The 72089-nt window shown below is 46.9% G+C and overlaps 2 protein-coding genes and 1 pseudogene across 2 annotated transcripts; all 3 read left to right on the top strand.

The window, feature by feature from the left end:
* Window positions 1-21442: 21442 nt before the first annotated feature.
* On the top strand, window positions 21443-24737 carry LOC113565442 (annotated as a pseudogene).
* A 6326-nt stretch (window positions 24738-31063) lies between these two features.
* Window positions 31064-32062, top strand: LOC6596403. The gene is made up of 3 exons (XM_002021552.2): window positions 31064-31305; window positions 31364-31621; window positions 31679-32062. The coding sequence occupies exons 1-3, from the start codon at window positions 31136-31138 to the stop codon at window positions 31701-31703; spliced, it is 453 nt and encodes a 150-aa protein (XP_002021588.1). The 5' UTR covers window positions 31064-31135; the 3' UTR covers window positions 31704-32062.
* Window positions 32063-32992: 930 nt separating this feature from the next.
* LOC6596402 lies at window positions 32993-67729 on the top strand. Its single transcript, XM_002021551.2, has 4 exons — window positions 32993-33630; window positions 35333-35836; window positions 62694-64601; window positions 65856-67729. Exons 3-4 carry the CDS (start codon window positions 62743-62745, stop codon window positions 67060-67062), a joined length of 3066 nt encoding a protein of 1021 aa, XP_002021587.1. The 5' UTR covers window positions 32993-33630; window positions 35333-35836; window positions 62694-62742; the 3' UTR covers window positions 67063-67729.
* The last annotated feature ends 4360 nt before the right edge of the window (window positions 67730-72089 follow it).

Raw genomic sequence — 72089 nt, 5'->3', positions numbered from 1 at the left:
GTGACGTGACACAGTCATGACACGCCACAAACAGTGCGGATATCTTCCATAAAAAGTCCTTTTAGCCTTTTAGTCCTGCACTGCTCGTAAGATATCTCTGTATGTATATTTATCCAGCAGTTGCTGCAATATACGTTTCCATGACTCTGTAATTCAGGCTGCAATTGCGCCTTGGAATGCATAATAAGCTAGGAGATTGGAAGCCCTCCCTCGTTGACTCAGTTGACTCTATTAGCCATTTCTCGCGCTCATTTCCATTCCGAATAAATTTAGATTGTAGTCCCCCAGTTCATTAGGAGGGCTTTGAGTGCAACAGTTTGCTGCCTGATTGTTGCATTCACGAGACGGCATCTCCCCGGCACTTAATGCAATTGCCATGCACTCTTATGCAACAAGCCCGAGGCAAGAGTGCACGCTGTGACCTTGTGCCGCAGCAGAGGAGGAGCGCATCCCCCAGCGGCGGAAGGATGCTATCTCATACACATCCTCATCGGCCACAGCCACAGCCACAGCCACCGCCACATCCCCATCCACAGGAGAGACTTGCTCTCGGCGCCAACCGTCAATTGCCAAGTAATTGCATTTACCAGGCACGTATGTTGACGATAGTTAATTTTGTAAGTGTATCTTGATATCGATTGCAGTTGGCCCCTGCCCCTGCCCCCGAGTGGCACAAGCAAACGGATTCCGCCAAAACCAGAGCAGGCGGAGGCAGAGGCAAAGGCAGAGGCAGGAAAGCTCATGCTCAAGTTATTTACGAGGGCGAAATATTCAGTGGAGTGGGCGCCAGAGGCAGAGCCGGCGGGGGCTATGTGGAAAAATGCAATTGCCGAGCAAAAGCAAACAATGATACAAATTCCACTAAACGGAAAAGCTCTCGAATGGCTTTCGTTCGGGGAATTTCCTACCGAAGAATTTCAATGATGGCCAAAAGCCTCAGGGCCGAAGCTCCGTCCAATTAGACGGAAAAATAGCTGAAGGAATCGGTTAATTGCACGCCGATGCCTTCAAAGGCTGCACGCTCCGCCCCCCCCTCACCTGGGCAGGAAAACTCAATCACTTCATGCATTTCTCAGGGCCCGAAATCATCAACAGGATGTCGATGTCCCGAAGCGATCCCCGTCTCAGGGACGTAATGGCTTTTTAAAAACCAATTTCCGCTCCATTCCAGCGGTGGAGGCAAAACACAGCACAGCACAGCAGAAAAAAAAAACCCTGAAAACTAATAACCCGTTTCTCGTACTCGCACTCGCACTCTCCGGGGATCGGAAAGCGCCGGAGCCACTCAAGCATCTGTCGAGGAAATTGTTTCAATTTCAGGGAATGTTCGTTGTCGTCGAGCAAAGGGAGGCGACTCTTGGCGAGGCGACTCTTGGCGAGGCGACTCTTGGCGTGGCGAGGCGATTAAAATTCACTTTCGCAATATTTATATAGAAACAAATTAAATTTTGCCTGCTTCGACAAGTTTTTCGCCGAAACAATTTAATTTCGCAGAACAAAGTTTAGGCAGAAGAAGAAGAAGAAAAAAAAAACGTCAAAGAAATTAAATAGTCAGGAAAAAAAAGCTGTACTTAAAAATTTACGATCCCCAGCGTCGCCCGTCGCGATTCTCGTGGCCATAAAAAGAAGACAGAGCAAGCAAATGATATATATGTAGAGAGAAAGAGAGGGACGGAGGGAGGCGGAGTGAGGTAACCAAAAGTCAAGCCATTGACTGACTAGCAAAAGTTCTTCCTGGAGTACGTATCTGTGTGTGTGTGTGCGCGCTTGTAGGTGTTGCCGCTGCGAATTGAAAAAGTTTAGACGATGCCGGCGCGCCCCAAAACTTTACGAGTGCCCCCCGCGCACAGAGCTCCCCTTGGCCGCCGCTAGATGGCGGCTTTTTTACGACCATTTTAATGGCGGAACAGCGGCCCGAAAAACTTTGCCGGCGGTCAGCACGGGCAAGTGCAACAGCTTCAGATCCAGATTCACAGGCGGTCACAAGAGGTGGTCCCTCCCACAAGCTGGCGTCAAACAATCGTCAATGGATGCCACTAGTCCTTGGGAGAGACACAAGACTGTATCTTCACTGAGAAAGGGATACGGATTTGATATACCTCTGGATATACGTCCCAAAGGGACCCCCAAATCGGCTTTATTCTTGATTTTATACCTATTTGTACTCAGCTGTCTGGCACGCCTTCAACGGGCTCTCTATCCCCGAACAGACCGCAGAAAAGTCGGCGGGCGGAAGCCGCGGACAGACGAGTGTGTGGAGCCCCTAAATTAAAGCCCCAGGCCGGCGGCAAGCGCCAAATGGCGGGCCAGAAACCGCGGCGAAAGTGGCAGGAAGATGGCATAAAAAACAGCGACTGCCCGAGGCTGTCATGTGTCCGCAAAACAAAGAGAAACACGGCGGACGACCATAAATGGGGGACGGAGGGGGAACGCGAAGACCAAGTAGCCGCAACAGGCAACGGTCACGGGATGGCCCCTGGAGCCAACGAGCGTTAAAAAAGCCTGCAAAAGCAAAACCACAAACGGGTAAAGGACAGAGAGACCGAAGGGGGAGAGGAGGGGGGTTTGTTGGTGGCCGGCCAAAGACGTACCCAACTTCAATTCGGTTTTTGTACGCCCTGTACGCCATTGCGATTCAAATCGCAGTCGGAGTCGCAGTCGCCCAATGCCAGTCCTCAGTGGCTGCCTCTATCGATGACATCAATTGCGCCACAAACCAGTCCGGCCGTCCTCCTATACAGTGGGCGAGAAACGCGAATCCTTGAGAGCCTCAGACCCACTTACCTTGGGGATATCTATCAGATACTCTCTTAGTGGTAGGTCATGCATATCTGCTGGGATTTCGACTATACGTTCCGATCTAGCTCTAGATCTAGGCTAAATTTCGGTCTAAACTATACTTTGGTCTGGCAACACATTTTTGTTTCATCTGAGCCACGGTGACGGCAACGTGGCCAAAAAAATTGTCATCCCAGAGAGAATTTCAGCTCATGCTTCGACGCCTTTGCAATCGCATTTGGCGTTCGGCATTCGGCATTAATCGGGCGGGGAGCGAGACAAAAGACGGAGGGAGACAAAGAAACCGCAGTTGCATTACGGGTTTCGCCATTTTTCCGCTCCCTTTTTGCTCGCAAATATTCATTAGCCTAGAGTGGAGCCATCGATATGGGGTGCATGGCAGGGGGGCGAGGAGGGCAGGCCAGTGTTCGGGTCCGCTCAGCGGAGATAAAACTTTCCGCTCATGTCAGCTTATAGTTTTTCCCAGATTTCAGGCTCCCCCCCCCACCAGCCCAAAGCCTCCCCTGGCCATAAATTTCCCGGATAGCCAACTATTCAGCACTCGAGCGCTTGCTTCGCTGTCTGTCTGTCTCTGCGTTTGTCCGTTTGTCTGTCTCTCTGTCTATGTGCAAGCTATTTTGGTAAAAATTTTAATTAAAATCCCAGACAATTACATACACTCGTGGCGAAAGAGAGAGCCAGAGCCAGAAGGGGGTGCTGGGGTATTGGCATTTCCAGCTGAAGTGCGTCTGCCGTGTGCTCCAGCACAGACAATCACCTCCATATCACATATATTTTAGATGAATCAAAGAATACATATGTAGTAACTCCTTGAAGACTGTACTTCGATTTCTTAGCTTCTGCCGATTACAGACACCTAAGTCGGCGATTACAGTCGGAATCGTTATCGGAGCCGATGACTGCCACATGCTCTCTGGCTCTCTGTCTTTTGGTATCCTTGGGGAGATGGGTAAAACATATAGGCAAAGAGAGGAACCACTACCGCTAGTTATGCTAAAAATACTTTAGCTTTTTCCACTCCTACCAACTCCAGCTGTTGTATAGTACATCACTCCCCTCTTCCATGGGGCGTACACTGCACACAGAAGAGTATGGAGCGAGGCAGAGAGAGAGAAAGCGCATCGAACGCATTTGTTCTGCTGGCTATAATAATAAGAAATAAATATATTTATCCGTTTATCGAAACGCCAGACAGAGAGTAAACCTCGCTGATCGTGTGCCTTTCATTATAGCCGCTCTTTGTGGATTATTCCTTAGGGTTCTTCGTTAGTATTCATCATAAAAGTATCAGCTACTCGTACATAGCTTATTGTTCTACCATTATCAGTCGTTATGCCACAGACTTTTCCGATTTCAGATTTCAAATCTTATGTTCTCTGAGAACTAGACGTCCAACGGGCCGGACGGATAGACACGGATGACATGAAAGCACCTCGATAGGAATACAATGTTCCAATGTTGATATCTCTGTTACTTGATCTGAAAAACGATCATTTTATTGAGAGAATTTAGCGAAAGAATACATGGAAGAAAGGCTTCCGTATGAAAGACGGCTATGTTTAAGCTTCAACCGGAGCATTGTTTCTACATCCCCATCTACAGTTGCATCCGAAAATATTACAGGGACCATGGCCGCAATAAAATCCTACAACTCGTGTTCCGTCGAGGCAGTATCCTTCATATGCAGGGCAGCACATTGCCGTCGAACCTCTGATGAAAAATAGGGCCAATAATATTCGTACATATGCCACGTACATGCTTTGAAGCACTCTCCAGTTTGGATGACTGGCTGACTCTCGAAATTCGCTTCAGAACTCGCTAATCGCAATTTCACAATTCCGAAACCATAACGATCCCCATAATGATTCAAGGCCACGCGCATGAATATCATTCCCAGTGTATTCTGAGCTGTAGACTACGAAATTGTTCCCAGTGCTCGTGAGAGAGTGCGTAAGGAGAGACGACTCGCTCAGATAGGATCTGATAGGATCTGACTCTGCTGCAATGTGCGTGGGTAAGAAAGAGACAGCGCGTGAGTGTCTTATAGGGATGGTTTGGCAATACGGGTATCTTTCTGTCGAGGCCCGTGTGCGTCTGTTCACGACTGTAAGCACTCAGGACTCATATTACTGGCAGCTTTTACGGACGGTGTGGCCAGTGCTTATCAATGATTTCGGCTGATGATTTCGACGGACCAGAAGCTTCAAAACATAAGTCGCATGACCGTACCGTGTGATTTCCGGGCGTATTTAATGTTCATTCAACCCATTTTATGTCTGCGTCCGCCCATACAGTCGCATCCGAACAAATTACAAGGTCCATAGCCGCAAAAATGCCCTACAGCTCGTGTTCCGTCGAGGCAATAATTTCCATATGGACGACAGCATATTGCCGTCAAACCTCCAACGAAAAACAGGGCCAATAATACTCGTATGTATGCTACATACATGTTTTGAAGTGATGGAGGACTGTTTGGATGACTGCTTGACTCTCAAAATCCGCTTCAATGATCGTGTGGGAGCTACTCCTTTCATTATTCACGCTTCTAAAAGGGTGTGACCGTGAATATAGTCATCCGATTACTCAAATTAAGTACAAATTAAGTAACATTCGGTCGTTAAATCTCCATCACTTTGTAACTTAAAGAGAGATCGTGCCACACTGAGCGAGGAGGAGAGATCGCGAGACATAGCCCTGGAAATTGGATTGCTTAGATCTACGTTCCACGGTTATTGATGCTGTGCACTGGGGCTATACGATGACCCAACACTTTATTATACATTAGAGAGCAACTTAATGGGTTCTCTGAAGACTTGGACTCTTTGTACAAATATTGGCAATCGAATGAACTTGCAAGCACTGAAATTTTCAAGATCAATGCAGCTGTAAAGTCATTTTACAGACTTTTACGGAGCAGGGAAATCGATAAAGAATTTCTAGAACTATTTTGCAGAACCCAGAGGTAGACAACACATCTTTTGGAATGGAGACAGCTGCGTGGGGCGTCCCCACCTCTCCATCAGCGCTTAAAGTCAAGTTTTATTATAATTACAACTATAACAGTTATTAACGGCAGCTATGGCTGCGCGATGGCAGCTGTTGCGCCGCTCCTTGCTCCCGTCCTGTGGCAGGTGCCGCCAGAGTCAAGAAGGAAGCGAGCGCCGGCACAGGGCGAGGAACATAGTGTGTCTCATAATATATAGTTGCATATTAGCAGAGGACTATGTACTTACAGTTGCCCGGCCACGCCCCCGTGCCGTTCCACGCCGCGCCGTACTTCTATTGCCCTGTAATGTTGCGTGTTATGAAGCCATTACTGGGCCAAAAGTTGTTCCTTCTTTAAGAGCTCTCCCGTTTTAGTTTCTGTGTATGACGATGGCGATGACGATGATGAAGATAGAGGGCGGGTGTGTGGCCAGAGATTCAGCTGCTGCATCGTTTTTGGCACTTAGAGGAAAAGATAATGCTTTGCCGGGATGTGCAGCGCCAGAAGAAGAAGAAGAAGGCTCAAAGATGCTGCCTGAGATATGAGCATGGCAAGGAAATGAAAGCTTAAAGGTTACTCACATTTAGGGCAAAGGGCACACGCCCCTCCCCCCCCTGCTGTACCTAGAGAAATCTTTAAATGGTCGGACAATCATCAAACAAAAACACGCAGACACACTCCATTTACGCATTCGCATTCGCATTCGCATCCGCATCCGCATTCCGCACGACTCGGTCGGCCAGCAAATTGAATCTGTCAAATTGCGGATTTGACTAGTTTTTCCGGTTTCCTTTTTATTATTTTGTCAAGTGGTCGTTTGGACAGATTAAGCCAAATTGAAGGAGGACTGGGACTGGGAGTGGGCGAGGGCGAGGAGCGGCTCCAAGTCGACGTCCCTCGGGGTTCCGGCATAATTTTGTCATTTTTACAGCAATTGATCTTGGATTGAATGACGGCATCGCGATGGGCAACATTTGTTTCGGTTGCTGTTTTCCCTCTCGCTTTCCCGCTGCCATAAAACGGAAATGAAAAATGTAAATTGAATGGCAAAATGCTTTTTTTATACTGGACTGGACTGGTCGCTGGAGTGTTTGCCCACAACGAGGGCACTTCATTAATAAAACAACTTTAATATGGGAGCAAAGTTGGATCTGGAAGGACCCATGGACCCATGGAAACGTCGACAGTCGCAGAGCTGCTCACCCAAATTTAAAACAATAAAATATACTCGTAAAACATTATTTTCATGTTGATTTTCCGCCAGCATACTCTGAAAGTTTTTCCCACTCTGCCACCAACTAAACCATATCCCCCCTGGCCCTCGAAACCGAAACCCGCTGCCAGGCTGGTCATCCAACAAATTCCAAATGAAAACCACATAATGAAATCATTGAAATTTGCTTTGTCTGCGCGTAATTGTTGGCCTTTTAGCAGTCGGCATCGGGGGACAGGTCCAACCTCGCCCTGCAAAACGTTTAAACAAGTCTTTAAGCAGCTTAGAAATGACCAAAGCGATCATCTTTCAAGGGAAATAGTACTGATTAGAACATTAAGTGGAAGTCTGAGAAAAATCAAGTATTTCCGACGAGCATTGGGTAATAATAATAATAATCAGGAAACTCTAGAGCAATGTTTTATCAAGATCTCTGGACATTTCATTCATAGGACATTCGCGAATGGAGGGCGTTCAGAGCCCTGCGAATCCGGGACAAAGTCTTTAGCCGATGCTAATGCCCGGCCCGGGCACTTATTTTAATTTCAGACCACTAAAATGTATTATTAGCCCGAATCCGCAGCCCTGATTGAGTATGCAGAATCCGAAGTGGGCCAAAACAATTACCGCATAATAAATCAATTCCGAGTTCTATGATTTGGCCAGCCACGCCCACGTCCTCACACTCACCCTCACCCACGCCTAACCTCCTTCAATCAGCCAGCCAGCAAGCTGATGGAGCTGCTCCTGATGGCTGTGGGTGTGGGTGTGGGCTGACAATTTTCAGCTCAAATATGCAAATTACTGACAGTTGCTAGCCTCGATTTGATTCGCAGGCGCTGAAACGGGAACAGCGCAAAAATTCAGACAAGGAGCACTCGTCCGACGAGGAGGACAATTTCAAATGGGCACAAAATATGGCAGCACACTTGCATTTTAAATATTTAATTGAGAAACATTTGCCTCGTGATAGCCCTAGAATATTCAGGGCAAATACCAAACGGTCGATTGAATTTATAACACTTATGCATAGTATATTGTAACATATATGGCATGTATAGTCATTCATTTAAATGGGGACAAAAGTGGCTGAATGCTCGAACGACTTGGTTTTTATTTAAAGAAGAATATTAATTCGGAATCCCGCTTATTAGTACTTACACGGGAGTATGTGTGATTCTATTAGCCTGAATTATCATCAATTGAATTAATTATTTGAGTAAAACAAAAAATTAAAAGCTGCCAATGGAAAATTCCTGTACAAAAAAAAGGAATATTCAAGTCTAAAAAAAGATGGTAATTAATTAGTATCGCTTTGCAGATGCACATTGGGATTTTTTAATTGCAGGCTCCTGTGTTTTGCACTTTTTTGTGTACGCCTGAGGGGACTATTTTGAAACAGATACTTGAAACGCAGATATGGGGATTTTTTCAACCATTTGAAATGTGTACAATATAAACTAATCAATGTCTACAGTAGAGCCAATAAAGCCTGGTGGATCAGAGCTACCACAGAGAATCGGTGGGAACCATAGGGATCGATCAGAGTGGCTCAAAACTGTCGGAAACGAGTATAGAATATATGTAGAAGGTACTCGTAAAGTACAGGGTTATATGAGATTCGTATAAGTCAGGAGGGAGCGTTTCCGATCTCATAGAGTGGCCCATATAGCCATGCCTCTCTGTCAGTCTGTCCCGTCCCGTTTGACGCCGTATGTTGTGTGCAGATTCCTCTTATCTCATACTGAAAGATCGCTCCTTAAAGATTCCAAATCTAGTGGCATTCACAAATAATCCACAAGCTCAGATAGCTACTACTTCAAGTAGATTCCCGATTTCCAGACCCATATTATAACCAGATTAAAGAGGACTGCCATCAGGCGAACTCCCTGTCAACCTCCATTTGAGCTTGGTTGCATTTAAATGAGAAATCTATGCTTATTCGGCTGGCGGCATCTGGAGTCTGTCGCAGCCTTGGTGTTTGCTCACTCTCGTCACGTTGCAACGTTGCACGACACACACCGACACACCCAGAGACGCCGTCAACTGCGCTTCATTTGATTTGAGATCGAATTTGACACGTTGGCCTGCCCGAATTTACACGGCCACATCCGTGTTGCCGTGTTGCCGTAAGAGCAGGCGCGTTTATGGGTCCCCATGCGATCTATTATTTTCCATTCCACTGCGGTGCGTGCCACATCTGCCACATGTTGAGCGACCGACTGGAATCCAATGAACGGCAATGGATTACACCATGAGCTGTGAAAATTGCCAAAGTGGTCAATATACAATTATTTCCATTGGGGGCTAATCGCCCGGCGAAAATTCTATACGGCCTTTAAAGACCGCAGCACAGAGCCCCAATGCAGTGGCAGAAAGAGTGGAATTTATGCCCAGCATGCCGCACATTAGCGCATTGTCACCGCACTCGGCACACACTCTCAATAAATAACGCCAGAACACACACACACACACACACACACACGAAGGGGAGGGGAGGGGAGGACTCTACTAATACTAATGCTCTTGGCGCCTTGTTGCGACATTTTTGGCGAAAGTATACAAAAGGTACATGGAACGAAAGGAAGTAGTAGCAGAAATCTGCCATAAATAAGGGATAACAATTTGTTAGCCGCGCAACAAGTGCCCCCCATGAGCCCCCCCCCTCACATGTGAACTCCCAGAACTCTCTCTGGAAAGTACAGATGAAACTTCCCCTGACAAACAGCTCACAGTCCGGGACAGTCTGTGCGTTTAGTATGCCTGAATTATGAGGGCCATATTTCATGGCAGACTGTCAGACCGACTCTCTCTGGAGTGTGGTCTCTTTAAGAGCTACCTTTTGTTGCCTGACCATTTAATTTTTGAGCTTAAGAAGATAGCGAATGGACAGGCGAATCCATTTGATTTTGGGTCTCTTTTCTCCCGAAAAAAAAAACAAAGGAAAACGGCTGCTCGGACCCTTGCTTTTATGTAAGTACTTTATCCGAGGTTCTCCGGCCACAGAAATTAAGCCTTCCACGCAAAGTGTCCCTTTTTATTTAATACCATTAATGCAATTTTACGCACGCGTTGGTCTTTGAGGAAGCATAGAAATTGCTTTTTGCCCCGGGAAGAATATTCACTCTTCGGCGCCCACTTACGCACCGCAGAGGGGAAATCAAACATTACGTGGGCAGCCTTACCCCTGCCACAACATATTATTTTGGGCTTCATCGCTGCTCCGCTCGGCCCTTCAATGGCTTCCAACGGCTGCCGTTTCCCCTCCCGTCTGCTGGGGCGGCTCTAATGAGCGGCCACCGAATCTATCCTAATGGCCTCCGGACAAAGAAAAGGCGATCTAAGCAGAAAACAATGGCAGGACAATGGAGGGGGCAGTGGCCGCTCGAAAAGAAGGCAACACAGAGGGCAGTACGCGAGACACGGCGCGCCGTCGATGATGGGGAAGGCGATGCGAATGACGACTCCTTTGTGGCAGTCACAGTGCAGTGCACACCCGAATGGATGGAGCTGCCACTGACACGCTCAACAGCCCCACAATGGGTGCAACAATTCGCTTCATTAAGTAATTAACACGCATATAATATTATGGAATGCACAAATGCAAATACAATAACAAGGAAAAACAAGAAAATCACTTGGGTTTATATACTTACTTGTATTTCGTTTTGTGTTCCACAGAATATTCTCTGATTCCCGTTGGTAGAGTATGCTATATATTATATGGAACAGATCTCATTGGGCATGTTTTTCTTCAAAGATTTGGCGAGAAATCGAATGTATTATGGAGCACCTGCAACGGATGAAACAAGAACTTAGTTATTACTCGTGCAACAAGAGTGTAGTTTCTAATTATCTGCTGTCGAATTTCTTTACCCGGACTTCGACAAAGGCTTTCTATATCCGGTACTCAAAAAGTCCAGGGTATTCACAACAATTTCTAAGCTGCAGATAGGGAGACTCACTAGGATAGAGCTAGCGGTGAGAACGGAAAGAACAGGAACAAGCCCGAGGCAGGGGAATTAAGCACAGCAAAAAGCTGTCTTCATTGTAACTATAATAATGATCCGAAGGAAGACGGTGTTCCTTCGATGTAGTAGATATACTAAGCCTAGATCTATATATTTATTTTGAATACAACTCTATCTAGATAAAAGAATGTGGACCAAGCCTGCTTTCATCCCCAAGATATGCAAACCATCCCACACGGCAATTAAGGATTTCAGACCCCTTTCTACTAAAAACGATGGAAGGGCTAGGGCTTCATCTCTGCTTAATATAATCTCTGATTACACCTATCGGAAGGGATAATCTGCTGAAACAGCCCTTAGCACGATCATTTTTCGGACTTTGGTTTGACTATTGGTCGATCTGATAATCCAATGCGGTCGCGTTGAGACTTTACTGGGGACTCTGCGCATCAATGAATACGAGTTGTATGAATTATTTTAACCCTTAAATCCCTTCTAGGTATGCAAGTCTTAAGATATGTAGGTGCATTGAGACTCCTTTCGGTTTTGTAGGGCTGAATGATCAATGACTGATTGGGGAGGCCCCATGCTACTCACTTGAAATCGCCCTGTAATTGTGTCTGCAAAAAATATTTTCAGATAGCGGCTGCGGCGACACCTCGCAGAGTTCGGGATAGGCGCAGTCCTGTGGTTTCTTGTTTCTGTATAAAAAATAAAGAAAATTTGTATCAGAAGAGAGTATACATACATATCTAAACATTTTTGGCTAAGAGCTCGAAAGTTAAAGAGATTTGCCAAAAGAGATGGACTGAGAAACTGTAATTCGTGATGGACATCAATGAGGTTTTGTAAACCCTTTAAGTCCGAAGTCTTAAGTACTTCGGTACGCTTCCAGTTTGTACAAGTTGTGGCACAATCTTGCTTTTAACACCCAATATAACATGCGTGAAATGTAAAAAATGAAATTAAATGGCAAGATATGCTTCAAGGAAAGCAGAGAAAACAGAGTTTCACTTTTGCCCATGTACTCGTGCTCGTGCTCCACGTTCCATACTTACCGTACCGTAGCGTAGCACTTCGCGTACCCTTCAACGATTCACGCCCCCCCCACTTGACCCACACTGCTTTTATGCTGCACTTTGGATTGTCAAAAACAAAACGGCCCGCCCTTTAGGCCTCACTGTTTTTCTTGTTGCTGTCATTCGCTTATAAAAACGAGAGCCAGAAAGAAAGAACAAAGAGTTTTGCAGAGGGCTCTGGCTAACCGGAAGTCGGGCATACAAACGTACTAAAAGCCGCACTCAGCAACAGCCTGGGCTGTACAATAATATATATATATACGTATATATTCCATATGAACATGACGCGGAACTCCTTCCAATCCTGGTGGTGGACACACCCACGCCCTCGTACTCTACCCAAGGGGAAAACATTCAAATGGTTCCATATTTCTTGACAATTTAGGACACCATTAGCGAGAAATTATTACTGCCAGCCTCAGAAAGAAGAGACAGAGACGGGCCTGCGTGGGGGTGTGGAAGCGGGGAGCCAAATAGCGTAGAACAGGCCGATAAAGTCGATATTCCGACTATTGGATACCCAGTACTTAAGTGTGGGAATTATTGAATAGAAAAATACTAATAATACGAGTATGAATGGACTTTTTGGGCTTGGAAATGGCTAAATTCACACCAAATCAACATATCCCAGAACCCTGGAGTACCCTGTAAGCCACATAGGCGACAATGAGGGTGGCCTAGGGCGGAAGTCGTCTGATTTCGGCATTGCCAGTCGCCGGTTCCGAGACCAGCAGAGCAAAAATCTATAATATAATATGTTGAAATTCGGAGCATACTTTTTAAAGTACATTTTTCCTCCTTTTATTAGACAGTTTTTCAGCGTACGCCCCACTGTGCATTGGTTGGTATTTTGTTTGTTTTTTTTTTTCGGAAAACAGCGCGGAAAACTTATGTGGGTGCTTAAGTGAACCATTAGCGCCGCGCGTCATTAAGTTGTTTCCGCTTCGCACAATTCTTCTTCTGTTTTCCATTTTTGTTGGTTTTTTCCGAGCCTAGTCTAGGCCCAGACGTGAGGCGGAGGCTCGGCCGCTCTCAGGGACGCGCTGGCGGGAGGTATTGAGTCTTGTGGGCCAAATCATTAATGGTTTTGGAGACCCAGACCGAGACCGAGACCCAGACCGAGACGCAGGACACCCAACACCAGCGCCACACCAGACACCCAAGTGGCGCTGTTTCCGTTTGCCTTTTTTTAGACCGAGCCCGATGCGGTTCATTGACCAGCCACGGGCGTGTTGATTTATGTCCGCCCAACTCCGGGGGCGTGGACTCCATTCGTAATCGCTTCAAGTAGGCTCAACATGTTTTCCGCCTGCCTTCCTTTTTCAGCGCAATTAGATGCGATTGGAGCATATTGATGGCACCCTGCGGTGCGGTGCGGTGCAGAGCTCTGCTTGTGGCAAGTCAAGTGCGAGGCCTAACCAGTGTCCAGAGCAAAATTCAATTAAACGCAAATCGGTACAAAAATCACACGAAACGCCGGACAGCAAGCCGTGGCCCGGCCTGGCAGGCAGCAGCACTCAAAAGCCGCAGGCAAACAGACACCACGGCGGAGGAATCAACAGCTCTGAGCGGAGCCGACAGACAGGTGGCCTGGCTATCAATGGCCGGCTCTCCATTTCGGTACAGTCTGGGGCCAGTCACTGGGGCACACGCACGCATACAAGCGCCCGGTCTGAATGGCTGAATACCTGACCAGCCTTGGTCGTGTTGCAACGTGTGGCGGGGTGTGTGTGGGGGGGGCAAGTTAATGGCAAATAAGAGCCAACGTCCGGCACTAGCAGCAGCTGGATCAGGAGGCCCGACCCCAGGGCCCGAAGACCCGACACCCATTACGGGTTAAATGGATCTGATGAGCGTTTATGCGCAGTGGCGGGGATTGCACGTTCTAATTATGACAAAGCAGTGCGCCTCCCGCCTCCGCAGAGGGTCCGGGGGGGTCTCCAGCGTGTGGCGATTGCAGGTGGAATGTTGCGTAAGCCAGCTCCCACTAAATTGTATATAAATAGACAGGAAAATGGGCTGCTGGAACTCAAAAATCAACTGATGAACGGATTAATGGTTCAAGGACGCGGTATCTCTTAGTAGAAATAATATTCTAGTTGAAAATAGCAACGATATTTCAATTTCCAATGGATATTTGTATTGTGTATACACTCGGATAAGTATAGCCTCTGCTGTGGGTTTCCAAAATAAATTCTTTTCCATTGAAAATTATATGTGCCAGCCCAGTCATTGTCCACACCGACAATGCATGTTTACTGGGCGGTGGCTTTATGGGTGTAATAGCCATAATTTAGGCCTATTTGCAAGATCGCACATCACGACATCAGACAGGCAGCCAGGCCGGCTCACCTGCTTACCCACTTGTGTGTGTATCCTGGCAACGATGGGCGGACAGGCCCAGTGTGGTCATTTGCGGGTCGTACTGGTAATTATTAGCACACTGGGTCAGGGAAAGCACACACGCGGTGATGCAGCCGACTAGTCCCACTAGGTGGTCGGGAGCTGTCAAGTCCTTTGACTATCCCCAGACCCCGGCCAATCAGCAGAGAACTTCGAACAGGAACTGCATGCCAATGCCGATGCAATGCAATGCACTCAGCGAGCGCTCTTAGCCGGCAAATGAAATGAAATGCTTCCCGAATCGCCGATTGAGCTGGAGCAATTTGGTTTATATCTTTTATGCGCCAAACAAAAACATTCTGCACGTAGAAGCAATAAACTCTGCACATGCCCTTTGTGGATTGGGAAGCTGGCTGATTCAGGGCGTGGGGTGTGCTCAGGTGATGGCATTGAAAAAAAAAAAATAGAGCCACTTTGGTATTGGGAGTGGGATGGGAAGCGGCAAGCAGCTAAGAGACGCAGTCCCGGCAAAGCCAAGGAAGGTCCTTGTCAATGGCGATATCATTTTAAATTGTTTTCAATCAAATGTGACTTGCATCTGTAATTTGTATGCAATCGAGTAACTAGACGTCTCAGCAGCTCCTTCCATCTCCAGCTGATTCGTGATTGACTTGCTGGGAAGAACTTCGACGCGGGATGGGGCTGCTCTTGCGAAACCCCTCTAAAAAAAACATTAAAATATAAATACAATTTTTTTTTTGTATTAAAAGTAGAAAATGCTTACCCGAAAAATCGATTTAGTTCCAGGAAAAAGCTAAATCAGGAGGCTGAATCTCCTAGAGCGACTCCTGCCGCAGCCAGGACCCATACTCCGTTAAAGACGGCTTTCCGTAGTTTAAAAGTTGGAAGATTATTTCCGATGGGGGAACAATGAGAACATCCTTGAAAAGTTTGCTTTCTGTCGCCAATAACACCAATAACAATAACCACTAACAAATATATTTATTTAGGCTATATTCTGCCGCTTTTATAGGTTTTCTTCAGCTATTTTAGTAACTTTTTCGATTGGATCCAGTTGAAATCGATTGATGCCATCACTGATAATATATCCTTCATCTACGTCCCTCTACATCCGCCGTAGCAGTTGCATCCGAATAGGTTGCAGTTGCCCCTCCCGCAGTAATACCCATTTGTTGGCTGTCCGTTGTCGCAGCGGCGTGATAGGTTAAGTCCGATGATTGGATGGCAGCACACTGCCGCGGCGCTTTTAAAGAACAGTAAGCCCAGAAATATGCACGCCATGTACGCGTACATAGTTTCATTCCGTTCCAGGTTCGTTCCTGAACTGATCGATCCGTCTACTACACATGGAAGAGACCCAATTCCTTATGCCAATAATGATATTTGCCGTGAAATTGGCTAGGTGCTTGAATTTAGTTACGAAAAGTTAGACGGCCTCCCCTATTATATAAATTGGACACCAGCTCAGTGCCAGACAGCAGCTAAGGTGCACAACGAAGAACATTACAAAAAGGTTTTTAGTGAGAGCCTTCTCATAGACACACCTACTCATTCACGTCCATTTGCTTCTGCCAATAATATCCATAGCGATAATGCCAAAAGTGAATATAAAATAGTGTTGGGTAAACATTGCTCATTTTGATGAAAATGTTCACTTGTTCTTTATTGATAAGTGAGTCAACTCACTCATATTGCTCACTTGCTCACTTGCTACACACTTGCTCACTTGATCAGTTGCTCACTTGCTCAGTTGCTGACTTGCTCACTCAGTTGTTCACTATTCAAGCACTGATGATTCCAAATTTCACTATACTTTCGAATTAGCGACATACTGAATTTTTGAAAGAGAAAGAGCTTTGCAGGTAAAACAAAAAGTGTGAAGTAAACGCAAATATGAGCAACAGCTGCCAGATCGAAAAATGCCCTTTGAGGAGCGAAATTGCGCAAAAAGTGAGTAGAGAACAAGTGAACAACAAAGAACAAGTGAGCAAAAAAATCAAGTGAATAACAAAGAACAAGTGAACAAAAAAGAACAGCTTGGAAGGAACCTGTCCAGTTGCTCACTTAAGTGAACAACTCTTTTTTGTTCATTCACTCATGAGCAACACAACACTAATATGAAAACTGTCTTTCCTACTCCATTATGAGATGAGGTTCCCCCGAGCTTGCTCTTCGCAAAATCGAACTTTCTTTATTCTCGTTTTGAAGGTAAAGTACCAACCAAATCCATGTGTGACCTCTTAAAGCCTGAACTCCCATCAGGAAGTTTTTCTGGGGAGTTCATTTTAAATATTTTTCATCTCCAACATAATATCATTTTGATGTGTTTTATGTTTTATTTTGCACTAATGACCCGGGAAACAGAGGAACATCTTCAATTAGTTGTCAGTCCCCATGGATCCCCTCTACATCCGCCAAAGCAGTTGCATCCAAATACATTGCATTGGCCCCTCCCGCAATAAAAACCAGTTACTGGATTTCCGTCGTTGCAGATGCGTTTTAAGGTAACTCCTGTAATACCATAGCAGCATATTGCCGTAGCGCCTTTAAGGCACAGTAAGGCCAAAAATAAGTGCGCCAATTCCATAGTTCGATGTTTCTTTGAACCGGTTATATTTGCCGATAATTGACTCTCCAAGTTCGCTTCTGAACTGATCGATCCACCTGGTAGGTCGCAAGAGATCTAATTCCATATGCCAATAATGATATTTGCCGTGAAATTCGATTTTAAATGCTGGATGGTTAAATTATGATGCAAAAAGTTGGACGGAGAACGATATCCGGGCGCTGACTCGACGCCTAGTTGTCAGAGTCGATAAGAGCTGAAGCAACGAGCTTTTGAATCCAGACTCCCGTGATATCGCAATCATGTTTGTTTCAGATCAAATTATTATTATAGCCAGAAAGAACAAATAAAATGCCGAGGCTTCGCAACGCCTTCCACGTGATTACTCATTTTCTGCCTCTGCCTCTTACTCACACGCTCTTCGTCGTGCAATGTGTGCGCGCTCTGTCGGAGCGGAGCCATACTGACTGACAGCATTGTCCGCTATATCTTGATATATAATAGAACAAATAAATCTGAAGCCAATGTTTTATTTTGCACTAATGATCTTCAAACCAAGGAGTTCCGACTTCCAGCTCTCTACATCCGCCATAGCAGGCGCATCCGAATATATTGCAACTGCCCCTGCCGCAATATATACCGCGTGGTGGCTTGAAATCCTGGCAGCGGCGTTTTAGGTTAATTCCGATAATCGAATGGCAGCAGTCTGCCGTTGCGCTTTCAAAGAACAGTAAGGCCAAAAATAGGTACACCATGTCCATAGTTCAATGTTTCGATGAACCTGTTGTATGACTAGTTAGACGAACTGATCGATCCGACTACTATATACACATGGAAGAGATATGATTCGGTATGCTGATAATTTTATTGGCCGTGAAATTCGATTTAATATGGTGTATGGTGTAATTTTGGGGTAGTAGAAAGGGTTTCCGAGCACCGAGATAACATTCACTGATACAGAGAGAACGAGCATTCCGACTTGAGTCAATAATGTGACAAGCAAACAGTAGATGCAACGGCGTTTCCTCAACTTCCGGTGGCGTAGACCAGAAGACAGCACTCTATATCTTCCAGTACCCGATATCCAGGTGCTCCAACAGACGGCCTCCGAATAATCCGTCTTATCTGAGCTTTTCCTGTGTAGGAATACACGAGTCCACGAGCACTGTGCAAAAGAAAAAGAGGAAAAACTCACGAAAAGTATCTGGGGGCGAGTCCGGGTGCGCTTAAGTACGAGTATTTGTGCCAACACAGACGTAAAAAATCTGCTACTTATAAATTATGTTTATTTGCGAGTATTTATTATATTTTGAAGCAGCTGCGCTCAACTAGGGAGCGTTTCGTGTGCGAAACGAAAGAAAAACTCGACGCTGTCCTTGCTGTCAACGATTGTCCTGGCATGACAATGCCTGATGCTTCATAAGTCCCACAGAGAGGGCTGAGACGATTGTGGGCAGAGGAGAGACGGCGTGTCCAAAGAAGCGTTCAACAAATGTCGTTGACAGCGGACGCACTCCAAATCCCGGCAGCCCATTGAGTTCCAGTCCCCTAACCCCTCTCCGGCTGGGCAAAATACAGCAAAAAAGAATAGCAAAGGGCCGAAAACCAAAGACGAGGGTAGCCCCAAATTGGCAAAGCTGACAAAATTGGTCAGCAGTCAGTAGCAGTAGACCAGTGCCGCCCCTTGAGACGTCTTTGGGCAATTTGTTGCTAATAATGTTATCGATGTGCCAAATACACAAGGAATACAATTTACATAACGACGAATGTCCCATTCGCTTTAAGAATCTCAAGTGCGTTCGAATAATGCCAGGACGAATAAAGCAGCCATTCAAAGCTAAGAGTATTTAAGTCCATTTAAGTGTATATTTAAATACATATCTGGTCTTCAGTTGAATTTTGATCCGTAGCGGCATGTAACCAGTGAATCACACACACAAAAAAAGTTCAATGGTACAGGCCACGATGAAATTGTACAAGCTGGTCCGCTAACCCTCTCTCGGGTCTTATTTTACTCTTAACACTACTGAACGCGCTTTGATGCCATGTTTGAAGGGAGAAAGATAGAATAACGAACTGTGCTTTTGTGCTGAACAAAATAAGACCCGAAAAGAGAATGCGTTACGGGAGCGGACCAGCTTGTATAATTTCATCATGGGACAGCCAGTGAACAATAGCAAACAGTAAATTGTAAAGAAGACAACGAAAGACAATACTTTCGTAGTGCACAGCTCAGAATAAACTGGGAATACTATTACGATCCGATATTGGATCATTGCGGATCTGAGCAGTAGGATCTCCAGTGGGACTATCGTGCCCTATGCACTGGCTGGTACAGCTAATAGCCCTTTGTGTAGGAGTTAGAATGGGGCAGAGGCCAGGTCCATCCAGTCCCTGCTCACACACAGACTATCTCTTCAGCTGAAAAGCCTATAGATGCAGGTTGTCGGATCTGTGTTCTGAATTCGGCGTGAGGAAAGAAAAGAGCAAATAATTTGAAAAACGAATCACAAAAATATATCCTTGTTACCCAAATCAATTATTGCTCATTAGCATCGTTCATCTTTCAGATCGAACTGCGGCTGTCGTGGCTTAACATCTAATCTGCCGCAGAACATTTCATGGGCCTGCTTTTCGACTCAAGAGGGAGGGAAAGACGTCGCATTGAGGCTCATAAATTGCCTGCACACACACACAGGCTCCAATAAATGCACACCCTCAAATGTACACCGAGAGAACCACTTGCTGGCAGTGCGCTTACAGTTATTTATAAAGCAATAATTGCCACAATTCATTGGTGATTGCATTCCGTGCGAAACGTGTCCGTCGATGCTCGACCAGTGCCGCCCTTGCAGTCGCCGTACTTGTAATTACGGTTTTAATTAGTTTACACGGAGCTCTGGAGCCCTGCTTTATGATGCTAATTATCATTTTGCGGTCCAATTCAATTTCACTTGGCAGATCAAACAATGCGTAATGGCTAATTTCATTTGGCCAGCATCTCGCCGCGGGCCCAGGCCCTAACTAACGACCTTCGCGGCCTGCGTAGCCATTCAATACAATATGGGGTGTATGGCATAGAGGGGGCTGCTGAGTCTTTGGAAAATGTATCTTTTCTATGACAGTTGTTTGGAAAAGTTGTATCTTCCAAGACTTTGCCCCCTAACAAGTCCTTAACGCAGGTTTCCTACCTTGAAATCCCATCTAGAAATCAGATACACGAAGATTGAAGTATTCCCAAAACATTTGTCTCACCTTCCAGCTGCCATTCTGCATTTCTGCGTTTCTGGAGTGCAGATGGTGCTGCGGTAACGCCTCGAAATGGGTTAGTGTCACCTCTGCAGTCGTGCCGCGAATGCAAATGGAAAGCGTTAGAAGGAAGAAAAGACAACAGAGCAGAAGAGTGAGATAAACTTGCACTTGGCTGAGGCCAGGGCAGTCTTTAAAGGATAAGGTGGTTCAGATTTATGGTTCAGTTAGGACTCCTTTGGTTAATGCGGCCTTCCAAAAAGTCGGGCTCGATGAAGGACTACAATTGCAGACTACAAGCTGAAATCATAGAAACAGAAATTCAATTTGGCCGAAACGAGTGTAAGCCAACATTTGCTGTCACGCCAGAGGAACAGTCTCTCACTCTGGGCGCTGACGTCGGTTTCGGCCTGTTCCACCTTATCAGAATCGAAATTTATGCGGCCCTAAGGAAGTGAGTGGCTCGGAACTTGGGTTTCTATTGAAAAATGAATGAAATTAGAATGTCTGATGGCATTTTGAATTGGATTTCTCTCCGCTCTCCTTTTTTTCCGCTTCTACTTTATGTTTTGGTTTGTGGCCAATTTCAGGCAAACACCGCTAGACAGGCCACAAAATGGTGTCCCCCTCCTATCGGGCCGTGCCCCTGCCCGTCCTTCGCTTTTGATTGCTGTTGCATGTCAAGATTTGTCAGGCGAATGAAAATATTTTCGGCCCGGCCGCCTCTTTTTGTTGTTTGGGGTTTATTCTCCACGTCCCTCTTCCAGTCTGTTTCGTTCCAATGTCATAAAACATTATTGACATTTCAATTGTAAAAGTATTTTGTGAGTGACATTTTCTGCCGGCCAGGACACGGCTTCCTCCGCCTCTTCCTGTGGGGCGCCGTTTCCCCACTTTGCTCAAAGGTGACTCCGCCTGCTCCCCCCCACGACGATTCATTAAAGACCAAGACCAGAGGCAGAACCCTATAGCTCCTGGTCCCCATGCCGTTTGGTCACCTTTCGGCTCACGCATTCTCGTAAAACTTCCGGCAAACAAAAAACAAAAGCGGAAAAGCGAAACAACAAATAAACAAACTCAAGTTTTTCTTCCTCTTTGGTGGCTGTTGGCTTACGAAAAGTTTTACGAGCTTATCCCGGCAAGAAAAACCGAGCGGACGGCAAACAAGGACCAAGGACCAACGAGAGAGGACAGAGGGCTGAGGAGAGACAGAACATGACGAAACACATACAGGACATGCTCAATAATGCCCCCCAACTGCAGTTTGGCCTGGGGCAGAGTGGCGGTGGGGCAGAGGGGCAGAGTGGCAGCGAGGCCGAGTGGCGGATGGCTGGATTAAGACGAGCGGCAGTCATGATAGTAATTTTTTTGGGCTCCACCTCGACCCCGACCCCCACCCAGGCGTCTGCTTCGGCTTCAGCCCTTGTTGCCACTTGAAAGATTCAGGCGGCCGGTCGGGCAAGGTGAAGCTGGAAAGTTATAAGGTGCCAAAGGCCGTAAAAGATGCAATCAAAATCAAACCGATTTGTCTCCGGGGAGCGATGCCAACTTTTATATTTACGAGCGGGACCCTCACCAGGCCCCAGACACTAGCCAGGCCGATACGAAGATGGAATACACTTAAAGGTGATATATGAATATCTGAGCAGATATCTGCTGAGGCTCATTGCGGGAGATCGGTGGAGTGCTTTCTTCCTCATGGGAATTACGATGAAAAAGATGAAATGCTACCCATTCTGGATCGTTTATATAGGAAAGAATACTCTCCCGCCAGGCTATAAAAAGTTTTGTTCTCTTCGGGAGGATACCCACCCACTGCAGGCTGAGAGGGGAACCCGGACAGAGACAAGGACTGCGACTGCCACTGCCACTGCCACTGCCACTGGGACAGGAAAGATGCTCCGGCAGCTGGGTGCTTTAATTAGACAGTCGCAGTTGGGTCGAAGTTCCTGGAGGAAGTCGAAGATGGGCCTGGAACTGGAACTGCGACTGAGTCTGGAGCTTCCTCCCCTGCAATGGCCGCGGCCGCGGGGCGAGTCGCGGGTCGTGAAATTTATGCGTTAAAATTGCATAATTTGCCCACGCGCGGAGACACCGACACAGAGGGGCACAGACACAGACACAGACACAGACCCAGAAAAACTTTCAACATAAATTCTGGGAGTCAAGGTAACGAGCCAAACTTTTGACTGCCCAATGCTGAGCTGTGACCCCTCCGTCCACGTCCCACTCCCCGTTCCCGTTCCCCAGGGCCATATCAAATTAAACACTTTCTGTGCGAGTATTTGGCCGTCTACTTACACTAGTCAACAGCCAAGGCATAAAAGAAAAGAGTTAGAACCACTTTCTTTGATAGATTTGAGGCCATTCATTTGCCTAAAGAATTACCTACCTTTCGGTGGGTATTTTTGGATGCAAAGTCTTCAATAGTTAAGCAGAGATAGTGCCACAATGTCTCGAGCCCTGTTGGTACTCTTGAAGTATCTGGGCATTGCAGATTCATCGTCTTCCGACCACTCCCAACAATTTACTCCAAAATAAATCAATAAAAAAACTAATCGTTCTCCGAGAAAATTAAGAATTATGTACTTAGTCTGAGACAGAAATAATTGTACAATTTTGGTAGAATATAAATGAGTTCTGGGAGCTCCAGCCTAACTGCCTTTTAACCCTAGATTTTGACAAGCGATGCCTAAAACGAAGCCTAGTAAACGACTAAAATATAAAACAACAAAAATCTAATTTTTTTTTAATTTCTAAAAATAGCAAAACTATTCAAAACCAGGAATAACTGGTTCTCGCCAACTTACCTCAGAAAAAACCATCTAAAATAATACCCTTTTTATGTTTATTTCCTAAAAATAATTTTTTAAAAATTTCGAACCCTAAAAAATATTTTTACAAAATAAATTAAAAAATTAAAATACAAAAAAATTAAAAATTAAAAATAACAATTAAAAAAGAAAAATTAAAAGGCCCAAAAACCGATCTACTCCAGGGAAAAAAGACCCCTTTTGTTGACTAGTGTTATCAGAGGGTGTCCCAAGAGCCTCTGGCCTTCTCTGGTGGACCAGTCTGCGTAGAAATATATATGGTACACAGCATACAATTGTATAGGTATTTTCATAGATAGCAGACACACACGATTCGATTTTAATTTCCTGTTTCGGTTTGTTTCTCTTGGCCCACTGCAATCCCATCCACTCTCGAACATGGCCTTTCCATTGCCTCTTTTCTAATTTGCAAAAAGGGGGGAAAACACCTCCTTTTTTCCTGTTGCTGTTGGGGGCTGTTGTTATTTTCTGTCTATGACATTCTAAGTGAATTTTTTTCGCCCCCCAAATAGTTTTTCACTGCGAACTTTATTTAGTGCTCCTCGATGGATTTTCCCGTTTAGTGGAGTCCCCCCCCAGTCCCATATTTCGGTCGCCAATTCCCGAACATTTTTGCAATGAATTTCGTTTTGGATTCTGTCTGGGTGGTTCTGTCTGGCGGTCTGCCGGTCTGTCGGTCTGTCCGCCTCTGTCTGTTCTGTCTGGCTGCGTTTTTATGAAGATAAAAAGCTCAGCCGCTCAGCTGCCATCCAGCATTGTGTCTGGCCATGGCTTACACTCGAGTGCGACTGCCCGCCTGTGGCTAATGGGCTGCTCGCCTAGGCCCCATTTGAGCCGCGGCAGCTGCACAGAGGCGGCAGTGGCCGGAGCATAGATATTTCGGTCCCAGTTTCGTTTTGCCGGCAACAGCAATAATTGTTTATTGGCAGCAATGGATTTAAATTGTTATCGATTGCAGGGGCGAAACAATTACAAATGGCCAAGTGTGAACGAGTCGAATCATGAAGAGAAATGTGCTGCCAAGGCTCTAAAGGATTAGGCAGGGCCATCGACTAATATACATTTCGTTGGTCTGCAATGGAATGACTTTTCATTTATAAAGTTAATATCGTACAGAAATGAAGGTGAATCGGATAAGATTAACCTGGAAGATGTTCAGTTTTCAATAAGTTTTATCTGTTATGATATATGTTGTTTCATATCCTAAATCCCTCAAGGAACATCCCTCTTACATGCCATAGTTTTGATTTATATCGATATTATTTGAGAGTCAAGAGTCAGATAGCTCTTTACAAGAAGCGCTCCAAAGAAACGATTCGCCAGCGATTCGGCCCTAGATCAATAAGAAGCGCACCAAGCACCTCATCCGTCAGCAGTCGGATCTCTAAGCCAAGTCTAAAGCCTAAAGGTATTGACAACAGAGCAAGTCGTCGCTTCAATGGCCAGTACTTGATGCCCAAGATCGGTTACGGCTCCAACAAGCACACCATATGCTGCCTACTGTCTTCAAGGAACTCCTGGTGTACAATGTCCGAGAGCTGGAGGTCCTGATGATGTAGAAGCGCATCTACTGCGGTAAGATCGCACTCGCCGTCTCCTCAAAGAAGCGCGCCAATCAGCTGTCAATCCATCTGACTAATCCGAAGGGACGACAGCGTGCTCAAGAGAACGAGTAACGAGTAAGATTGGAACGCTCTTTGTCGAGTTATTGTAACGTGGTAGGAATACCAAATTTGAAACCTTAAACTCACAGAAGCATTTCTTATAAATTTATACATAATTGTTGAACGTTTTCCCTCCTTTTAATCTACCAAATGAGTCAACTTGGATATATATTTCTGCAACCCAAGTGCACTGGAACAATCACAAAAATCTCTTCCTCCTCCAAACTCCTGAAAATATTCAAATATTATTCACATATGTAGCTTTTACACAGAATATATTGGAGGTCATTGTCCTTTAGAGAACCCAACAATTTAAAGGATTCCTGCTTCATTCTTTAAGGACTAAACGTGACTGCCTCAAATGGCCCTCGAACTGAGAATGGGATCGCGTTTCGCAGCGTCTCTGAGCCGCTTAGCCGTTTACCCTGATTATGTCGGGGAGAGGGGGGGAAGGCTCCGCAGATGCCTTCCGAGTGGCCGAGTCCAGGGTTTAAGTTCAAAAGGCAGCTAACAAGATGCTGCCAAAATGCAAAATAAATACAACAAACCGAACAATCCAGCGCGGAATCAGAGTGAGAGACTCCGCGCGATGGCAGTGGGCAGGGCAGGGCAGGGGGGGAGGAAAAACAAATCCTGTCGCATAATTTTTGGCAAGAACGTGAAATTAATTATGCGCAAAAGGAAAAGGCAAATGGGAGACTGGCAGAATGGCAGAACTGAGCAAGTAAAGGGCTAACAAAGGACCTCACATAGCATCCTGGCCAAGTCGCGCCAGCTGCCAACAAAATTTCCTGGCGCCCAGACAGAACGGGAATAGCGGGCACGTCGGGCAATAGCCAGTCCCTCCGGAGCATTCGAGGATTATGTTAAATTTAGCGGTGACGATGACACACAAGACACTTGGCAAAAGGCTCCTGCACAATGGCCGCAATAATTGCGCGGAATCGGTGGAGGCGGTGGTGGAGGGGGAGGGGGAGGCGGCGGTGGAGGCTGAAAGGTGGCCATTAATTGTACCAAGTCAGTGCGGCTGGAAGAGCCAAAGTCAGTGCCAAGTGAACAGCCGCCAACGAATGCCACGTGCAGAGCCCAGAGGCAAGGACTCCTTCGCCTCTATTCTATCCGTACATTTCGTTCTTTTTTCTGTTATTTTTATTGTCATTTTCATGGCTCTGCAGAGCTCTGCTTTGTTTGTTTAATTTTAAATACCAAACGAGGGACTCCTTCCCCCCTGGCTCCCGACCCCACCAATTAAATACAATTTCGAAAACCCTGAAAAGTGCGTCGCTGTCACAGCACGCGAATACACAGCAGTCGGGCGCAGAACCGGAAGACGAACAGATAAATCATTCACAATTCTGAAACGTTTCTCTCCTATTTATCAAGCTCAGCGGAATTCCTGGCCAAGGATTCGCCACCAGAGCTTTCTCCTCTATATAATTGATATATACGAGTCTATACGAGTATAAGGAAGGAAGCAGCGTCTTCATAATATTAAGGCCAAGGCCCAGGCCAGGTCGAAACGTGTATTATATAAAGAAGTTATGCGACGGGGAGGCTTTTATTATTTTGTTAACCAGATGAAACCTTGGGAAATATCAATCATTGCCCACGTTCCCCTGCCAACGCATCGGTGATCAATGATCAGGTATCACGGCCGTATCATGATCGATCAGGTGTAATGTTTTGAGGTCTGCTGAACGGCAATGATGCATTCCTTACTATGGCACCTTTTAGGGTTCTTTTTCTCATCGATTTGTCGGTTATCGATAAAAGTAGACAGCAAGGGGTAAGATAAGGTATGGTATCATCTTTTCGCTGCTTTCCCGCTCATCATGATGGATGAATTTATGCATCAGAGTCTCTAATCATCTAATCCATCAATGATCCCAGATCACTTTAGCCTGCTTAACGCATATATAAGGTCTATATAGAAAAATCCTTTAATCAGGCTGTCTGTTTCTCTGTCTCGTATCCATCTGTAGCCTGTAGGACCTTGAGCTGTCCAACAATTAAATGGTAAAGCTCGTTAGAAAGACCGTATGTAGCTGCTGATTTAACGTAGTTTCCACAAGGCCAATCTATTTTAGCCACTTCATTTTCCAATTCGGCATCGGGACCTCCTCCCCTCCCCTCCCCCCTTCATGCAGAAGGGAAGAACAACATTCCAGGCCTCCTTCTTTTGCGGTTGGCCAAATATTTGCATTAAATTTGGCCAAGTGGCAACGTTTATTCTGCTATAATATATTTCTTCTCCTCTGCTCGGCTCTACTCCCCTCTCCTCACCGCAGGTCCTCGTTTGGCTGCCGCTTTACTGCTTTCAATCGCATTTTTTCTTCAGCCGGCTACTCCTTTTTCTACGGCACTTGATTTTCTCATTTTCCATTTCCATTTCCTCTTCATTTTGCTTTGCTCTGGCATGTATCTGTGTGTCTGTGTGTGTGTGTGTGTGTGTGAGGTGGGGGTTTTTTTTTAGTTGTACAACAATTTCTTTGTTTGTTCTGTGCTTTCGTGGCGAGTTAATTTTGCATTTCCGCTCATTTAACTGCATTTTTTCCACTTGCGCCCCCCCGCCGTTGCCGCCGCCGCAGTAGCATCTGCTGCTGCTGCCGTTAGCCGACTCAAAGTGCCGTGAAGTTGTTTTGGCCACAGGCTGCCACAGGAAGCGGGGAAACAGCAGAAAAAGTCATATGAACAGGCCAGGGCCAGGGCCAGAGCCAGGTCCATGTCCATGTCCAGGCATGAAATTCCACTCAGAAATACGAAATAAATTTCTATTCTGCCCATAGAAATATCCCTCCAGCTGCGAACGGGAGGGAAACCCTTCTTCATAGGCCCTTCATCGGAAGGAACAACGTCTACATTGCTGACAGGCTTTTGCGAGGATTGTCTGCTCCGCCAGCTGATCCGAAATATAGAATAACTCGACGACGGTGCCGCTTGGGCTGTGCCTGCACTTTAAAGGAGGAGGCCCAAGAGTGCGGCCACTGTGGGGGGCCCAAGAGTGCGCCGGGTGCGGGGGCAACAAACAATTTTAAGCTTTATATTTATGCGGCTCTCCAGAGTGGATCCTTTTATGCAGGCGCGTTTTAAATAATTTTATGCCTATTTGCTCGCTGCAGCTCGAAAATTTCACACCTAGACCATCAAAAGTTGGGGCGAACGTGCGTGCCACAAGTTTCCGTCTTACGCAAATAACGGATACGGAAACAGGAGAGAGGGGAGGAGACAGGAGAGAGAGACTTTAAAGCTGCTTGGGGGGTGCCTTGCGGGACTGGCATGTAGATACATATATTATGTTGCCAGATACATTTAGAGGAGTCCCGTCCCCGTTCGGGCAACGGCGCTGCCTCGACACTTGGACAGCGACATAAAAATTATATGTCAAGCGCCAAATCTCGGGCCAAACGCGAGACAGCGCTCTCCAGCGGGGGAAAGACTCTTAAGCATGCACGACTCAGCAGCAGCAGAAGCCTGCCTGTTGGTAGAAAGGGAAGCTCCATCTGAGGGGGAGGACAGGAAAGGAGGGATGGAGTGCGAGTGTGGATAAAAGTGCGAGTGCGAGTGCGAGTCCGGATATAAAGCGATGATGTGCACGCCGGCAATCTGATTATTTGATATTTAAACTGGATCTCAAAACGGGTCGAGAGTGAAATTTGATTTAGCATCGCTGCCGGAACGAGACCCCCTGAAAACTTTAGAACGCCCGCAGATCTGCGAGTGTGTGTTTGTACACGTGAAGAAAAAAAGCCAAAATTATGTAAGAACTGAAACCAATCAAGACTAATCAATATATAATAAATAAATATTATATAGATAATAAATAATAGATAAGTAAATAATAAATAATAATTAAATAAAATATTAAAATTAAATAATAATAAAAATTAATTTATATTAAATAAATAATAAATCAATAAAAATTAAAGAAAAATAAATAATATGTTAATAAAAATTACATAAATTAATAACACATAAATAAATTAATAAGAATTAATTAACTAATAATTAATAAATACAAAATAAGTAAATAATAAATAAATTAATTTTTTTGTTAGCCAAAAGTATGCAAGAACTGAGACCACAAAAAAGACTCCATTTAATAAATAAATGATATAAATAAAAAATAAATTATAAATAAATAAAAATAAATAATTAATTAATAAATACAAATTAAATAAAAAATAAACTAAAATAAATAATACATAAAAATTAAATTAATTAATAAGAAATAAATAATAAATAATTACTAAATAATAAATATAAATAAATAGAAATTAAATAAAGGAATAATGAATAAAAATTAAATAAATAATTAAATAAATTAATAAAAAATAAATAACATAATAATAATAAATAAAAATTTAAGAAAAATAAATAATAAATAAATAAAAACTAAATAAATTAATACGAAATAAATAAAAAATAACTTAAGCTTATAGGAATTAAATCAAAAGAATATTCCAAGCGAATAGAAAACTATATACCGGAAACGGATATACTCGTAATTCATGGGGTCATGACCTTTTACTTAACTTTAGGGCTGTAAAAAAGGACGGTGGTAGTTACTAGAGAGCTCCACAGATATCTGACCTTTGTTCTCCGAGTGCTCCGACAGCATTATATCGGAGACTATTAGAAATGGGAGAATTAGTTGGTCCTTTTCCACGATACCCACAATTTAAAGATATGAATGCCTGACAGGCGCCCCTGTACCCTGTACGCCCCTGAACAACCCTTTCTTTATTTGCCACAGACCCCATCGGGTTCCTATATTCGCTGAGACCATATTGGGAATAAGGTTTTCTCGCAGTGTACATTTGTATACACTCTTTATATATTCATGTAACTTGTGCGTGTGTCGGCATCCACTCCGAGCAGCAGCTCCTTGCACAAGTCGCAGCATGACATTGCACTCAGCTTTGCTTTCTGCAGTTTTCACCTCCATTTCTCCCCCATTTCCCCCTTCTCTCTCACCCACCCTCTCTCTGGGCTGGCACTGCCCACAAGCGGCAACCAGCTGTTGACTTTTATTGTGGCTTGACATTAATTTGTTAAGTGCGGCACGGCTGCCTGCCTCCCCGAAAAACCTTGGCCAAGTCAACTGTGAGCCAGAGAGACTTTGAGGTGAGAAACTTGACTTGTTCCACCATCTTCGGCAGCCATCCCGGGCCACCCACCCCTCCGCCCCCCGACCGTCCCCGTATCCATGTCCCTAATTGCGTTTGGAAACGCTTTCGCGGCTCCCCCCAGACGCCTTACGGCTTACGGCTGCTGGCCTTGGATTGGGAGTGCCAGTCGGAGTCGCGACACCATCCTGCCATCTTAATTATGCCCGATGCACTGCGAAAATGCTTAAAAATGCAAATTATGCGCCGCGAAATGCAACGCATGCCAAATGCTGCCGCATAAATTATGAGCCACATGCTGGGGCTCCTCCACTCCCCCACTCCCCCCTGCATTCATTTTCTGCTTCATTTCTCTGGCCACACACCTAGCCGGCCCCGCATTGGGGTTGGGTGTGCCCAGGACTGTTGATACAAGCTGATACACAGATACAGATACCAGATACCAAATACCAGATAAAGATGGACAGGCATACGTGACAAGGCACTCGTTAGACGAATGATCCTTGATCAGTGATAACCATGGATCACCTTTGGGTGATTCCATCCTTCAATTTGTATTCCAGATCGTGTCACGCTCTCATCTCTACCCACTGGCACACGCTCGTGCCTAATGAAGCACAGACACACACACAATCAGCGCCACTCTCGTCCGCGTAGACTCGCGTAATATTTGTTTAATTAGCCCGTATTAATGATGCCGCCAGAGCAAACAGAGGTGGCAACTCATTATGATAGCCGCCAAAGAGCCAATCGGCCATTGTTATGGCTGCCCGCTAAACAGACCCAAAGCTCTGCCACGGCACTCCCGCCATGGCAATGCATTGATTGGCATCGCATCGAATGGCTGCTTGTGGGAAACCTTCTGTTGCTGACCCAGTATTCCATTCTCGGTTCTCTGTTCTCGGTTTTCGGTTTTCGATTTTCATTTTCATCGTCTGTTGATTCAGAAAACCATTCACAAAACCTCCGCCCACAATAAATCCGTTTGTGAATTCAATTGTGGCATTCATAATATTGTTCATTGGCTGCTTCTGCTGCTGCTGCTGCCAAATCTCTCTCCTCCTCTGCTTAATGACGTGATTTCTGTTTTATGTGCATGGCATTATGACAGAGAGAGAGAGAGAGGCAATCGTGTACTGTGCTACAGAAATCAGCCTAGTAGTCCCCCACCTCGGCTCTGAGAAACCTTTCAGGCTTTCAGGCGTTCAGCCTTCCATTCACTTTCTCAGTTCCCATTCAATACGTTCAATACCCCGTTTGATACTGCTTCAATCACAACACAACATGCAAGCGTCGTGCAAGCGTAAGACTAGGCTCTGGGAGCCGGTGGCAGGGGATTTCCAGTACATGAAGACCACCACCCAGGAAATGCTCGAGGAGGGGGCCAAGATGCAGAGGGCGGTCAGTTCGCTGGAACGGAAGCTGGTCAACTTTCAGTCATTCAATATGGACGAGTAAGTGGGGATCGATCCCCCGATTTGGCGGTGCTACATTCTCTAATCCCTCTCGTAGCTCCCGCTATGAGGCGGTCGACATTGAGGACGACCTGGAGCTGCCGATAGTGTCCAGCTACACGCGCCACTACTCCCCGCCGTTTCCCTCGCGCCTCAAGTCCCTGGCGTCGCGCAGCGAGACCCCTGATCCCCTGTTCAATCGCTTGCCCGCCAACGACTTCGAGCCCAAGACGGGACTGGCCTTCAAGTTCCTCGACGATCACATGCACAATCTGACCGAAGCGCGCAAGAAAATTAACTTTTTCAGGCAACTAAGGTAAGGGGCAGCCGTACAGAGAGGGGAAGCAAGTACCTAACCATCCACCTTCCACAGAAACCAATCATACTTTCAATACTAGGCAGGAGTGCTCATCATTCTGTGCTCCTTTGGGAACATGGGATGGTGGTGGCACGGGGCAAAGAAACCCCCAATCCTGTACACACCCCACACACACAACGAGTAATGGCACTGCCTGATCAATTTGTTGCAATTTAGCCAGGCCAATCATCTGTGGAGTCACGCCACATTCTTCTTCGAGTGGCTGCCATTTTAAAAAGCTCTCAATTGTGCCACAATTATAAATTACCCGTCATTAGACCCTCCCCCCCCCTTGTCTGCCGATGTCTCAAGGAAAATGTGTCAATTGCATTTCCTGTTTTTCCATCATTTTCAATAGAAATCAATTAATTTTGCATAAATAAACTCGATTGTCAGCGTGGTGGCAACAACAATCATGTCCCTGATTGGGTTAGGGTCGGGCAGGGCAGGGCGAGTGTACATATTCTTGGAAAAAATAGCAAACAAATTGCAATTAATAATGCATAGGGCCCCGGAGCAAGGACCAGGCAGCGAGGTGCACGGGTCTCCCGTCCAGTCCGTGGCTGCCTTCTGGCACTCGTATTCCTTGCAATTTGCATAAATGCTAGAAGAGCTCGAGGGGGTGGTGTCAGGCTAATGGCAAACTATGACAGGGATCTGATTTATTATGCACGGTAATTAGTTTGGCCTCTTTAGCGGGCCAAATGGAAGCCAATAAACCAGGCTGTCATGCTGCGACGGGCCATGAATTGATTTTGCCAGAGGAAACTCCGCTGGCATCTCCTCCTTGTGGCGGATGCATCAGCAAGCTTGATGGCTGCAAAGAGGAATGGCCACGAGGTGGCCAGAAACAAAACACTCTCGACTCCGCCAGTTGACAGGAGCATGAAAGTCGGAATGAATGTTCCCCAGTGACAGGCGGGCGGAGGCGTCCATTGTGGCGGGACAAAACACGACTTGGACATGTTCTTTGGCCCCCAGAGGCCTCTACCATGGTCCGCACTGCTGGCTAGCTCCAATCTCTTAATCTCTCAATGCATATCAACAATAAGCAAGAAAACAGCAACTAATGGGAGTCCTTTGCCTGCATTAGGGTTCCACTGTGGCCTTCCTTGAAGGGTGCGAGCCTTGTAGAATGGAATGGCGGCCATAAGAGGCCATGTATCAACAAACAGTGATTCTCCACTAATGTAAGTAGATCATAGGTTGAAAGGAGCAAAGTATAACTATTGGAATGATAAACGTCTTCGCAGAAAACCAATATTCCCCCAGATGGGCCATCGTGAGTGATTTCCAGGCCAAAGAGATCTCAAATCAATATCCCAAAGGCTGGAGGTCACATTTGTATTATGAATCATCTCGCTGGTAAGCTGGGGAACAGTTTGGCAACCTTGTTTGCTCGACATTTTGGCACTTTCCGCCCAGACGCCTGGAAACACGGAGGACTAGACGTCCACACAGCCAGACAGCCCGACAGACCGACAGCCCGAAGGAGCCCAGAGATAACAGTTGTCCACTCCACTGTCGCCTGTCCCTCACACACAGCATAACGGTCACAACTGATAAGAGCCGTCCCGTCCTCCTCGAGAGACTGAGATTTCACCAACGAGCACGCGAACACCCGAGAGAGAAACCCACCACACACGAGTGCTGCGAAAGCCGGCTGCGCTCTCTCTCGTTTTGCGACTGCGTTGCACGAGGCGATTTTCAACAACGAGGCGGCCACCGCTCGGCTCTGATAAGAGCCAAGGCACTCGGCGCGGCTCGGGCCTCGGGAGGACCAGCGCTGGCAGCGGCCAGTCAGTCGATTCGGGAGCGTGGCGATGGGCGATGTTCGTTTGCGTCTTGCGGCAGTGCTCGTTGCGGCCGGAGTGGCAGTTGCTTGAAACAGGAGCTGCCAACTGAATGTGTGATTTCTGCCGAGTGTGGATACTGTGTGGATCCTCGTGCTAGTGCCGTGCCCTCAAGTAATGCAACCAGCGTGCAGTTCAAAAGTTCAAAACCCCCAAAAAAGTGTCAAGTGAAGCAAACAAATGAAGAAAACACTTTCCGGCCGGGACTGGGGCTGGGACTGGGGCTGGGGCTGGGGCCTGCATGTGTAATTAATTTTTTGGCATTTAAATTGGCCAACATCCGAGGCTTTAAATCAATTTGACAAATTTGCATTTTTCTGGTGGGCGAAAGGCCCAAAAAAAAGGAATAAAACAAAATAAAGGGAAGCCGAAGCCAAAGCTGAAGCCAGCAAAGGCAATTTCATTTACAAATTACAAATTGATGTGGTACATGGAAGGTCTCGGAAAACAGCAGCAATCAGGAGACTCCCAGGGCGGCCAGCGGGGAGCAGGAGGGCAACAGAGTGGGGGGAAGCCTGCCAAGACCCTCCCTGGCGTGGGTTCCTTATACGGTGGGAAGCTTTAAATCATTTGCCTGATATAAGGCCACGTGTTCTGCTCGGATTAAGCGGATTATTGGGCGGTCATCTTAGGGATTATGTTCTCGAGATGGCAGCTTTCGCTTTGCACTTTCTTTTCGCCTCTAAAAGCAGCGAAGATTAAGAACTAATAAGAGGCAACCTACTCTTGCACATTTATTCCTAAAAAAAACTTATATTTAAATTCTTTGTAATCCAATCTAAGCTTTGTAACCCCTATGATCAGTCTCCTAGCTAAGGATCTTTCCTTATCATATAAATACACTTCTGTAACTCTGATTCTTTGAGCTGAGGAACGGATAAACAATATCCCTAGAAGGCAGCCATTAAAAAAAATACTCAAAAATTCTATAAAAACAATTTTTCTCGTTATTCCAACGTTGGACCGTCTTCAAGTGAATTTTACTCTTCCATTAGCATTTCCTGCGAAATTTCAGCAGGCGGGCCCCAGAGGACATTACAAAATGATGTAAATGATTTAAATACTTTTCTTTCTGCATATTTTTATCCATTTTCCACGAGTTACAATACTTAATGTGGTGCAAAGAAATCTCCGAAGGTCGGAGCGGAGGCAGGAAAATGGGAAAAGCCAAGAGGCGGAGGGTGACTGGCGTTGGGGTAACAGCAAAGAGCAAGAGTAATAATAATAATAATAATAACATGAACAAAATAAAAGGAATGAGCCGAGCAGAAGAAAAATGACTGAAACGTGCCTCGTATGCAAATATTTGCAAAACGCAGACTAATAAGTGGAAGCCCCCAGGACAATGGCCCAAGACAGGGGAGGGAAGGGGTAGGGTGAGCCGATGACAAAGACAGAATCCTTCAGGACTCGGTAGCGAGGTGTCGACGGGTCCTGGCTGGGCCGCTTTAATGTCAAAAATGGCTGGAAAATTCCATAAATTAAAGCATCGTTTTCTCTCTCATTTATAACAATAACGGAACGTCTGTCGACCAACTCAACAGAACTCATATCCTAAAAAAAATAAAGAAGAAATGTTCAACACTCGTTTCGGGGGAAAAATGAAATACATTTCATTGCATAATTCATGGCGCAGGGGGGGAGGATGGGGACTCCGGGGCAAGTCAGCCGATTGCCATTTGGTATGGTCATAAATCTTTTGGCATATGGGCTGCCACGACCAGGGGTGGGCGTGGTGGGGGTAGAAATCAAACAACAACAAAGCACAGAAAAATATTTTAAAAATTAAATGTTTATTGTTCTCCCCAATCGTCAGTCGAATGGCCATGAACAATTCATCAGCAAACAGAAAAAACCAACAACGGCAGCAGCAGCAGCAGATAGTGCTTACAATTGCCTAAAAGGCCGGAGGACAACCAAATAGAATAGTTTCCAAATATATTCCATGAGAAGTGGCTAAAACAATAAGCACCGGGCTTTAAAACTCCCTCCCGCTCTCCCTCTATCTCCCTCCCTCTCTATCTATCCATCTATCTCTCTCGGAAAACACAAACAATGAAGCACGACAGTGGCAGTGGCAGCAGCAACGGCAACGGCAGCAACATCATCAACAACAGCAGCAGGTCCACTCTTTGGGCCATCAACAAAAGCAACAGAGCCCACAATGTTCTATGGCTAATACAAAAGTAACAAACAACAAATCGCCAGCAACAACTAAGCCAAAAGTTCGCCAAAGCAACAACAGCAACAACATCAGAATTGGCAACACTTTTACGAGTGGCCAACAACATTTTACAACGCATTTTCGTGATTGCACAAGGTAAGTCCTGGCCCAACGTCCTGTGCAGAAGCTTGACCTATGACATCGTATCGCTCGTATTGAGAGTGCCCAAACATGGCTTCTTTCTCCGCTTTCCCGAGGGGCCAATAAAGAACGTTTTACTGCCCAAATCCACGAATTTGTTTAATGAGATGCCTTGACGCTATAATCCATTCAAAGAAGAAGCTGCTATCCGCAGAAACTGTGCTTCTCAATTAGCCCTTTCCCCGCCCTCCCCACCGTCCCCATAATTAAATGCAAGCCACATGGTTGGCCCGGTCTCGGCCCCAGCGGCGCACTTATCGGATGTGTCTGACTAGCCCACATCCCCGGCCGCAGGCACCCTCGAAGCCGCCACCGCAGCCGCATTCCACTCGAACTCAAGCACTTGCCCGACATATATCATCTTTCATGATGCTGGAAAAAGCTGAAAAGTTGAGAAGAAAATGCTGACAGGCGAGCGAGTGGAAAAAGTTGTTCGAGCTGCCATTGAATACGCTTTTCAGCTGCTGCTGCTGCTGCCGCCTGGCAATCCCTTTTTAATTTTTCATGGCTGCCTCCACCCCCGCTCCCCGCACTCAAAGTCAAAGCAAACTTTCGGGGGGTGGGCTATACAATGCATATGCAATGCATACAGGGCCCGAGTGCTGTAAGTCATACTTAACTCATGGCAAACACATTTGCCTGCACTCCGACTGCCCCCCTGCCCCTGCACCCTACCCCCCCGCGTCGAATCCCGACTGCGCTCATCTTTCATCTCCTGTCGCTCACGTCCAGCTGCCAAAACTCAAACTTCTCATATGCTAAGCGTGAAAAATTGCTCGAGCTGGACTCCTGACCCGCTGCCCCCCGACTCCGCCCCCCACGCCGATCAAATATTTGCATAGTAAATGGTTTCTATTATTAACTGTGTACACTTCCATCTCGAAGGCTCTGTTTTTTCGGAGGCCAGTGCCTGCGCCGAAACAAAGTTGTTAAAATATTTGCCAGGCTCTGTCTAAGTGGGCTCCTTAGCTGGCCCGTATCCGTGTCCGTGTCTGTGGTCAGGGCCGGCAGTTACTTTAGAGCCCGTGCTGGTGCCGGTGCCCGTACCGGTGCCCTTTGCCCTGGTGTATGCCTCGTTATAAACGAAAATCAATTAAATCCTCTGCATGCTTTTAATTAAAATTCCCAGGGAGTTGTGTAATTAAGTTAACGCTTCCGGACGGCTCATGCATCGCATTGTGGGGCATACTCGATCCGTGAAGAGTCGAGAGCCGCCGTCTAGAGCCGGGCTCCTCTGGCGGGGGCCTGCCAGGTAGCACAAGGTCGATCCGGCACAACACTCACGTAAATAAGGCGCGAATTTTAAAGCTTGAATCTCATTAAAACGGTTTTATTGCCAAGGCAGATACTGGGCTCCGGCGGGAGGGCTCTTCCATTTCGTTACACATTTATTTTCCACCCTCCCACACAGCCACCCACCCAGGCATCCATCCATAGTTTCCTTCCACTGGAGTTGTGGCGCTGCGGGTGTCAATTTCATTGAGCGCTGCTCACTTTGAAGTTGGCCGAAAGGGTGGCAGGGCAGCAGGCCACAAGGAGTGGCAGTAGGGGCCGGGGAGCCTTAGCACAATTGAAATCGATGGCGGCCAAGGGGGGGAGGAGGAAAACTACGGGGCGTGTTGGGACCCACACAGACGCAAAAACCGCTCAAACTCAATTTGGGGGCCTTCCATTTATATGCTCCCTCCCTCCGCCCTCTTTCTGCCCCGCATTTTCATTGGAACAGTGCGGGAGGCAGGGAGAGAGGGACGTAAACCAATAATTTTCATTTCAAGTTGGCATTTTTTTGGCGGCTGCCAGCAGCAGCAGCGGCAACGGCAGCGGCAGATGACTTCTTGCTGGGGTTTCCAGCATCCCCAGAGCGAGGGAACCGTTTAAGTGGAAAATTACACTAAAATAGACACAAAATGCTATTTGTGGGGCCAGGCTCCGCATCGAGTGCCAACAGCGGTCGCCCACCGCCCCCCGCGCCCCCTTTAAACGTTGGTAAATGCCAACAACCCCAGTCCTGACCTGTCCATGACGTCATGTGTTGGAGGGTCTTCTCATCGACAGGCAAACGAGCCACAAAATGGCTCTTTTTTAAGGCAGAAAATTTCTAATTTTCCACCCAGAAATATTCGTTCTCATGGATTTTCATTCTGTACCAAATATGTCCTTCGAGTACATATTTTTCCCAACTGGAAACCTATATTAATCAGATAAATATCATCTGCAAGCCCTCCATTGAAGGCTGCCCCAAAAGTCTCCATTAAAACATCATTCATTCAGTGACAGACTCGTTTCGATCCAAAGGTTCTCCGAATTTCCGAATTTCCAGCTTTCAAGTTTGACAGTTACATTTTGGAACGAGTGACGTCAACGTGAAAGAAATAACGAGAAAAACAGGAGCGACAGCCCTGTTGGAGATGGAAATTTTAAAGGGCGAGCAAACTTGACAGTTGGCCAATAAAAAATGCAGGACCCCAGAAATAGTTGGCAAGAAAGAGAAGGAGAGGGAGGGAGGGAGGGGGAGAGGGCAGGCATTTAATTGTTCGAAGAGGCGCATGAGAATAAAGTTTAAGCACAATTTTTGTGTTGACACTTGGCTGCAGAAAGGAGGCACAGAAGGGGGCAGAAAGAGGCAGAAAGGAGTCACAGAAGGAGGCACAGAATGAAACGAATACAGAGTGCAACACTGCAACAATCAAAAGTAAATACAAATAACAAGTTTTGTGCGACACGAGGCAAGAGGCAGCCACTTATGCATGTCCCAAGTCCTGTCGTCGAGACGAGACAAGACAAGACAGAGACGGAGAGGGAGGGGGAGCGGGAGCGGGAGGGGGTGCCGGAGAGATGTGTTCAACAAAGTAGACAGACCGTGACTGCACATAAGTTGAGACACGCCGTAGAGCAGGGCTGGTGCATCATCATCATCATCATCATCGTCGTCGTTCTCGTCCTCGTTATCATCTGGAGAAAAGCTAAACAAATCCTTATGTCAGGGCAGGGACATCATATCCTTGTACGTTTGTCTTTGGCCCCCCCTCGAAGGGACAATGCGATTCTTCCGCACTTTTTGCTCTGCTCGCTCGCTTGTAAGCAAAATCCTTTTGGCCCAGCATTTGTATGCCCATCATGAAAAGGACAACAGGAGAGCCCCCCCCTATCTGTCTTCTGTGTGTCCTGTGCCGTCTCTTTCTGAGTAGTTATTTAGGTAAATTTGAATACGTGCATGCCATGCCCCTCTCCACCTAAACCCCAAATGCACTTCCGCCTTAATGCGTTTTGTCCGGGACGGGGGCTACGGATATTAGTTTGCCCGATGTGGGGGTGCTTTCGGGGTGCTCCGGGGTGCTCCTCCATAATTGCGTGCATCTCTGGCGTGGAGGCTACGACCTCATAAAACAAGGGCGCAAGGATGTCGGAATCAAGAGAAATGTGCGCGCCAGGGTCAGGCAGCAGTGAAAAATTGCAGCCAGTTGGCAGCTCCTGTGGCACGTACCGAAAGACGAAACCATTTATACAGCTCCCAATTTCCCCCAAAAATATTACACCGAAAAGAGTTTCCTGCCAGACGTCGGATCCATGTTAGTTATTCAAAATGAATTGATGTGCTTATGCAGAGCACAATATGGTAGGGGATGGCGAATGGCCACTCCAGAGCTGATTAGCCAGGATCCTGTTACCTATTTAATATTTAAAGGCAAGGATGCTGTTCTTCTTTTCAAAAGGAGTCCGGGAGGAAGAATTTATTAGATCATTTTGATAATTCCCCTTCCCTTAAACATGCCTTATAAGTTTGCACTCATCTCATTATAGGGCTATTATAGGGCACAATAAAGACAGATTTAGTATAGTGCTTTTATGTATATAGAGTGGAGACTATTTCTTATAGGCTATACACACTGACGACCATCCACCATCTATTTAGGAGGTGGTCCTTAAGGTTGTGCTGTTCCGCAAATTTCCCAATTATTCCACCATCCATCTGGGTTGTTCCTAAACCGCACGTTTCTATGCGATAGTTAGCAGATAGTTTACAAATGCAACCCTAAAAAACAATGAATGGCCCGAAATAGACCTTTAATGTCGACCAGGACAGCTCTAGTATTATTTCTGCAACCAAGGCGCCCCACCAAAGCGGATTAAACTGGAAAATCTTCTGTAGAGTGTCCAAAGAATCCATATATTGTACTTATATGGACTGTTGTGTTTAAAGATACTTCTCCAGAGAGACTGAGGCCGATAGAAGAACATCGATATACTCTTCTGAGCAGCAGGGCACTTGCCCAGCGTTGCTAGGGATCGATAACTCATTATCGTGGCGGTCACTTTGAACCACAGAATTCACAAATTCTTTTGTTGTGGCACTTTTTGGGATACGGTGTACAGGCAAGCAATCATTAAAAGCCGCCGTTTTTGCACGTTTATATAGCAAATATTATTCTTAAATTACTAAGGGCCTCGACCCCCATCTCACTTGCTTAAGCAACAGAAAGAATACCCTCGATGTACAGCGATTTCTCCAGAATTGAAGTGCAGAAAATATTATGTCTCCAATGTCACTGCTGTAGTACCAAAAGTATTTACTAAAATTACAAGAAGGAAAATAAATACCCTCGAAGAACAGCGATTTTCCCAGAATTAAAGGGTCGGCGATTTGTATCTCTGAGATCTATTTATATCTGTGAAAATACAATTCCAGGCGGCGACGACGACCCAAAACTCTTTAATGCCCGAATTCTAGGCCAACTCTTAGGTAAATTCCCTCCCACCTCTCCGCAAATAGCCAGTGCCAAAACGTAGTCTGGTCCCTAGGCTTTCAAGCCGTTTCCACCTTCCATAAGACGAGTATGTTATGTCGAGTGGAAAGCAAGGTTACGCACTTGATCCGTGTCTGCTGAGGGTTATGCCGAGTGGTTATGCCACCATTTAATCATTCTCCCACCTCGCCGATTCTGTTACGAGTGAATCGCACGCAAGTTGATCGGCGAAAGGGCCCGTCCTGGCCTGCATAATCAAGTTAACTTCGGGCTGGGGCTGGGGCTGGGGCTGGGGCTGGGGCTGGTTTTCCCAGTAGTTGGAAAACGGCATCAAGATGGCAAAGCCCCAGCACCGGTTAGTACATACATTTTTGAGTCGACTAATTCAGGTGAGTCGTGCGTGTGCTGCTCGCCTTAGTTTCTGTGTCAATGGTGGAGGCACGTCTCTCTCCCTGTCTGCTCCCTGAATGCGGTCTCCCCTAAATACATCTCCTGCTATCTAACCGAGTGTCTGTGTGCTTTTAGGGGGATATGGGACATCCTGGCGTGTGCTCATCATTCTCGTATCTGTGCCTTGCTCCACTCTGCTTCCCTTCCGTGCCTTTGGCTCCTGCCTGCCTCCCAATTAAGTAAAAAATATAAAACGCTGTCAAGGACAAACAAATGTGCATTTTAATTAAATTTTTAGCTCGAGCGCGTGCCATTTTCGCCCCTCTCCCCCCTTTCCCACCCGCCTTCTGGGCCATTTAAGAATGCATGCGGCAGGGAGGGAGGCCCAGCCTGTCATAAATCACTTGCGAGAAATGCTACCAAAAATGTGCATCTGCCGGTGGCGGGCGGGGGCAGGGGGGTACTTTGGTGGGCGTGCCATAATGTGTAACTGTGCCAAATGCTATGCCACTAAATAAAATGGGCTACGTGCAAAGTTTCTGGCCACAGCAGAGCGCAAAAGCAAAAACAACAAAACGACAAGGAAAATGAACAAATGCCAACAAAAATGCAAGAAACTTTCCATACTCGCACTCCAGAGAGAAGTTCTACGAGTTGTCCTCGGGTAGCCGCACAAACCAACAGCAAAGATGGGGCTTGGTGGGGGGCTTGGAGGGGCGTGGGGGAACGGAGTGATAGAGCGTGCAAAGTAAGAGATACATATTAATTGCTGTTGTGCCAGAGCAACAACTGCAGCAACAACTGGCACAACTTTGTCTGTTTTTGTGTTGAAATGCTAAGCAGCATGCTGGGGGAAATCCACAAGGAGATGGAGCTGGAGAGGCAGCCGACAGCTGACTAGAGCCCTGGGAGCCAGGAGCGTAGAACTAGAAGGGGCAGAGGCAGGGACATCCCTAATTTACGATCCCCAAAGTCGAGACCAGATTTGACAAGTGATACCATCCCCGCCCCCGCCTGCCTTGAGCACTGAGCTCTGCTCAGCCAAATCAAATTCAATTCGCCTCAATCAAAATCAAAAGTTATCCCTGGCATTCATGCACTGGCAGCTCCTCCATTGGCCATGTCGCTGGCAGTTGCATCAAGGCTTCCACTATCCCGCCCCCGCCCGTCACCTCCTTTGGGGTTTCCCAATGTTGTCCCGTTGAATTATAGCCCGCTACGCACTTAATCATTTGCGTTTTCTTTGCCACATCCGAAAAGTTTTGCATGTCTTGGGCCCGGGCCCGGGCCCCCGCCTTGGGGGGGCCGTTAGTGTTTGTCTTTTCTGGGCAAAGACCGCAAAGAGCATGCTCGCGAATATTGTCCTAGTCCTGGTCCTGGTCCTGGTTATTTGTGTGCGTGCTGCGTGTCCTTGTCAAAAGTAAGCAAGTGTCGCGGTAGCTATCTCCCAGCCCCCAGCCCCCAGCCCCCAGCTCCCTGCCCTTCCCCCCCGGTGGGGGTCAGCCACAATGAGCCACTTGAGGAAGAAAGTTTTCGGAAAAACTAAAAACTAAAACGAATTTCCCTAAGAACTTTTGACGTTTGGCGACTCCGACCGCAGAAAACAGTCCCACTTTCGGGTGGAGTCTATAGATCCAGGCAAGACAAAGGATTAAGGATTGTAGGGGGATATTTTACACTAAGAGAATTCTGGAATTCCTGACCTTTGAAGGGCACTCTTATGAGGAACTCCCTCGTTCATAAGGATTGAAAATTATTCTAGGTGTAAGCCAGTCCTTCGCTCTCCCGGACCCCGACCCTGGCATGATTTGTGCTGGCCATACGGGTCGTATGATTAATATTAAAGTTTCTGCCAGAAGTGAAAATTAAGCTCGGCCAAGGGGAGCCAGGCACCATAAGTTTTTCCCAGCGATAGAGAGAGAGAGGCATGGCAAGGGGCAGGGGGAGCAGCAGTCAAAGACACGCAAAAGGTTGCCCCAGGTTGGGGCATGGGAAATTTCGCCGACTGTTGCCAACGTTTAAATCAGATAAACATTCTATGGGTTCCATGGGCTCCCTGGGCTCCCTGGGTTCCCTGGGCTCCCTGCGTGTTGCTGTTGTTATTCCAATGCTGGTTTTTCGTTTTTCTTATGCGGGCATGTGTGTGTGTGGGGGCCGAGGGGCGTGTGCCAAGCTGTGCTGGTGCTGGTGCTGGTGTTATAAAGCTGCAGGCGGCAACTTAATTTCTTCTCATTTTTGCTGCTGCTGGCAGAGGCAGAGGCAGAGCAGCACAAAAAGCGAGGAAATCCAAAATAAATAAGACATTTGTTGTATTCATTGTTATTGCTGTTGGAGCCAGAGATGATGTCGGTGCCGCTTCCCCGGGAGTCCCGAACAAGTCACTTTGCCACAAGCTCGGGGGAGAAGAAAAAACATCTGAGAGTTGTACGCGGCGTATGAGTGATTTTCGTTCGTTCTATTTGCTTGTATCCTCTGCTGAGTGGGCTTATTAATTCATAAGCTCAGCTCTCTGTCTCACCGTTTTGCCACATCAAGTGGCAGGTTCCCTGCCGATGGAAAGCTCAGAGAATTGCGGGGAAAATCCGAAAGAGAGAGAGAGATAAATCCAGGGAATGCGACGATTTCTGATGATGATGCGATTGTAAATTGATTGCGGCTGATTCGACTGGGGAACCCTTCTTGCCCCCCTACTCCCACGCCTCCCCGCCGTGGCAGCACAAAAATGTACAGCTTTTTCGCTTCAAGACATTGATGTTGCTTTTTTGTTCGATAAGCAAACGCTGTTATTCCTTAAATTAGCTGGGACAGAATATTTTACGGGTAATATATACAAATCTCGGGTTTTGGTTCCTCCCAAACGGCTCTATCGATTTGTATGAAATCTTTTTTGTATATTTATTGGGTATGAGAAGTATTATTACTACCACCCACCATTTTTCTAATCGGGATTGTAATATTTTTGTATGAAAAATATCTAAATATACCAATAAAAATTTGTGAACATAATTAATTGTGCATTGATCTTGATTTAATGGTTTTTGGCCGTGAAAACTTTGCGTTCCAATTTAAATCATTTAGACACAAGGCGGTCCAGTTGCACCGTCGAACAAATAGTGCAACAAACATGCCAAATAGTAGAGCAGAAAGAACAGGCGATCGCATCCATTAAGGCAACGAAAATGTGCGTGTGAGCATGTCGCAAACGCGATAAAGAACGTGATTGAAACTCTTTCAGAGAAAATACAGATAACCCCAACAAGTGCATCGAGAATTTACATTCCTTCCCTTCGTCGAGTCGTAGTCGAGGAAGAGCCAAGTTTTGAGTATTCCGCTCATCCGAAAGTGCTGATTTGAGCCATGGACAAAGCATTGACCTGCTCTTAAATTTTAGCATGAGTCAAAGGCTACTACTAAATAAGACACCACCAGAAACATAGAACAGTTTGCTCTTCGGCTTGGATCCATATTCAAACGTGTTCCATGTTCAATGCATACCTCCAAAGGACTTCGTTCGGAGCAACATAAATAGTTCGCAATACAGTGTCAAATGGTTTGCTGGATCAGCGAGTGATAGTATTAAAATCAAAGCCAATAAGCCACCAATCTCCAGCCTTAGCAGCTTCATCTCCAAAAATAAACTCTTAATTTTAAATCTTCTGTCTGTTGCATTTCCATTCGCTGCTAAGTACGGGTATGGCCTGGAATATGCATTCGAGCACATGCCTGACAGGGCACTTTGGAGCATAAATGTGATGATGGGTCGACAATCCCCTCACAGGAAAAGAGACGATCCACACAGGACTCGTTGCGTGGCGTTCACTCAATTGCAAACAATATTTCAATTTTATTTTATTATCACAGGACACGAGCTGGCTCAAAAAGCGATACGGAAGCAGGCTGGGATCCGAAGGGATACAGACATGGATATCCTTTACTTTTATTTTATTATAATGCAGCCCGTTGCCAGCCAGAAAATCTCATTCTTAATCCCATTTTGCCCCATTGTTCCACACACGTTGCCCAGGGCTCTGTGGACGGAGGGGCTGGCGGCTGCGGGGCTGGTGGCTGGGGTGCTGGTGGCTGAGATGGCTTTCCAGCCAAAAGTTATTGATAGTTATGGCACGCCCATACGCACAGATGGCCGCCCTCTTTTTTGATTTGACCAAAATTCACATTTTTCTGCTCCCCTTCCTGGGGCTCTGGATGGGGCTCTGGATGGGGCTCTGGATGGGTCTCTGGATGTGGTTTTCTCTGTTCATTTCCCATCTCGGTCACTCTTTGCAATACAAGAATTTTGCATAATTTATTAGGAATATTTAATAAAAAATGCCACAAGGCAAACACTGATGGCAAGGGGAGGGATGGGCCAGGGCGGGGCAGGGCAGCCAGCCGTTTGGCAAACTTTACGCTTCGTTAGCTTCTGTTCGCTGTAGTCCCCCACTTCTTTCTATCCCCCTTTCTCTATCATTTTTCTCCTTTTGTGTGTACGTTGAGCTACATTTATGCTTTGTTTCTCTCCTCACACACAGATACACCCCCCCACACACACACTCGCACACTCTCGCCTGCATTTGCAATGTAGATTCACTTTTGTGAATTTATGGCGGAAAAACTCACACGCCAAGGAGAGAGCCAGCAGCAGCTTGGAGCCAGATACACTCCCAGAAATCGGTGGAAACTAATAAACCAATGCCATAAATCAGTAAACGGGAAGCCCTCAGATTAAGTTACGTTTTTAATAGGAGTATTTCGAGAATTTTCAATGACTTTTGATGGCACTAGGCACCAAGACAGGGTCAGGGTCCATCATTCTTGCTGGTCTCCAAGGAAATCCAAGTGATAGCCCTCTCTGATAAGCCCCAAGCCCCCAGAAAAGAGTATAGATTTTTTTTCTCACTACCCGATAGTCGTGTTCCACCTTCCGGGCATTTGTTCCCAATGATTTTCCCCCCCTTTTTTCCATCATAGTTGATACGCATTCGATTTCATTGCTTTGCTAAAAGGTGTAGCTCCCCCCCTAACCCCTCCCCGCCCACCCCCTCTGTGTGTAAACCTTTTAACATAAATCATTGCCAGCAGTGAGGCAGGACTGTGCGGGAAAAATCCTTTCGCCTTGATTTGATTTGAAATTGTTGAAGCATGAAGTGACAGTTGAAATATCGTTTTACATGCGCCGCCAACGATGACGATGACGACGACGACGACGATTGAGTGGAGGTATGGCGGCTGACATGTAGCTCAACGAGCGACGACAAGGCTGCGTCTCTCTCTCTGATTAGTCAGTCACTGCGGCACCTAAATACATACACGAGTGTTGCCCCACGCCACCCCCTTCCGCAATCAACTGGCATTACATCAGTCCCAGCCACACACGCAACTGTGAACTTGACATTCCCATTCGTCCCATTCATCCCACTCGTCCCATTCGTCCCACTCGTCGTACTCGTCCCACTCGTCCCACTCGTCGCTGCATTTTGTTTCACTTGCATTCCGAATGCCGTGCTTCACTTTCCAATTCAATTTCATTGACACCTGACAGAGAGCCGACTCCCCGCTGGGGACCCTCTGGGGACGACTCATGACAGTGCTAAATAGAGCTGTTGTGGCAAAATCACTCACTTACAGACAGACATCACAAGTGATGGACAAAGAGCTATTCAGCATGGGCTTGGTGGGACAATAGTACTCATGCCCATACAACCTATCCTTAGGGAGTATGGGGATACGATTATATGGTTTTCAGGTGGATGTGGACTTAAGTAACACCCAAAAGGAAGCGATTCCAAGCCCACAAACTATATATATTCTTAATCAGCTTCAATAGCCAGCCAGGCTATGTCTGAATGTCTCAGAGACTATTTAAACTAGAGCCTCTTCGCCTCGCCCGCCTCTTCCGCTCCCATAGAGAAAGAAAATCCTTGGCATTATACATTTTGAAGAAACGAGAAGACCGAACACGCAGCATCCTAGAGAATGACGAAATCTACTAGATTTCTTGGATCGGTTGGAAGAAACAGTATGATTTCCAATGGCTATACTACTCCCTTCCACGCGCCTACTTATTCTTTCTCTTTCCCTCTCTATCTTCCTCACATTCTTCCTCGTGCAGTGTGCGCTTCCTGGCGGAGAAGAGCTAGATATAACGGCTGGTGTTGGTGTGAGTAGAGAAAGCGATAGATACAGCAGAAAGATGAAAGCATATAAAATATTTCAAAATTATAATCAAATAAGTTATTAGCTGGAAAGGCGGTAAACGGAGTTCAAGAACTATCATTAGAGCCGAGCTAGCTGTCGTGGTTCCTGTTTTTCTCAAAATTGGAAGAGATTGTGGAGGGATCCGCGATTCGTCCCTTTTTCAAAGAGAGATATCCAAATATAGAGGGCGATACTAATTTTGGCGCATGACTACGTATAAAATGATAGCATAGAATTTATAAATCTTAGGAAATACAAATCGTGTAGTAAAGAAAGTAGAGCCTCGGCCCTTGCTGTGGCTCACAGATTTCCCGCTAATTTTTTGTGTTTTTTTTGTGTCACGCCTTGTGTCACCCCGCCTCCAAGGGTCACCCCCGTCCCCCGCCGCATTCATTAACCCCTTCGCGGGAGGGGAGGGTGGTCTTATCCTTTCTGGTAAATCAGCACGTTTTGTACAGCAAATATTTTGCGCATTCAAACTGAGTATTTAAAGCACACTTTCGGTGGCGATAAATCAAGCGTGAAAGGTGTATTTTATTTTGGATTCTGTCGCTTTAAAAGAGTTTTGCATCCACATTAAAATCTCGTTTGTCTGGCTCGACGCCGTCAGGCTCTCCGCCAGTTTTGGCAGCTGCTCGGCTGGGCCTACAAATTGGCCTGGCCCACAGCCACCACCCACAAATTGGGTATTGGTTTAAAAGAATTGAGTGCGAAAAATGTTTGAAATTCTAATCTTTTAGTTCACGCTTGAGTACATCGCAGCGCCGTATGTGGGGGCGGCTCTAGTCCTACTAGAAAAATGTACACATATCAAGAGGCAACGAAACGGTCACAAATATTGCCCAAAAACAGTAGGCACTGGCTAAGGGAAACTTTCGCTGAAGCTGGCCCCCAAAGTAGGTCCTAAAACAGCATCATATCCTGCGAATAGAAGAGCAGTCACTCCTCCCATGTATTTTATTTCCATTCGGCTGTAGATCTCTCTACTGTAGCTCCCTCCAGTGTCCTGTCGCTCCACTACGAATATCCTTTTGCTGTTAGTTTTTCTGGTCGTGGACAATGTTTGTGTTTCCAGACACGTGTAAAAGCCAAATATTATGCAGTCAATATATCAAAAAATATTTTCTGCGCGTCTGCCGACTTCAGAGATGAATGAACACCGAAATAGAGTGAATAAAGGGACTACGGACTGGCTTTCGGGATGGGAAAAATAGACAAAGGACCGAACAAAAAATGCGCCACAACGGAGCCCATAAAAAGCACTGAAAGAATTAAAGGCGATGCCTGAAACCGAAACGGGCACGTCATGGAGCGGGGAGTGGCCACACGCCTCCCCTTCACACTTTCTGCACTGCATTTTGTTTAAAACAAATACATTTTACGCCGAGACAAACTAACAAACATTAATCAAAAGTTTGCGGCCCGGTCTGAAGGTTGCCCGAGAAAATGGCCAACACCGTGGGAGCAGATAGCCTGGCCGTTCCCTGGTCGGGGCACGGAAGTGCTGGAAAGGAAACGAAAGAGGAAAAAGGAAAGTCCGATGGTCAGTTGGCCAGATGCTGGTCGAGTCGGCCTCGGCCTTTTCTATATTAAAGTCCCCACCGCATGACGGGGCAGCATTTGCAGGCTTTTAGATACAATGGTCAAAGGTCAAAATGTAATACCGAGCAGATAGGGTGGGGAGGGGGGTGGGTGGGGTAATGGTCTGCTGTTGGGAACTAAAAGTAGGCCGACTGGCAGGTGTGGCTGGAGCAGGTGGCATTTGCTGCTGCTGCTCGGCCTTCGCGACAATCTGGGACCTGACCTCTGACCTCACAACTTTTTCCCTATCATCATGGCGTTCATAAATCCTAGATATTCATATCTTACTACTACTCAAAGAGTGTATTCTCTCAGAGGCTATGGCAGGGCATATTTCCACATTAAAACGAGTATCTTTTAAGCAAAGTTTCGTTTCAAATCGATCCATCACGCTTTTAGAGACCACTCCCACAGAAAAGCCGACGTACCCCATCTAGAGTAAGGGTATTCCATTCGCTTGCTGTGTAATCAGCAGCCTGCTGGCTGCCGCAAATGCATTTGGCTCTTTTGTGCAACGCCATGCATATTTAAAAGGCGTCCCATACCACACGTCCACGTGCAGAACTGTTTGATTGTCCTCCTGGTCGGAGCTGCTCCTGGCGTGGCCCTAATCCTGGCCCACTGCCACGTGTAATGCGAAAAGTGTCCTTGACTTTGCCTGCTGCTGCCCCCCTCCTTTCTCCTTTCTCCGAGGGAGTTTTGTTTAATTGCTAGCACACACACGCACCACACACACACACACTCAAACGCACTCGAATGAAATTCCTAATGAATGCAAATGAATGGCGGGCTCCAACAACAAACTACTGAAAGTACATATTTATTATGCTAAAAACAAAAAATAAAAAATAAAATTAAAACAAAAATTAAATTTCATGACAACCTAAATGTGTTAAAAAGCACGCAGGGCGGGGTGGGGCGGGGCGGGGCGGGGTTGGGGTTGGGGTCTCTGAGGGGGTTTGCATATTTGCTTGTGCTGGTGTTTGTTTGTTTATTTGTTTGTTTGTTTGCTCATTTAATTTAAATATTTAATTAAAATTTCGAGCGCGGATTGATTCAGACAATTAAAAATAGCACGCTCAGCGAAAGCTGCGCGGAGAGAGGAGAGAGGGGCCAGGCCAGGCCCCATCTAACCCCAAACCACACGCGGTCCCCGCGGCAATCGGTTTGATTAATCCATAAATATCATATAACAATAAAAATATACATTCTAGGCATTTATCCATGTATTTATACCCTGTTCTGGCAGGGTTCAAGGGTGTATTATATTTGGGAAGACGCACGGTGGGGCCTCAGGCGGAAGGAGGTTGAGAGTTTGTTTACGGAATTTGAATTTGGAATACAATTTGATTGAGAATTGTACAGGGCTCCACAAAAATGATACTTCGAGCATATAGGAGTTTTAGCTAACGAAATAAGAGCCATTTACCCAATTTGTAGGCACAAAATGCATCTTTAAAGTGGAATAAAAACTAAACTTTGTATCGAATGATTATCTGTTTGGTATTTTTTCTTAGGGGTATTCATTATAATCAATGCTATATTAAAAAAACTGGTCTGTTTTATTGACGTCTCCCAAGAAATATATATGTATCTTCAAACCATCTAACTTTTTGGGTTATCTTTCAACTTCGACTTCCCTTTCAGAAGAGCTTCAGCGAATGTACCCCTAACTTTATTGTCTTTTAAATATTTATTGAGCATTTCTTTGCCAAAGCTTGGAAGACCAACATGCGATTGGGCTTGTGGAGGGATTTAAGTGTTGCAACCTCGCTCAAAAAACAGACATAACGGCGATGCCGCTGTTTTAATAGGAAAATGGACAACAGTTTGATTTTTTCGAACTCCTTTGATATTGTATTTTGTATCAAAGGATGATTCTTTAGTGGCTTTTATTCATTGCATGCATGAATTGGATGTTTGGAGTTCGTTTTAAGCCTTGCACTGGCATTCCTTTCCGCGGGAAGGAGAATTTTTTGAAGGCAACAACAAGTAAGGGAAGGCATTCGACAATGAATTCCATGATTCAAGACAAAATTAAAGCAAAAATAAGTGGAGTGGATAATAATCCGAATGGAATGTCAATTTGAATATTTAAAAGTGCAAGGAGGTCTTACTGAAGGGAAGCATACTTCCACCCTTCGTAAATTTCCTCACATGGTTAAACGTTAATAAAATATCGTTGCCTATGCCTACCCATTGGAGAAATGTCAGTGGAAGCCCAGGAAACGATAAACAAGGCAAGACGGGGATCTTTTCAACATATTGTCATCCCCCTTAGGGATATTCGAAATAGAATATTATTGTATTTGTATTTGATATATGTGTGTTCATATGTATACTAGAGCCCTGCATGAAAAATTAATCCATCTCGCCTAACTGAATGGTGTGTTACTATACTTATACTCAAATTCACCGAAATCTATCGTAAAACTTTATGATCGGTTTTAAAAAATTTAAAAAATTAAATCAATAAATACACGCTTAAAAAAATTAGCCAATCTTATAGAAAATTGATTAATTTCTAGAAAAACAATCAATTTACGTTTAAAAATCGCGATAGAAAGGCTCTTAAAACTTAATCTACACAACTCAACATAACTAACAAAACGTTACTGCTTTGCCAGCACTTAAGACCGGTACTGTAGTGGATAGTGGAATCATTAACTGATATTTAATAATACTTGTGGGAGTCTGTGGTAAACGAGCAAATGCTGGGACTTTTTTGTACATTTTTTCATACAATCCAAAATGATGTACAGATATATTTTATTTAATTTATTTCAAATTGAAATCCAGATAATTAATTGTTCGACTCAATTATCCCAACGTTTTGTTTTTGTTTTGTTTGTTGACTTGGCAGGTCTGCTGTTGCTTTTTGTTGCTGGGTTTAGATAATCTCCAATGGGCTTTTATTGAAATAAATTGGGGAGATTTCGTTGTTTTTTTTTTTTGTGTCATTTGTACTTGAAACAGTTTTTGTGCTATGAAATCAGATCCGTGCTGGAGCGTGTGCGTGTGAGTGTGTGTGTGTACATTTGCTTGGCCATAAACATGATTAAAAATTGTTTGGCTCCTCTCCGGGGCTCAAATTAAACAGCCAAACCCGCAACAGCCACAACAGCAGCGGCAGCGGGGCACAAAGCACCTTGCGGGATAGGCCTACACACACACACACACACACACACACATACACATACGAGTATGCCCGTCATTGTGTACGTGTGCATCCGTGTGGGTGGCTGCATGCGGCTTTGAGGCTGTGTTTGCATTAGTAGGCAACCCTGACATCCCTTCCCCCATCCCCTCTCCACCCTGACCCACCCTTCCTTTTCGTCCTGTTTCGCTTTTGTTTTATTTGCTTTGTTCTGGGCTGGCGGCAGGATTTGGTAGGAGTTTATTTGCTCTTCGGCTTTTATGCGCGCAAATTGTTTACTCTTTTTGGTGGCTTTTATTATACTAGTACAAGCGAGCACTGTGGGGGGGGTTAAGGGGGGATGGGCACGCGATTCCCAAATGATCTACAGGTCGGAAAAGGTCATCGTCATCGCCTGCGGTTGGTTGGATTACCTCAACTATGCTCTGGCAAGCGTTTCGAAAACAAATCCATTATGGATTGGAAACATTTTCCGGGAAAACAGATGCGAAGAGAGAGATTTTAACCTTTGCTTCAGATTACACGGAGTTTAGTGGCAAGCGGCAATTTAGGAGTGATAGGAGGTCCATATTTCTATATCACCAGACTGCACAATCTGGTTGCGATCATATCACTATGATAGCCAGAATGGCGGACCTAACCATGCAGTCCCCCTCCTCTTTCACTTCTTTTGTAATTCTCACACACAGTAGCTTAGCAGTACATGGGGATTCCTCATGTCTAGTATGTACTTTCTTCGTTGTCTCTCTTTACTATAGCTCTTTCCTAGAGAGACTCGTAGTCTGAAGCTTGTAATCGCGAATAAGGTCCCTATTTCACCCGGTACTCAGTTTGTGCTCATAAATATTGAAACATACGCAAGCTTATAAATGATCTACTTCATGATACCCTAGCTGAAGCCATAACTCATTTTTCGTAGAACATATCCGTCTCTTTTTCTTTTTCTCTTACAACCAACGAAGCACCATCCGTCCCTTATATCTCCCTCACTCCGACAGATGGCGTTAACGTGAAAATTGCAAGAGAAAGAGAGCGCGGGCGTGCCTAGGGATTCAGCCACGGGAATTTTTCTTCTCAATTCTGGCTATAGTAATGATCCGATCTGAATTAGTCAATCTGGTAGATATGGTTCTTACGCTAGTGCCCAGCCATAGCTTATCTTCGGGCCCAACTCCTTGTCTCTCTATGAGCATCCCCTATCCCCTGTCTCATACCCACCACCGGAATGGGCAAACAATGCGCTACCCCTTTCCCAGGGTACCTTTTTTCCGCTCCTCATAAGCAAAGAAAAAGCACTTAGCACAGTGTTCGCTCTCTCGCTCTCGCTCTGCCCTGCATAATGGCGCCGGAGCACACACACACTCGCGTGTATGCTGATGGGGGGGGGAATATGGGGGAACAACACTTTCGCCTTAATGTTGCATTCGCCATCCGTCTGATGTTTGGTTAGGAAAAGCAAAAGTGCATACAAATGCGTTTCGTTTGTAGTCCCGAGTCCCCGAACTGCATTCGCTTTTTATGGTAATGCAGCCGAAGAGGACGTAAAGTGTGCGGATGGAAATGGAAAATGGAAAATGGGAAAATGGGATTGGACGGGGTCGGAATCGGATGGGATGGAATGAGATTGGCATTGGGACCTGGTTTGACTTTTATTGGCTTTTAATGGGGGCCGAGCTTAGTGGAAAGCTAGGAGAAAATCTTCAAAATGAATCAAAATTAAATTCGCACTTTCGATAAGTTTATTGCGTTTTCTTGGAACATGGTAGAGCTCTTCCAAAGTGGGCCCAGGCAGTAGGTGCACCGAGTGTGGGCTGTGGGGGAGCAGCTGTTTCTCTTCGTCTTCTGACCTTCGCCTCTTAGAGGCGGCTCCTCAAATTGGCCAAAAGTTGGACCGAAACGAACGAGTGCACAAACACAAAAAGCGAAAGTGGAGCACAGCTGGCCCAACAGACTCCAACTCATCCCCACGACGCCCACTTATCCTAGCACACACACACACACACTACTGTACATCGTACATCCTACACGTATCGATGATGGCCAGTCTGTTTTTAACTTTTGTAAGTTGTCTTTGGCATTTTTGATCCACTGACCTGAATGCCAGCAGCATCTACATACGGATAGGCATATGTGTGTGTGTGTGTGCATGGCATACCTATACATATTTGATGACCAAATGCTTTTCAATATCCATGCAACAACATCTGCACATCGCACAAAAGCCAACAACAATGGAGACCCGAGAGTAAACTACACTCCTGCCCGTGGATGAGAGCAAGGGCCGGGAGGGGGCCGGGGGGGACAGGTGTGTAGTCACGTGTGCATCGCCTTTGTGCCGCCTGTGCAGCGGGTAAAAGGTATTAAAAATGCTGTATTGGCTATACCACAGAGGATACAGTACAAATGGCCTATAACGAGCCCGACATCATCGAAGCTTATCGAAATCGAAGTGCTTATACCATATTTTTATATGGAAAGCGTACATGTATGTAAAATGATGTTAAAAACAGCGAAAGATATGCAAAAATGCATTAAAATGTTTCATTTATCCAGCCATGTTTTTCCGTATTTCTATAGATATATCTATCTTTATTTATCTATCAATAATGGAATTTATTCAGATTTATCTTTGTTTTTAATCGGGGATCGTTTTTATCACCCCTAATTGAAGATGTAAATGGTACTGTGTAAGATATTGTAAATAAACTAAATACAGAATTATAGGTGGAAATATTTCAATTATTTACTTATTTTAAATTGTATTTTAATGAAAGATTTGTACAAAACCAGCAAAAATTTCCTTATAGCCGCAATATACTGTATTAATCCGCGAAATCTCAACCGCGAAAGAGTCAAAATCGGCTCCCCTGCTCCCCCCCACAGTCATATGCATATTTAAATACTTTCTGCGCGAGCGCTTTGTTATTCTGCATAAATAACTAGAGAGTAGAGAGTAGAGCGTAGAGAGAGGGGCAAAGGATATTGAATGGGTACAGGTGTAAGCCCTAAAATTTATGCCGAACTAATGCGTGTCCGTGTACGTGGAAAAGGGAAATGGGCTTTGAGCCATGCCGCCCTGCCATCAGAGGGCGTTCCAATCCTTATGGGCCATTTTCGGAAATGATTTTAGCGTTATCTGGTCGCTTGTCACCGTTAAAGCTATCGTTAACTGCCTCACAGTCTGGCAAACACCAAAAACATACCCTTGACAATTAACCATTTCAATGGCAGCTTTATTATTATACTATTTTTCGTATATTGATAGATTATTAAATTTATTCAGAGTCAGAGCCGCCAAGATCGGACCACTATATGAAACATTTTTAGTTTATAACAATATAGAGATACAAAACATTCCCCAAAAAGATCCCTAGATCAAAATATGAATAAAATGTTTTTTTTTTGAGCTGGTACGTACCGATATATTCGAATGAATAGAAACCGCGGACAAAAATGCAAGCCAAAGGCAAACAAAGGCCCTGATGCATAAAATAAAACGGATGCCCTAGCTAAAGTCACTAAAGTCCAGCTAAAATACATACATATATATTAAACATACACATCAATACTTTAAAGATTACATCAAAGGAAGAGCAAAAAGACCTAACAGCATGCAAAAAGTACAGAAAAACAGTAAAGAAGCACTCTTTTCTCTTGCTTACCGTTTTTTCCCATTTGCTTTCTTCACGCGGGTTTCATTTTCCATTTTTTCGGGTCTTTTACCATTGGCTTTCTGTCCGTTTGATTTTCTTCACGCGAGTTTTTAATTTATCCCGTTTTTACGACACCGCAACTGCAAAGAAAAAGCAAATGAAATCATAAAAGGTGGCCCGCGAGTTCTCTTTCTATTACGCTCAGCACTATTGAGAGCGCTATGACGCCATGCTTGAAGAGAGAGATGGAAAAAAAGCGACGGAAGGAGAGCGCGTATAAGGTGAGGTATAACACTGGAAGCACTATACATGCCAGAGTCTTGGTGATCTAGATTTGGAAATGCGACACCTCAAAAATGTGACACCTTGGGCGGAGAGCGCCGACGCTATGCGCTTTTGCTCATTTTTCCAATCGCCTCTCCCAAGCTCTTTCTCGCTTTAGCTACATACGTTTGCTCGCTCATCTCAGCTCATGGTATTTTGCCTCTCTCAATGCAAAGGTAGATCGAAAGAGTGTCGCTGTTTCGCCTATGAGTGTGAGTGAGATGGAGTGGGTGCAGCGTATGCGTATGCTTAGCAGTGGCGCATTCTTTCTTCTGCTCCCCTCTTCTTTACTCGTGCAAAAAAAAGTGTAAATATGTAGAAGCCGGCGGCTTTTAGTCGAATTAGAACAGGCTTATCGATGGTGTCTGTCCGTGAGAGCTTCAATAATAGTTGTTGTGGTTGTTTTAACGATTGTTTGTCATTCGTAATCTCTGTTCAAAGACAATTTGATACTGTCGCAGTTGATATCTTGCCCACAATCACGCCTTTTGTTCGATTCTCTACCAGTGATACCCACAAGCCATACAATTTCCACCAAATTCCGACTATGGTTGATCTCCGAGGGGAATATCGTAATACTCTTTATAAGGGAATAAACCTGCACAGATTTATGTGAACGCTATCGTAGCCCTTCTGCCCTTCGGCTCTTTTTGCTTTTGAAGGCCTGGTGCTGGGTTGGACCTGGACCTGGCCTTGTTCTATGCAAATGTTTACGTATTTATTAAAAATGGCAGCGATTTAGATATAATCCGCTGCATTTAATTGACTGAAACTAACAACTGAAAAACAACTGCATGTGGGTCAGCCACCCGAGAGAGAGAGAGAGAGAGGGAGAGTCCTCAACAAAAACAAAGTGGGGCGAATAAAAAAAGAAGAGACTATAAAGCCGGCTGGTGGCATTACGGGGGCCGTGCCTTTGTGGATATGGATAATAACTCATGACCGGGCGCACAATAGAGCGGGAGGCCCATTGAAACGCTTTTAATGGTGGGGGTGGAGGGAGGGGAGCCACGGATCGAGTATCGTATTTATTTGCATTCTCTGATCCGTTACAATTTCAATTATGAGAAATGGGCCGAGATGTGTTTGCATTTCATTTCGATGAGCTCAGCGCCGGATGACAACAATAAATCGCTGCTTTTTCCATGCGGGACAGGAAACAATGCCAGCGAGTGCATAGGTATTGCATTTAAATATTACACAAAAAAAAAATAATAGAAAAATATGATCATCCCAGAAACAGTTTCAGGCGAAAGTTCAAGCGCGGGAAAGCGCGGGAAAGTGCAGGAAAGCGCGGAAAATCGCGGGAAAAAACGCTAATAAACAAAGATTTTCGCTTGGCTGATTATTTTCGTTAACCAGCGGGAGGAGCCTGATAGCTATCCTTTATCCGCTATCTGCCATCCACTATCTGTTGGTTTAGCTCCCGCTACATGTTGTTGCAAAGTTTTCCCGAAGCAATCAACTGCGGAGGTCCTCGAGCTTCAATTGGAAAAGTCAACGGCTGGCTCCAGAGCCCGAGCCAGAGCCAGAGCCAGAGGCAATATTGTTCCTCATTGGATGAGATGCGGGCCAAGACAAGGGGGAAATTGGTAAGAGAAATGCACTCGGCAGTCGGCGCTCGACAGACGCCAGGCAGGTGGAAAGGAAATGCAATCAAGGCGGTTACTGTCTGAGAAAAGCTTCTTGTCATAAGAGGATTTTTCGTGAGATTCCCAGTAGGAAGATGTTTTTTTGCTTGATTTAATAATTAAGGAAACGAATCTCGGATTCCTCCAGCAGTATTTGCACAAATATTTATGTATTATTGCCCAAACTAATTGTTTATTTAACGAAATATTTACTGGGCCGACACACATTCCTCGAGCCACAGGAAAAGTATCAAAGAATGGAATTCAAAAGTCCGGAATTTCTTTTGCATTTTTGAATTCTGTTACGGCAAATATTTGCAGAGCCAAACGAAAGTAAATGCCCCATGGAATGTGCCCCAAATACTGCAACCTCTGTCACTCTCCGACTCCGACCGACGTCTCCCGATTCAAGTGCAAATCGAATCAGCCCGGCGTGAAAAAAAGTGAATGCAATTCACCGAAAATTCACGGGCATACCTATACGGGACTTGTAATATTATTGAGTTTTTGTGCGCGGAAATCCTTTCGGTATGCTCCAGAAGGCAGGCAGGGCGGGGGGGGGGGGGGGGGGGGGGGGGGGGGGGCAGGGCTTTGAATGGCTTTCTATGGCTGGGGAAAAGCAAATCAAATTTCCGGTTCCCCACCCGTCCTTTCTCCGGCATTAAAGTTGAATCTCCGTCCTCGGCGAGGCTGCCAGACCCGAACAATTAGTTGGACTGCTGCCATTTCGTTGATTTCCCAGCAGCCTCGAACAATCAGCGAACACCCCGACTAAATAATCAATAACTGTCACACAAAACCAATTGAGATGTCTCCCAGGCGCCCGTAACTTTTCGGCTGACAAAAGTTCTCTATGTCTCCCCCCGCCCCGCCCCGCCCTTGGTTTGGGGCAAGCACAACTTTTAGTTGGGGAAACTCCCTCCCCCCAACGAAGCTCTTAACTAATCTCCAACTCTGGCCTAATCCAGTAATGGTTATGGCCGGCACACCTACACCTCAAATTTCGGAATCATATAAACATATCATTCAATGAAATTGATGGTCCCATCCTTACGCTTACCTTGCGGCTGTTTGCTGTTTGCTGCTGCCACGCCCCCTGTCTACGCCCGAGAATATGCTGATCAGCATTCAGCATTTTCAGCCATTTCGGGCTGCCTTTTCGGGCTGACATCTGCACATTTTATGGTCTACATTCCTGGTCGGTTGTCGGCGGTTATGGCCACAGTCGGTCGGTTGTTGCCATTGTCGTCCTTGTCCTCGTCCTCGTCCTCGTCGCCGTCGCCGTCAATGCCATTCACATTTTCGTTGTGGGCTAATTTAATATTGTGCTTTGTATGATTTTCACATATTATCAAGAAGTTTTATTGCGGCAATTGAACACGTTTGCGGAGGGACGGGAAAGGGACGTCGTAAAATTGAAGCACCCCCCGGTTAGGGCCCCAGTATTTTTGGATATTTATGTTCGGGGGATATTGCAAACGTGTGCGTGAGGCAGGGCCTGTAGCCAGTAGCCAGTATCCTGTATCCTGGCCATGCGGGTTCGCCCCGGGCTTTGTTTCGTCGGGTTGTTTACTTTTATTGGCTTTCGGTATTATTGGTTATTGTGGATATAGCGCCCCCCTCCCCCACACAGGGAGGGGGTCGGGAAAGGTGCAATTTAACTTTTACTTCTCTATTTATGGCTTAATAAGACACACGTTTTCGGTAGCCTGCTTATCGGGCACTCAAGCCAAGATAAACGTTTATTTAATTTCACTGCGATGACAAAGGGCCCTCTCTCTGGCCGTTCTGGCCATAAATTTGTATTTGTCTATGATGATAATTAGCCTGGCTGATAGGGGGGTATGGCAGGTGATTTATCAGACCCAATAAGCCCCAATAAAGGCTTGCTCTGCTCTCCCAGCTCTGCCAAACACTCTAGAGAATCCATTCTCTTGGAGTCCTACCTGCAGGGCTCTGGATTTTTTTTTTGCGGGGTCGTTAGCACTGCCTTCGGCGGAGGGGAGTTAATTAAATGCTGCGCCGCTGTTTTGGCATTATTTAAGGCCCCTCTTGGGCCTCGGCTTCGACTCTGGCTAAAATCATGAACAAATGGCAGTGCAAATGTTGACAAAGGACCGGCCCGCAACAAATGTACGCAGCAAACAACAACTAGTGAAGTGGGCACTCGACAGAAATGGGAGCGCGAAGGGGTAGGGTCGGAAGGGCTGAAAGGATGCAGCGGAGCCCCACCCCGCCCCCAAGGCTGCCGTGCAGCTGCTGCTGACCACAGAACGTGGCCGATGCGAATTCCCCAGCCCGAGCCGTGCCTCTTGAGAAATACCGCTTAGCTTTCCCTGGGCTCTCCCTCGCTCCTTGGCTTTCCCTTTATTTTTCAGGCATTTTGCTTGGAGTTTCTCCCCATTTTTTGTTGTTGTGTGTTTTTCCCTGGTAAAGTCTATTATGCTTGTGAAAATTGCTTTACAGCTGCAAAACAATGCGGCAAAAAAGGTTACACAGCACAAAAAGAAAGCCGCACAAAAAATGAATAATGACAGCGAGCTGGACGGAATGGAATGGACTAGAGATTACTTTTAACTTGGCTTACCCTCGCTGCCAGATGGAGAAGCCCCAATGCTCTTTCACAGGCAGATAGATCTGGGAGATTCTTCCAGCCATCGAAGGCCTGGATACACTTTCAATCTCGTGAAGATTCCTTCCTATAATTATCATTCTGCCCGTTAGAGTATTAAAAGGGAATTTACTATCAAAGCCTCCCTTTCGGAGGAGCAGCAGCGAAATAATATTTGCCCCAACCTCGAGGGGCCTTGGGGCCTGGGGAGGCTTGGGGAACGAAAGTGCAGCTAAAATAATTTGCACATAATGAAGCCGGAAGTGTGAATGCAAAGAATACAAGAAAACGTGGCAGAAGAAAAGAACTTCATTATCAGTGGGGAGGAGGAGAAAGGGGGGAGGAGCAGGGGGGAGGAGGAGCTCGCTCGGGCTTAGTGAAAGCATTCAAGCGGAGAAAATTACACAAAAATCTTTGCAGGGATTTTCTAATTAAAGTTTCAACGAACGAACGAAACGCGGCGCCAAAGTGAAATTAATGGCGCTGCCCCCCTCGGACCTGCCCCCCTCCCCATTTTCCGCTGTCTTTATGAAGTCCACGACGGCAGCACTTTGGGGCACTTAATCTGCTCTCTCCCTCTCGCACAGTCGTGTCTGTGTGTGTGTAATTTATTTGCAATCAATGCGGCCCGTAAGGACATTATTTTCGCATTAAAGCAAGGGCTAGACGCGAGCCAAAGTTGGCCAAAAATCTCTGCCAAAAGCCAGCATTTGGCAGCTGTCACCGGAGCAGAACTTTTTCGACACATCATCTGTGACATGTGGGATCTCCTGAGAGCCCCATTAATGGGCGTTTCATTAGGCCGAGCAGCGGCCATTGCCACCGCCAGCACAGAGAGTTTCTCGAACCCAGGCCGGGGCCCAGAGCCCGGGCACGTACGAGTATCGTGTGTCATAAGCAGGCAAGCGGCTTACGGCAGACGACTGCGACTGCGACTGCAACGGACGGAGACGGAGACGGAGACACAAATGACGCTGCAGTTGTGCAGTTGGAAATAAAATTATTAACCCCGCTGCAATGCAACATAAATAGGATTAGTGTCTGCAGTAACTGCACAAGAAGAACAAACAGAGCTCGGAGTCGAAGGAGCGGCGCAAGGAGGCCCCCACAACAAAAGCGGAGCCAGGCACATTTGCATGTTGCATGTTGCATACTTCACGGTGGCGTACGAGTACGAGTACTCGCACGAGTATGATAAACGGCAGCGACAATGCCACAACCAACCACAAATACACTCGCACACATGTGGGGCTCTCTTTCTGTCTGTCTGCCACCGTTTCCCTTTTGCAGTGCAGTGTCTGGTGCACGTTTCGTCTGCCCCTGCCCCCGCCCATGCCTTTGTTTGGCAGCACAAAAATGCAGCCGAGTATTTTCAGTAACATGCAAAAACTTCATTTCATTTCTGCGACTGTCGTCCAGTGTATTGACCCCTAGACGCCCTCCACCCTGCATTAGTGACCAAGCAAGTCCCACCCCACCCCCCAATACCGACACCATCGCGGTTTTTGCAAGCATTTTGTTTGCTTTGCGGCTTCCGGTTTCTGTTGTGAATCCGCACAAGCCCTTTACCAAAACTCCCCTAACATCTAGACAAATAGAATTGTTGGCATTCCTGAAGGTTCAGGAGGTTCTAAATTCGTTGGATTACCCTTTAAATGGAGAGACAGGCTCCATGGAAGTTTACTTTTATAAGCAACAGATCTATTTGTACGACTGAAGATTGGAGGAAATGTAAAGAAATGGGATTGTGGGATTGTAGGTTAATGCCGTCAATATTTATATAGGAAATGGTAGGGAATTCTACTAAAATATTACTCAAAACTCCCAATGGCAGAGCTCTTCTGTAAGCCTCGATTGAGCACTCTTTTGGAATCGGGGGGGACACCTTCAACCTATTCTGCCATTTATTCGATACATTTTAGAGCCCCTTCCCATAGATTATAACCGAAATAATCATCAAAAAACGGAGAGACACTCCAGCTCTCTGGCTCTCGAAAAACCAGCGCGGAAATGCCAAAATGTTGTGCATACGCCCCGTTGGCCGCATGCAAATTTCATATATTGAGAAGAGCAGGGGGGGAGCAGGGAGGCCTGGTCGAGGGCCATAATTGCAACATGCCACACAACACACAAAGCGACTGGGGGGGACTGGGAGGGGGACTGAGGCACGTAGCCAAGTCAAACAAACCGCGGGGCATAACCGACAAAAAAAAACTTCGAAAAAAAGCGAAGGAAAGTCAAATTTCTAGTTGGAATGTGGTTGAGCCGTGGCGGGGAGTGGAGTGTGAGGCCGTCTGGGCCCTTGGTGCTTGTGGGGGACTTGCCTTTGTGGCGTTGTTATGACTTAATGTCGCAACAGCGAGTGTGGCAGTGGCAGTGACGGTGACGGTGACGGCTATGATGGAAGTACATAGCCATAGCCATTGCGTAGCCCCCGGGAGCTTATTAAAATGTCAGCAGTGCTTGGGTTTATGACAGCCGCAGTGATATTGATGTGCCCTCTCGTTTCCCCCCTTTCGTTGCAGGCTCGGGAACGTGGTCTGATTGGAATCAGGTGAGAGCTTCTAGTATGCCATGGCAGCGGCAGCGGCAGCCGCCACACCGACGCCGGAGGAGCGGGCCAGGCCGCACGACATAGCCAGCGACAACAGCGCCCAGCACAGGACGCTGGCGACGAAGGTGCGACGAAAAGAGTCGCGGCCCCTGCGGCGCCTGCATCCGCCCATACCGCTGGGGCAGCTCTTGTGGCTGCTCTGCTGTCTGAGCCAGCTGCGCGCCGAGTGCCCCTCGGTGTGCGAGTGCAAGTGGAAGAGCGGCAAGGAGTCCGTCTTGTGCCTTAATGCCAACCTCACACATATCCCCGAGCCGCTCGACGCCGGCACCCAGCTGCTGGACCTCAGCGGCAACGACATCCAGTCCATGCCGGACGACAGCTTCGCGGCCGCGCGGCTGCTGAACCTCCAGAAGGTCTACCTGGCCCGCTGCCGCCTGCGGCTGATCGAGCGGCACGCCTTCCGCAAGCTGATCAACCTCGTGGAGCTGGACCTGAGCCACAACCAGCTTGGGGCCATCCCCTCGCTGGCCCTCTACCACGTGTCGGAGCTGCGGGAGCTGCGGCTGAGCGGCAACCCCATCCTGCGCGTCCCGGACGACGCCTTCGCCCACGTGCCGCAGCTGGTGCGCCTGGAGATGAGCGACTGCCGGCTGGCCTTCGTGGCGGTGCGCGCCTTCGCGGGCTTGGAGAGCAGCCTGGAGTGGCTGAAGCTGGACGGGAACCGGCTCAGCGAGGTGCGCAGCGGCACCATCACCTCCCTGTCCTCGCTGCACGGCCTGGAGCTGGCCGGCAACGAGTGGAACTGCAGCTGCTCCCTGCGTCCGCTTCGAGCCTGGATGCTGCAGCAGAACATACCCAGCGGGATACCGCCCACCTGCCAGTCGCCCCCCCGACTGACGGGCCGCGCCTGGGACAAGCTGGACGTCGACGACTTCGCCTGCGTGCCGCAGATCGTGGCCACCGACACGACGGCCCACGGCGTGGAGGGACGCAACGTCACCATGAGCTGCTACGTCGAGGGTGTGCCCCAGCCGGCGGTGCGGTGGCTGCTCAAGAACCGGCTGATTGCCAACCTCAGTGCCGGCGGCGAGGACTCCGACGAGCCGCGCACGGCGGCGGCCACGCAGGGGCGCAAGACCTACGTCGTCAACATGCTGCGGAACGCCTCCAACCTGACGATTCTCACGGCGGACATGCAGGATGCCGGGATCTACACGTGCGCGGCGGAGAACAAGGCCGGCAAGGTGGAGGCCAGCGTGACTCTGGCCGTGTCCAGGCGGCCGCCGGAGGCTCCGTGGGGCGTCCGGATTGTCCTGCTGGGCGTCCTGGCCGCCCTGCTGTTCGTGGTGGGCTCCTCCTTTGCGGCCATCTGCCTGTGCTCGCTGCGGAGGCGGCGCAAGCTGCGGCTCTGGAACTCCGTGCCGCCCGTGAGGCGCAGCGAGAGCTACGAGAAGATCGAAATGACGGCCCGGGTGCGCCCGGACCTGGGCGGCGGGGCCAGCTGTGGCGGCGGCAGCGCCAACGGGGCCGGCCTGTTCCAGGATGCCGAGGAGCAGGGCTATCTGCGCGCCGCCCACACGCCCCTCAACAACGACAACGATGCGGGCCAGGCGGCCATTGTGAATCCCAGTGCGGGTGGCGCCCAGCGCCGCAATGGCGACTATCTGCATGTGTCCACGCACTGCGACGACGACGAGGAGGAGGACCAGCAGAAGCAGCCATCGCGAAAGACTTCTATGGGGGGCGACACGACAAAGCGACTGGCAGGCAATGTTGTCTCCACATCCGCATCCGCATCCGCTGCGAATAATTCAGTGGCAGTGGCGCTGGCGCTGGAGGAAACGGATCTGCACATCCCGCGCCTGATTGACATCGGCGGGTAAGTTGACCTCGCACCCTCATGGCCCCAGTGCCCGACCCAGCCCCAACCCCAACCCCAAGCCCCGCCGCAGACGAGGCCCGAGTGCTGGTGCAGCTTTTGTTTCTGCGGTTCGTTACTTCGAGTGGCAATTGTCCTATCCCTGTCCGTGTCCCTGTCAAAGAGCTGTCATGCTCGAGTGCCCGCCCGGATCTCCCCTTATTCCGTCCGTATTATGGGCAACACTTGACACTTCCACTTTGTGCTCGAGCAGCACTCACTCCGCATCCCCCACCCGGATCTCCCTCCTCCATCTTACACGCGCGTGCTAATGACGCGCGAAATATGCGAGGGCTGGCCCCACAGCTAACATTCAACATTCAACCTCCGACATCCAGCATCCCACTTCCCACATCCGTGAGAAGTGCTTTATTTTGGGCACACGGAGAACCGAGAGCCGAGAACTGAGAACTCACTCTGCCTGATTGGCGCTGGTCGTGTGAAAGGCATACGAGTGCGGTTTAATGGATGTGCGGCTGGTTATCGTCACGGACATGGACACGGACCCGGACAGAGCCAGAACCAGAAACCAACGAATACGGATACGGATGTGGGCATGCAGAAGAGCTGCGAACAATTATGTGTGAATTGTTGAGGAGCGAGCAACTACACTGAAAGAAAACAGGCTCTAGAATGTAGGACTTCCGCGAAAGCAAAGCACCCCTCAAAGCAATCCCCAATTGTCTCTTTATGCCTTTCGATCATGGCGAATCCTGCCTTCATTCAGAGTTAGATCACCCTAAATCATTAAAACCGAGTGCAAGCACTCCGGACATTATCCGGACACATTCGCAGTCTCTGCGGCGTTCTTATGCAAATTCGGCTTTTTTTTACACCAAAACAAAGGTTTAACCAATATTTGTCTTTTATTTGGCGCAAAAACCATCTCTTTATATTTTCCAAATTAATTTTTTTCAGTGTAAATTCAGAAATTTACCCAAACAAATGCAAATACATAGTTTCTAGGCAGAGGGCGAAGCAAAAAAGCCAGCAAATTCGCTCTAACAGAAAGTTAAGTAGAGAGTGAGCGAGAAAAAAAACCGAAATTTTCGGCTCTGACGCCGTAAAAATGGCAATACCTGTTCCACGTTCAGTCCGTTTCGGAGAGAGAGATTCGGGGTAGTCCCACATCCAGGGCTCTAGCTTGTACCTCCTTGGGTTACCTTGTACCGACCACCACTAACCGAAAATTGTATGTCTCTTTACCCCTCGCAGCACTGACTCCGCCTCCAGTTCCATCTCCAGTCAAGTGGACGCCGCTGCACGCCTGGCCGGCTATGGCGGACATGCAGTGGCGTGGAAGACCACGCCCATAGCCACCACCAAGATCACTTCGCCGCACAGCAAGCCCGCGACGACGACGACGACGATACTAACCCAACCCACGCAGGGGGCGGCCTGCTCGGCCACGCCCTACTCCCGCTACGGCAACCACCCGGCGGATGAGATGGCCACGTCCGTGTTTTGCAGCAGCAACGGCGACGGGCCCGATAACGATCTATTCGACAGCAACTATCCGGATCTCCTGGACATAGCCAAGTACGCGGTGGCTCAGGCCCACCAGCAGCACCAGCAGCAGCAGCAGCAAGGACACGGCTATGCGCAGGGGGCTCCGACGCCCAATGGGGGACTGTGCACGCTGCCCCGGAAGCTGAAGACGAGCGGCAAGTACTTCCGCAACTCCTCGGACAGCCAGTCGCCGCTGCTGGCCGACAACTCGAGCAAGTACGGCAGCAGCACCCTGGGCGATGGGAGCTTCCTCAACGAAGCCATGGGCCTGGGCAGGCGCTACTCGGCCGAGTCCAGCTACGCCAACTATTCGAGCACCACGACCTACACGGGCGGGGGCCAGCGGGCGAACAGCTTCCTCAACCTGGTCCAGAGCGGAGCGCACAAGGGGGCTCTGGGCCACCATCTCGGCCACAAGCCCAGCCTGCCCTCCAGTCCAGTGCAGCACCAGCGCTCGTTGAGCAGCGCGGCCACGCCCCTCCTGGACTTCTCGGCGCTGGCCAACAGGGCGGCGGGGGCCGCGAACTCCTCGGTGGCCGCCTACGACTACCATGCGGCGCAGCTGGAGCGGTTCCTCGAGGAGTACCGCAACCTGCAGGATCAGCTGTGCAAGATGAAGGAGACCTGCGACACCATCCGGAAGAAGGAGACGCCCCTCCGGGTGGCCGTGGGCCAGTCGGCCGCCCAGCTGGCCGATCCGGTGATGTACAGCGCAGCCACTGCCTCGCACAGCCCCAAGCCCCCGGCGGCCTCGAACCTGAAGTCGAAGACCCTGCTGCCGGGACAGCCCCCCGATCCGCCGCCCTACTGGCTGCACCGCAACGCCATGCTCAAGCGACTGAACGGCAACGACGGCAACGGGGCCACGGGTGCGGCCAGCCCCCAGCCCGGACAGGATATTTTCAAGAGCTAATCGAACCCGTGTACAGATGGGCGGTTGAATGACGGTCAAGGAAGATATTGAGGGCCCAAACGAGTCCGAGGATTGGATAGTTAGCCCAGCCCCAGCCTCGGCCCAACCCTGGCCCCGGCCCCGGTCCCGGTCCCTCTGTTGTATTATAGACACACTTTTCCACTCTTTATACTCGCTAATACGCCATATTAAAGCCCCCGAAGCAGCCCCAGCAGGAGGACAATGTAAGTGTATAGTATCAAGCCCTTAGAAAGCAAAAAAAAACAAACACTACCTACTATATATTTCGAGAATCCTTATCGGAACCTAGTCCTGGAACCCCCCTTGAACCCCCCTTGAACGCTCTCGTGTTAGTCTCACTAAAAGTGTTTTTGTACTCTAAGCGATCTCAAATATACATACGAGTAGAAGAAGGACAATGTAGTGGTCCCCGGATATGATATTGTAAGTTTCTTTTGAGTTCCGCACAGACTGGCAGGAATCAATCGATTCGTATTGTTTGATTGATTGATTGTTTGATTGTTTGACTGTTAGATGGTTCTATTTTTAGGTACACAAAAACCAAAATTCAAGCTAGACTTTAAACCGAAATTGTAAGCCAATTAAATCTACCAATTGTAATTTAAAAACAAAAACAAAAACACAAACTAAAAAAACTCAAAGCATTTCACCGAAAAAAGCAAAAATAAATTAGTTGAGAATTGAAAGAAATAACAGAAACAAATCGAATTTTAATGGGTCGCGTGGCCTGTGGCATGTGGGACAATCGAGAGGCGTGCAAATGTCCATTTCCGCTGGGGAAGGGCTGGGCTGGAACGACTTCCGCAGGCCCCAAGTCCAGGCCCAGGCCTGCCAGAAGTAATGGCCGCTTGTCGTGCCACATTCCCGCTTCGGTGCGGGGGCAGTGGCTAAGATTAAACAATAATTTCACAGCACAGCACTGGCCTGCCCTTAGCGGGGGAGGCGGGGGAGCCCATTCTGGGCTCCAATTGGTTCGGCGTAAATTTTTCTTTTATTCCCGCTCCGCATGCCGCACTCCGCATTCTCCGGCTGCCAAATGAAGTTGTAAAATGCAAATGAAGCCGTCGACGGAGTCACATGCGCGTTAAAGTTCATGTTCGATGTGATGTCGCCATAAAGCAGGATTAAAAGGAATTTATGAACCTTTGACACGGTACGGGAGGAGAGCACAGCCAAGGAGACAAACCCACAAACGACAACGACGACATGATAGCTGCCCGCTCCCCTTCTTCCACACACTCACACACACACACACATACAATGTGAGACATTGTCTTTGCTGGCAGGCATTTCGTTGAAAAATGTTGCCTACTTTTAAGGGCACGACCATTCCAGAGACATTGTACAAAATGGCCGCCACCCCAAAGGGTAACTGAAGCTGAATCTGAGCCGATACTGATGTGGCCTGAGCCATTAATAGCTCATTTGTGCTGGGGAGTCAACGTATCAAGAATATTGTATATATATGTACAAGAAAAGCTTCAAGAATTTGAATAATTCACTTTCAGGGGCCGTACTTTTCCACTGGTAAGAGTAGATCCGCCAGTAGATGTACTACAATATTTCAGGAACCAATACCCCCTAATATTTCCATTAACTTACATCTCCATGGCCCATGATAATTACATAACCCATATCCCCCCTTCTCCCCATGAGGCCATATATTTTATCAACCCAACGGGAGGCAGTGATCTCAACATTCCCTCCATTCCCTTTGATTTATACCTGAATGGCATGTAATTACCACGCTGCCCTCCCTTCTCCCCTCCCGTCTCCCCTCCCTTCTAGCCTGGCTTATGAATTTTAAACACGCAGACATGTCAAAGCAAAGGACCTGCAAAAGTGACCAAAATGCTGGCATTTTAAACGAGCTACATCTGCCAAAGCAGAGCGAGAGTCGGTTAGCCAGAGTTACTTACTACGGAGCAGCCTTGGCCAGAGCCAAAGCCGGATCCCACCGCCCAGCCGCCCAGCTGCCCAGCTGCCCAGCTCTTTGCGGTTTGTCGGCTTTAAAGAGCAAAGCCATTTACATTCCCCCAATTCCGAGCCACATCCCCACATCCAAGACCGCTCCGCCTGACTGCACGCCTGGCTTCTGTCCAGCTAAAGCGAAAATAATGAGCCCGATGTTGGATCCCGGCGTGAAGCACGGTAAAGAGCAACAACGCAGAGAGCAGTCGAGTTCATGTCAAGCTGTCAGTCAAGGTCGATTTCGTTTTCCGTCCACCACTCAGGCCCCCCCTCCCCCCCGGTCCGCCCTCATGGTGCACTTGTCAGGACCTGGCGCAGGTGCTTGTACCGGGCCAGGAGGAAGGTCGGCAAGTGCCTTTTTGTCACTGTCTTGCGGCTGCCAGTGCAATTTTATGTGTGGCGAGTGCAGGGTATTAGAGCTTAACGGGTATACGCCATGTGGCAGGATTCTGGGTGCCGCAAAGTAAGTATCTTTTGGCTAAGTATCAACTGGTAGACTCCTGCCGAGGCTCCAGGGGGATTGCCATGTGTGTGTGTGTGCCTGGGGAATTTTTCCATCATTATCAGCGTCCTTGTAGCCGCTTCCACATGCCACTTAATGCCAACGCAGCAGCTCTCGTTCCACTTTTGCATGTCGTCGTCATCTTGGCGGCCTTTGTGGAGGCATCGCACAAATGCATGCCCATGTCCGCCCACCATCCATCCATTCAGCCAGCCAGCCATCCGCCCACTCAGCAGCCATTCTTCATGCTTCCCACAACGACCATTATATTCAAGCATTTTTGTGGCATAAGTTGGCACTTTAGCGTCAGGCACCTGCTGCCTGCTCCATGCAACCTGTTTCAGTTTTTTAGTTTCCCAGCTCTCCCTCTGCCCCTCTCTGTTCTGGCAATTCTTTCCACCTTTCATGGCTGTTTCTGCCTGATCTTGGGGCATGTACGAGCGTGTATTGATTGCGTTCGGATCTATCTGTCATCGCGTGGATCCGCAGACGCCTCCCTACCCACTCCTGTCTCCCGTTTGATATTTTCAATCGATTTCCTGGGCTGCTGCCTTCTGCAGCCTTTGCCTCTGCCCGCCTGCTCCTGTCGTCCATTTTAATGGATGTTGCATTACTTTGCGTGGCAGCTGGAGGAGCACAAACTTTTCCAGAAGCACCAGCGAAAATTGAAAAATAGTTGGCCAAAGTTGCGCCCCAGAAAGTTAATGGCAACTGCATTTACGAGTATTGATTAGCCGAGCACGGCTTAAAGAACATACTCGTACATTTTAATTTAAAAACGCATGACGGGCTTCGCTCTCCTCCGCTCCCCTCCTCTCCCCCCGCTCTCAGCCGCAAGTTCAACAAGTCAACGCATCAATGTCAAATAATCCTCTGCCGGGTATAGAGCACGAGTGCCATTCAGCGGCACGGACACTGCCGTCGACATAAAACAAACTCAAGGAGCAGTGTCACAGTCACAGTTCCCCAGAGCCTGCCCGCGCCCCTCCCCCCGCCCATTAAGTGCTGGTAATGAGCGCTCTGGTAATTCATTAAACAAAGCGTCCAAAGAATCCAAAGAAACCAAAAAATGTCAAGGATTGGCTTGGCACCGAACGGCAGCCGCAAATAAAATGTCACGAAAATTTAAACTTTATTTATATAATTTTTTTTTACGCTGGGAATACGAAAAGCGGGGCTAAAATTGAACAACCCACAATGTGGGGAACGAATTTTCGGTTTGCCCTAATTTGGAGTTTATTAATTAGGACCAAAAAGGAAGGCTGCAACACACAAATTCGGGAATGGCACTACGCAGCAAATTTTGGCATTTTCTACCTGAATCCACAATTATTAATATTTCATAAACATTTGCCACCATATTTTGGTGGGTAATAAGCTCCCCCTTTTAGTAGGCATCCGCTGCCGACGACACCGCTCTTCAGGGGTTCCAAAATTGATTCTGAGGGCCCTATGACCTTAGACTTTGCTAACTGATTAATGGCAAAAACAGAGCAAATCTATTGAGGAAAACCTGCAGTGCAAACGAGAGAAATATGTACAGTATACAGTCGAACTTCCATTTGGGGAATATATGTATTTATTTCAGAGACCGTAACAATTATAATTTTTATAGAAAAAATTAAAAAAATAAAATTTATTTGTTGAATTTTTTGTTTTACATTTTTTTTTAATTATTAAAATTAATTTACATGATAAAAATTGAAAATAATTTGTATATAAAAATTAACACATAAAAAAGTTATGATTTAAATTTTAAAAATTGAAAATAAAAATTGGATTCCACTTTCTTTTGAAACAAAGGAGCCAGATCATATATATAGTCCTATATACATATATGACCTACCTTTCAGTTTATTTTGTTGTAATAGAGAAGTTCGACTGTACAGCTTTAGCTTGTCTTTCCAGTGGAGCCGGGGGCAGAGATGATAAATCTAAGATAGATAGAAATAATTTTACTAGTCATTTAGAATTTTACAATATTTTATCTATTTTCTTTTTTCCGCTACAGCTTTTTAATCCGCAACATCTGACTCTGTCACTCCCTCTTCCTCTTCCTCCACCAACACCTGCCGTTAAATCTCGCACGTTCTTGGTGTTACACACACACATCTACACAAAACTAATATACATACCCCTTTTGGAGTAACGGCTAAAACAAGACGCTTTGATATATGTACATTCCTAATGTTCTCCGGAATTTTGTTGATTTCGAAAATTGCATTTATTTTTAATTTATTAATAATGCGTTTCATCAAGGTTGAAAGATTTAAACAAAAATGGGTTTTTTCTTATATATTTCGTCTGTTTTTGCAGATTTACTTTTCTAGTTCTTCATTCTTGGTAAAATTCCAAAGAAATAGTCTGAGTTTTCTCCCTGAAACACAGTCTAAAAGTATAGAAGTACTTTAAAGTAACAGCAATTTGAAGATACTTCAAAAGAGATACATAGCCTTGTGGCTCTGTTGTTTTGCAGGTCATGTCAGTGCTTCCATGGGGATCCATTTCCAATCCAAGTCACACCTCACATCAG

Source organism: Drosophila persimilis, unplaced genomic scaffold (genome assembly GCF_003286085.1).
Source record: "Drosophila persimilis strain 14011-0111.01,24,50 unplaced genomic scaffold, DperRS2 tig00000124-arrow-pilon, whole genome shotgun sequence".
In the NCBI taxonomy this organism is placed as follows: Eukaryota; Metazoa; Arthropoda; class Insecta; order Diptera; family Drosophilidae; genus Drosophila; species Drosophila persimilis.
This window is presented reverse-complemented; position numbering and strand designations above follow the sequence as displayed.

What these genes read in the sequence shown, in the direction of transcription:
- LOC6596403 (XM_002021552.2), top strand. Translation starts at nt 31,136, where the DNA reads ATGCAAGCGTCGTGCAAGCGTAAGACTAGGCTCTGGGAGCCGGTGGCA. An exon ending in CAGTCATTCAATATGGACGA is followed by an intron (nt 31,306 to 31,363) that starts GTAAGTGGGGAT and finishes TCCCTCTCGTAG; the next exon opens with CTCCCGCTATGAGGCGGTCG. An exon ending in AACTTTTTCAGGCAACTAAG is followed by an intron (nt 31,622 to 31,678) that starts GTAAGGGGCAGC and finishes CACCTTCCACAG; the next exon opens with AAACCAATCATACTTTCAAT.
- LOC6596402 (XM_002021551.2), top strand. Translation starts at nt 62,743, where the DNA reads ATGGCAGCGGCAGCGGCAGCCGCCACACCGACGCCGGAGGAGCGGGCC. An exon ending in CGCCTGATTGACATCGGCGG is followed by an intron (nt 64,602 to 65,855) that starts GTAAGTTGACCT and finishes TACCCCTCGCAG; the next exon opens with CACTGACTCCGCCTCCAGTT.